This window comes from Thermobia domestica, chromosome 8, assembly GCF_964235325.1.
Source record: "Thermobia domestica chromosome 8, izTheDome1.hap1.1, whole genome shotgun sequence".
NCBI classification, from domain to species: domain Eukaryota; kingdom Metazoa; phylum Arthropoda; class Insecta; order Zygentoma; family Lepismatidae; genus Thermobia; species Thermobia domestica.
In genome coordinates, this window is record NC_137461.1 from 237,682,212 (window position 1) to 237,754,300 (window position 72,089).

At 35.0% G+C, this 72,089-nt stretch overlaps 1 protein-coding gene across 1 annotated transcript; it reads left to right on the forward strand.

Moving 5' to 3' along the window:
- The first annotated feature begins 7,709 nt into the window (after positions 1-7,709).
- Positions 7,710-43,357, forward strand: LOC145691962 (protein takeout-like). Its single transcript, XM_081767260.1, has 7 exons — positions 7,710-7,951; positions 19,901-19,993; positions 24,877-25,024; positions 31,158-31,291; positions 34,386-34,535; positions 40,628-40,781; positions 43,083-43,357. Coding segments are annotated over exons 1-7 (756 nt in total). The 5' UTR covers positions 7,710-7,875; the 3' UTR covers positions 43,084-43,357.
- The last annotated feature ends 28,732 nt before the right edge of the window (positions 43,358-72,089 follow it).

Below are 72,089 nucleotides of genomic sequence, written 5' to 3' on the forward strand. Positions count from 1 at the left end.
AGATATCACATGTTTCACTCACCCTAAGTTGCTATTGCTTATGAAGGTGGCCAGAGAAAGTTGAGTAAAAATATAGCAAGTGGGGAAAAAAATAGTGGTCTACGCACAGTACGTAATAATTGCTTCCAATCTATCAGGTTTTATTGTGTTATAGTCCATATTAGTAAGAATGTCTTTTAAGAAAAGGTAGCTATGCAAACTCCACTTTGCTTTCGACCAAAAGCGGAAGCGGTTCTTCCAGATAGGAATAGTTCTCTTCGGCACTATATGAAGCAAATTGGAAGTAATATCATAAATAATAATGTACTAATAAACAATTGGATATCAAATTTCACTGGTAGCTTTCTTAGCTTAGATATGTTTAACTTACATTTGTTTTCGTGATAATCCAAACTTTCAACATACAGTCTCCTAGATTTTTGTAAATAACTATAAAAATGATCCTAATCCTTCAAAATAAGTACAGATAACGATCACTAAAGTTTATAATTGACTTTTTAAGAACATGCTGACCTTAATTTACATATCACATGACAATCTTCCCATTTCAAAAAGGTCACAAATTTCAAAATGGCAGATTTCAAGATGGCGCCGGAGATTCGTGATCTACTCTGCTTATTCTTCTTTTGTCAATATGTGAAACTATCACCGTTTGCTTTGTCTATCTTTCATTATTTTTACGATTCAACAGTTTATTTGATGTACAGTTCCATAACATAGTATAGCCCATCTCCCACCAAATTTGACCCCCTCCGTTTCTTATGGCGCTCAGCCGCTGTAACTTTGCACATACACATATTTTCATATCTTCTATCAAGTGCATTATGTCTCATTCCGTAACTCGATTCATCCATTTGGACCCTTTACTTGTTAGTTGTTTATTCTCTGTCAAAACAATCTACACTTAGTTTCTTACAGATTGGTCCTCCTCATGCACGATAGTGTGATTTTTGGTTAGAGTTTGGCATAATCTCCCCCTACCGTTCATTTCTGTTCAGGAAATATTTTCTTGGTTTTATGTTTTTAATGTCCACGATATGGGAAGACAGAAATGAATATTCTTTACATGTACTGAAGGTGAGGCGAAGAATGGCCCTAATGAAGTATATTCACTCATTTACAGTTCCATTAATAACATCCCAGATGAAGTTACAGAACTGAATATATTTAGCGATGCGTATGGGGGCCAGAATCGGAACCACACCCTCAGCAGATTACTTTTGGGTCTAACCATGAATGATAGATTTTAAGTGGTTAGTCATTATTTTCCAATCCGGGGACACACCTTTCTGATCGAAACTTTTCAGTTATAAAAAGGGCAATAAAAAGGTGTAATCGCGTTTATACACCAAAACAATATGAAGACATTATTAAAACAGCCAAAAAGACGTTTCCACAGTTTGAGGTAAGTAGTGTCAAAAGTGATGATATCATTAACTTTAAGGATTGGTGGCCTTACTATTTCAAGAAGACTACAACAGACATTGAGAAAAAAGCTGGGAAGTTTTCTACTAGCCAATATAGACATCTTGTGTGCAATAGTGAAACTAAAGGTTGTACAAAAGCTTATCAGTACATTGATGGCATACAAAACGTAACTTTTAAACTGAACTAAATAGGAGCCAGCAATATGTTGTTTCCACAAGACCTTGTTTACAGGGCCAAAGTACCAGTGAATCCAAAGAAGCTCATAGACATTGAAAAAGTTAAGTATTACGTGCTGGAGGAGTAGCAAGATTTCTATAACAATTTCATACAGTTGCCAGTTTCTTAAGATGCTAGTAGTGACATTGATGATGAGTAGATACCAAGATGTTTTGTTTAAACAAACTTTATTCTAAATGTATTTACTATACATTTTCTACTTTTTGTATTGCATCTAAACTGATGTCATAAATACCTTTTCATTTTTTCTTTTTAAGAAAATGTCACTAATATTGACTTGAAACTTGCAATTTAAATAAGCTTTGCACTAAATGTACCATGTATTCATGAATTTTGACGATTTTCAATTATGTATTTAGAAATAACATTGGCTTTTCTGTATATTTTGTCCACTTTTTATTGGCACTTTTATCTCTTGCGTGCAAAAAGGAGAATATTTCGCAAACAAATTTCCTGTATAGCCGGAAATATAAAATATTTAAATGTTATTTTCTTTGTGGCAAATAATAATCCTTAGCATACACTAGAAGTTTATAATGCGAAACAATCACACCAGAGCAACAGATTTCTCAATAAATAGTTTCTTGTAGTTTCCCGAAAGCAAGATGTTGGGGAATGTTTTCCTTTTTCTACTCACCCTTTTCGATATCCATGGATGGAGCAGTCAACTTTTCATACATATGTGGTGGATACCACACCACACATAGTTCAGAATAAATGAAAAAGAGAGAGAGAACAGAATAGTATTAACTAAAGATTTAGCAATGCACGTTAGTTTTCTTTTTGAAAATAGCACTTATTTTATTTTATTTTTTGTTTTTGTATTACTAGACATACAGTTTTCTTTAATAAGGCATACTCCTGTTCAAATACATTAATAACACTAGGTCCTTGTACATAAAAATATTTCAATGCAAATTTAAATCATACGAATGGGATTACATGATATTGAAAAACCGTAGGTATACTTAAATACGTTATTTATAACATGCAAAAGTCATTGAATTCTGTTTAGCCAGTTGAAAGACACAAAACAATATATGCAGCGAACAAATTTTAATGGTTTCATTATGTCCTTTGTAATGTTAATAGTATTAAAAAATTGTGCATATTTAAACCACTAGGCTGTAGCTATTCGTTAAGGGAATTTTGAATAAATAACATATTAAATAAGTGTAATATTACATATTTAAAATTCCTGATAAATAAAAGTACAGTCTGTTTCTTTGTCTAAATTGCATTCATTATGATAATGACAAAAATACTAATTCTAAGAAGACAATTACTTGATTCATCTCGGTGAAAAGATCCGAATTTAACGTTTATCCTCAGAACAAATTCGTATAGATAGAAATTACTGCTTGGAATGTGACACTAACCCCTACTCGGTTTCTTTTATATGCTAACACTTTCACTGGAGGTTGAATGATGTATCACGCGCATTAACCACTTTGTTAGGGAAGTGTCTCCAATGGCAAAGTTACTGAATAAATTTGAAAATTTTTATCATGATGTTACTCCTACTATATTTTATGTCACTTTCTTAGTGATTATAGTAGTGAGGAAAAAATACTTTGAAATTCAAACTTAATGCGCTTCCTAGCCGTGTTAGACTTCCAAGACAAACTTTACACCATAAGCAATAGAAACATTGTTAATTTGTTTCTGGGTCCAACGAATACGAAATCTGAAAATGATTTTTTGTTTTATAGTAAATACGTTGTATTCTGAGATAAAATATCCAGAAATAAAAATAATATGTGGATTAAAATTTAAATTAATAACATTTAAAATATTGAAAACCTATGTTTACATTTTAAAAAAATAATAACATTTAAAAAAATAATAAATAGCAACATTTTGTTTTATTCATTCTAATTTTTGTATTTATATTTCCTTTCCTATGAAATTTACCACAAAAATACATTTCCCGATTATACACATAGTATCAGTATTAAAAGTACCCTGCAAAATCATTATCAAATTATATTCTTACACGAACACAGTTATAGATATGAAACAATCATTTTGGACATGAGTGTACATAAAAATATTTCATACTTAAATAGACGTAAGATGCATTACAAATGACTATTTAAAAAAAAAAACCGAAATTTAGAAAAAAACGAGAGGCAATATTTTTTTTCTAAAAGAAATGTACATTTCTGAAAAAATACGAACTTTTTTATTTTATTTACAACACTACTCCTTTCCGAACCGATCTGTCTGTCTAGTCGATGTTGATGTTTAACCTTTATCAACCCACCATTTTGTGCGTTTAGGACTTTAAAAATAAATTCACTATTCATCACTAGTCACTATTCGACGTAGAAAGGACTTTCTTTGATGCTGTTGGAGCAACAGTGTACAGACAAATTTTCGATTTTGCATTCCTAACTTTAAAATCTTTCCCATTGTTTTCAAATGATCAGAAATTGTTTGCTGAGCAACATTTTATCTTGCGGCAAGTTGTTTGGAGTTTGATAAGCACCTTCATCCAATAATACTTGCAATGTTGATATTCAAACATTTGCGGATCACCTGGCCATTTTATGTCATTCACATCAAAATCACTACTTTTAAAGCTTTCAAACAGAAATAAAAATAGCATGTAGCAATGTAGCCAATATAAATTCAGAAACATCCATACTGACTAACAAGAATAATGACCTGTATTAAGTACTGTTTGGAAACGTAATACCTCTCTAAATAACTCGAAAGGTGGATAATTGTGTAAATTCAAATGAATACAAGAAACAAATGAAATTGAATATAAATTCCTTTGATGCTGCAGGTAAATAGCTCCAGGCAAATGGTTATCGATCTGAACCCAATAGTCACATGGTCAATATCATGCAATGCTTGGTTTATGTTGAATTTTAAATCGGATCCCATTGAGTGCCCAAAATACAACTTTGTGGTGTTTTACTACACATATGAGACTACAATCTGGACAATTTTGAAAAAATTCAGAGGGACATTTCAATGCGAAATTCAAAATTCAAATCGTAATTTGAATTTTTGAAGTGTTATTTTTTATTTACAAGTTTTGTCAATATAATACAAGTTGTAGAGAAATTTTTAAACTTTATAATGGTGTTTGTTCCACGTCTCTAGTACACATAATAACTATTTTATGACAATTTTTAATAATCACTGTAACTGAAAAATTGCCATTTTTTGGCATTTTGAACACCCTGTATGGAAACACTTTGAGGAGGAGAGAGGTAATATTTGGGATTTTTTTCATCTCCCACTGTAATAAAGCTGTGCACCAATTTTTACAAAAATCTAAGATCGTCAGGTTAAAGTTTGCCATTTCATTGGTTGATTTCACATGAAATGTCCCAGTAATGAATCAACACCTCCCGCATATGCTCTTTTTTTTAATTTTATTTTGACAAGAACTTTATCATGTTTCAGCGTAAATAAATCTACGAAGTTATCATCTTCGCCTCTCTTAACTTCTGAGGATTTGATACTTCTTATCACTATAACGAAATAGCCCACACATCACCTCGCAACTAAAGCATTCTACTGCTACTCCATCTATTGAAAATTATCCGCATTATTAGTCGGTACAACTAGTATTTAAAACCCTTTCACCACTTGTATTTCGCTGCATGTATCATACAAGTTGACTGTTGTACAGGTCACGGTATCAGATATTTTGTTGACGTTAGTGAAAATTTGCGGTTCGATTTTTCTCTGTGTGCATTCTCCGATTAAAGCTGATCTTGTCACTTTTTGGAAACCGATCAGCAGACACTGTTATATGGCGAACATCGTGGTGTAGAGTGTCACGGTGTCGATGAAAATGGAAAAGTTGCTCATTATAACCTCAACTTTTGTGATAGACACAGTCATGCTGCTGAAAGATACGAGTAGATTGCTGTCTTTCTTCCAGACAGGCGTAAAGTCGCAGAACCTCAAGCAGTTCATGGATAACGAGTGATCATATGAGCTGAGCACACACTGGAAGATGCTGAAAGAGGTTCAAACTCTGAGGTGGGCAGGACAATCTCCAGGCGTGAATTCGAAAGAAAATGTTTGGCAACTCCTGTAGCTAAATCTACATAAACAGCCACACATAGAGTCAGACATAGAAACAAATAACATTATGTACCGACACTTCGAATTTAAGGAATTCTGTGGCGAATGATATCACCTGTTACAGAATGTCATCGATGAATTGCCGAATACTATGTCATATACAATCATGGATAGACCTATAGGGTTCATTGCCCTCCTCCCCCGCAACTTTTGGAGAAAAAATAAAAATGTCATCTAAAGATGCCCACCTACCAAGACCTGTCAAAATTTGCGCAACTTTTGACCAATAAAATTGTAAAAATGAGTTATTTATATTAACTCAACACTCGTCTAGGTAGTATTCCACAGGTTCGAGACCTACTAAAAGGTATGTCCCCTGCAGACTAATTCCTAACTCCGCCTATCTATATAATGAAAATGTACATGCTGCCTAAGGGAGATTCTACGAAGTACTATTTGGAGCAAGGTAGCTCAATGGTAAAGTACTTACCTTTATTTCGTGGGGTCCTGGTTCCATCACCGGCCAAGTACGTTTGTTGTAAATATCATTGTGTTCGTGGGTTTTCTCGGAGTACTCCAATTCCTCATTCTACCAGTTCTTCCATCACAATTCACTTCTCTTAATCATCCGTCTCCCTTAGACCAAAGGGCATAATTGTGGGATGTTAAACTGAAAGATTTCACTTTATTGTATATACAAAGTACCAACACCAGCATTAAGAATGATTCAGTCTGTGCACTATAACGTAGCAATGCCTGCAAACTTATTTTCGGATGTCTTTCTGCTTACTCAGATAGTATAAAGGAAGCACCACGAGTTCTCTCGTAGCTAAGCGTTTAACATACGCACTTTTGACGTGGGAAACCCAGTTCAATTTCTGGCTGGAACTCATACGGATCGGATCCCATGTTAAACTGTAGGTTCACGACTTATATAGCCTCACTGCTGAAAGGGACGTTAAACTAAAAATCAAATCAAATTAAGAAAATACTAGTCATTAATTATAAACAGCAATCATATGTTATGTATGTATATTCATAATGTATTAATTACAAGATCTAAGTGTTATCCAAATAACAATTATCAAAGAAATGCTTGACTTTTTAGTGAATTTCTATAATAAAAGCGCTCTTTAAAAAAATTGTCTCCCTTTCTCATAATAAGCTTCATATGAAACTTTTCCAGTTTTCACACAAATGAGTGGCGAAAAGTAAATATCAAAACAAATGTTTTATTTGAACTATTTTATTTACCTGAGCATCAGAGAATATTTTTCCTCAGTTTGTTTTTTAATAATTCGTGTACGAACGGGTTAAGAATGTTGACCCAAATTCAACATGACACCTTTCAAAATGGTTGCAGTTATCCTTATGTGCCCTGCGATATTTGCTTCCTCTGTAGTATTGCATCTACAATCTATTTAATATTTTCACCACTCCATTTTTACTTCAATGTGTCTACAGTTTCGAATCTCCGTGTTTACCTTTGTTTAAAGTGCCATTTGAAATTTTATTAGAATGAAGAAGGACTATGAAAGTCATATTTAACTCTTGACATGCCAGGTTATACCACTCTAAATCAGGTCCTGAGATAACCGTGTTAATTCACTAATTTTTAGTATTGTTTATTTTCAGGAAAGCAAATAAAAATCTATGCGGGACAGTTCACAAATTTCTATGCTGTATGACCTCATAAATACACTAGAATATTTGCAAGAGAATGATACATTTCTAACATTTTTTTAAACAATTCGCTCTCTTCTCATAGGCCTAAATTTAACACTGCCTGTAAAATCCTCCAGGTCAATTCTCTTCCAGCCTGAGGCTTAGCAACCTGAAGTTAATTATACTCAACTCCCAGAATTTATGTTCTTCTCTCAACCATTTCTTTTTTACTACTTCAGTATCTGTTTTCTTCTTTTCTTCTTCTCTCAGATATAGCTTATGGCAAAATGTCAGCAAGAAACTTCGTAACTTTTGGTGTTAACTGTATTCTTTAAGACATTAAGTCAACAACACAAAAGAAGGAAGTAAAACCGGCAGATCCGGTCATCTCTCAGGAATTTTACTCAAAGCATTGACATCTTCACCCAAAAGGAAGAGAAACCAATCAGTTTGTTAGGACTAGAGAGCCAAACATTGTTGCCTCCAAAAAGCATGATTCTCCGCCTGTTTGTATTTAATATTGTTCTGTGTTTCTCTACATCTTTAGGGAAGAAAGAATTCAGAATTCGTAAGTACACTCTATTTATTTATTTATTTATTCATATGGTTTATTTGTATTGATAATATATCTTTCATGTCAAAAATAATAATTATGATTTTTTATACGATTCCATCAGTTGTGCTTGTAGATTTTATTTTTCAATTACGTACCCTTGAGCAGTCGAATCAATAACATGCGTGCTTTGGCTGAACATGGTCTCGGGTTCGATTCCGAATGGGAATGCTTGTCACGCATCGTAGTGTTTAGGTCACAGTTTAAGCAGTAGGTTCTGTTTTGTATAGCCTCGGTGCTGGAAAAGAATGTTAAAATGCAATCAATCAATCAATTATTTTTTCAAATACGAAATTCCCTCCCCGCTGGCGTAATGTCTAAAACCCGCAGTTTTGATACACGTAGTTCAAGGGTCGATTCCCGGTGAGAGAGTGTAAAAATTAACTTCACAGTTAATAACTTTCATTAGTTATCACCGCAGAAGGATACACATGGTATTATATTGAATTTGATAAGCATGCCTAATTTCGCAGTAGGCTATAATTTGTCTTGATATATATACTATCCATTAGATTTTTTTTAAATAATAACAGATCTAAGTATTTTATCGACCCATAGTTACTTAAATTTATATGTTCTCATTTTTTTTAAAGAAATTTAGTGATTTTGATTTGATGTTAAAACTACAATTGGTCTTAATTTCACAGTTGTCTTTTTCTATTTCTCAATAGGCTTGCCTAATTTTGTAACATTATTGTTTTTGATTGCTTTTTGCGATGTACGTAATGTTTCATTTTTCGTTTATATAATTCAGTTATTAATATTATTTTTGAATAGTATGACATATTCTTCATCAGATACTTCTATTATTCACCAAATGAATATAACGTTTATCTTGTTATTCAAATTAGCTAATGTAAATATATTAAACTTTAAAACAACAATAAACCTAATAAAATACACATTGAAGAATAGAACTCAAAAGAAAGAATAGAACATATACAGTTAATGAAATAAATAATGCGGGATTGATAAGTGCAGTGCCTAGTGAGAAACGAACAAATTCTCTCAAATGTCTGTCTGTCCCATTGTCCCCCATCACCGTCACCTACAGAATTTTCACATGCCGTAGTTATAACTAGAAATGGATTACATTGAGACATACGTGTAAAATCTACATTTTGAATGCAATCCAAAAATTATTTGAATTGTGAGAAAGTGAATATCTGATGATCAACTGACTTCCCCAGACTGCTCGTCCGTCTTCGCGTGGCAGAACTGTAAAGTGTCCTAATAACACTTTAAAGTTATACTAGCTTTTATGTTTTGTGACGTTTGATAACATTAACTTTCGAAGGAGCTTTCTACCTGCTGTTATTTTTTATTTTATTTATTTATTATTATTATTATTATTATTATTATTATTATTATTATTATTATTATTATTATTATTATTATTATTATTATTATTATTATTATTAGACTATTATTATTACCAAGTGGAAACCAAGATTAATAGATTAAGTGCTGATCTTGGTATTACATTTGACTCGAAATTAACGTTCATTAATCACATCGAAAATGTTATTCATTATGTTTTCAAATTACTAGGATTTTAATAAGAAATGGAAAAGATTTGAACAATAGGGTAAGAACCCCTAATATGAGGATAGGCATCTAAATGGAGACTCCGACCTATCTTGTGAAGTAAGAATTGCAACCTAGTGGAAGCGAGCTAAAACAGAAGAAAATAGCCCACCACAGCACTGGAAGTCACGTGATCTCGTTATGTGGAGAGTTGTAAATATAGTGAAGGCTGGAAGAAATTGTGCCCCTACAAAGTTTTTTTTATTATTATTATTTTTATAACGTGCACACATCAGACGCTTTAAACGGATAAGGTAAATTGATATTCATTCTATTTTTACTTTCTTTTATACCAGTGAATATGCGTATTGCAACATGCAATGAGTTACCGGTTTTCTTCCACTTACGTTTGAGATGGCGTTAATCATTATGTCTTATTATGAGACCCTTAACGGGTTCAGTATATGAGACCGGTCTCATAATGTGACCAATATAGTAATATTGGGCCTTATATTAGGAGCTCATTTGTATCAACATTTCTGTATTTACAAAGTAGTATCTTAGAGTTAGTCCTTACATAGAGCCAGTGATTTCGTTGACATTGTGCTGTCATTTTGGATACATTTCTTCTCATTTGGTACATATTTGCACGTTAAAAGAAGTGATCAAAAATCGTTGCAGTTTGTGTGCACAAAAAGTGTAAAATTTTACAGTGCGTATATTGTAAAATTAAAGAAAATGAGTTAGACTGAAAGTGTAACGTTTTATATTTTTGTGTCGTCACATGATTTGCCTTAAAGACAGTGTTGAATGATGAATTAATAAAAGAACTCTTTTAAGAGTACAGAAAAAGCCGGGGTCTCTTATTAGGTACCTCTCATAAAAATGGCAGTGTAGCAACTTTCGTCACATTTTTCAATATAATTTTTTATTATTATATTTTTATGTACTCCAATAGTTTGTATCGTAAATTAGACATTCCACAGAAAATATTAAAGAAAGAACAGTGTTTGTTTATGGTATAATTAACCAGTATATTGCATCCTAAATTTTAGTCTCATATTCGGGGTTCTTACCCTATTACTATACTCATGAAAATGTATTATTCGTATGTACGCTCCAAGTTGGAATATGCTGTTATAATTTGGAATGCCTGGTTACAAAAATGGAGCCAACTATTTGAAAAGGTTTAAACAAAATTTGTTAGGTTCTTGGGGTGGAAAATAACTGGAATTTATCCGTCACTTGAAAACTATAGCACACCTTTTTGACAATCTCAATATTTTCTCGTTAAAACAAAGGCGTAGTATTACTGATCTCCTGCTGAGTTGAACCGAGTACAAAATAATTTCGATTGCTCAAAAATTATATCAATATTAAGTTTCCATTTTTTATCAGTTAGAACTCGAACTAAAAATACAAAACTTTTCTGTTGCAAAAATATTAGGATCAACATTATGTTGAAATTACCATTCTGAAGAATATGTTTTGCCTATAACAAAGTATTTGGAAAGCATGATAAAATTGATGTATGTACAATGTCCCGTAAGGCACTAAAACATATTATTATTATTATTATTATTATTATTATTATTATTATTATTATTATTATTATTATTATTATTATTATTATTATTATTTGTACTGTTTCATATTCAACAGTGTAATTGGGCTTCTGCTTATTGTGATGATAAATAAACAAACAAATAAATAAACATAATTCTTTATCCCAAAAAATAAATTTTCTGAAAAGAAGATTGTTTTCGATAGGAAGAAACTTCTCAGTTCGCATTATTCTTATTTCAAATCCAAAGCATGTGTGCAATGGCTGTTGAAACTTCTCAGTTCGCATTATCCTTATTTCAAATGCAAAGCATGTGTGCAATATTACATCTACTTCCTACATGCTTTTGGATATGTTTCATGTCGCAAAACATATGCATCCACAATACAAACAAAGTTAGTGTAGGTCATTGATCTAATTCAAACATGTCGTGTTATTTAGTTATATACATATGAAACTTATTTTATTACTCTTCTTAAAAAGATAAAAGAAAAACTTGCCAGTAACTGCAAAAACAATGACCTCCAAACAACTTTTAGTTTAAGAAAGATTCAGGTTTCTTTAAAATTGACAAGAATGCTAAAAGAAAAGAAAAACAAGCTTTATTGATTGTTGTTTCCCATTATGACCGAATATGTTCGTGACACTAATTTATATGAAGTATTTTTGAATCTTTTCAATGACGGATCTAGCCCGGAGCAGAGAAACCTAGGTCCTCCTAGTTATTTAGTAACAAAAATAATTTAAGCTATAATTTATATATAATTTTGGAACTTTATAGTAATCTCATGATATACCTACCACAGTGTGGATTCTAGCTGTCTGCCCCCAAGTTTTCACGTTGTAGATCTGCCTCTGAATCTTTTACTAAACTGTAGGGGGACGAAAGTTGAGTATCGTTTCTGCTTCTCAATCAGACGATTCTGAATTCAAGTCTATGTTCAGTTATCGTTATCAAGTTTTCCCAGGATGAAGTGAATACCAGAATAGTATTCCTTTACATATAGTAGTCCTTGGCCGATTAGCTTTGTATCATTTCCTTTCTCAGATTTGGCGAAGTTATTATTGTCAATTGTAGAAGATGTAAATATTCAACTGAGCATTAAGTCTGTTGTGTTGGCCTAATGAAATAAATAAATGTAAATTTAAGCGTTTCCGTAGTTAAAGGCTTATAGTTGGGTATTGAAACATAGTTTATGTTCGAACAAGTACTAATATAATGAATATTTTGTTTAAGTAATTATTAACAGTGTTGCACACACCTCCTGAAAAAAAAAATAGGCTAGCTGGTCTTCCGAAAAAAGCTTTTTTACACAAAAAAAATGGCTAGATTTTGAACTGCTAACCTATAATCCACATTGTAGATTTTAAACCATTTTTCTGTGTGTGTGTGTGTAGGATTATAAGTGAGTTATAGAATAGTAAAATTTGAAATGTTGAATTTTATTCGCTGTAGACTAACAAGCATCATATTGATTTAAATTACAATAAAATCCATCAATAACTGACCTGATTTGTGAAAGTCAACAGCCATATTATCAGTTGAATTGAAATAAGTCATCATCGATGACGTCGTAGATAGCCGAGGCGCTGGAACTAGATGCACATTGTTGGATTATGGATTGGTTGTGTTTGTCTAGACTGCCGTTGTCCCAATTTTCATTAGTACTTCTTTCGGCAGTCATAGTCCTCACAAACACTTCTTATTTCTCCGTACATGAACTATCATGGTTGCATTGAGTGTTTTCAAGCTAATTAGATATCCTATTGTTTCCCTTGATATACAAGAACAATCTCTGTGGCTTAAGGAACCGAACAATTTACAAAATTTATATTAGAAAGCTTTCATTCTTCTAACGAAATGCGAAAATTAAAACATTTTAAAAAGTAGCAACATTTACGGGAATGACATTAAAATTCTTTCTGAGTCGATAAGTTTTGTTAGGTAGTTGTAAATCTGTGAGTGGAGAGAGAGAAGAATGAAAAACAATTGTTTGTTGGGTAATAAAACACTCTCTGTCTAGATAAATCAATTAATACCATAATGTATAATGACAAATAGGCTAGTTTCTAAAAATTTACATTTATTTTCAAAGAAAAAGGCATTTTTCGAATTAATTTAACGGATAATAAAAAAGCCAGAAATGGCAAAAGAGTTTCATGAAATTAGCTATATTTAAGGCTAGAAGCATTTCATAGATTTGTATGGCTAAATGCCTCTCCAAATAGGCTAGATGTAGCCAAAAATAGGCTAAATTGGCATCACCGATTATTGAGTATTTAGATTAGGCGTATGTAAGTTGGAACAGGGAGTGAGCCAATCGCAGAGGTCTTACTGACGTCGAGGTCCGTACGAGACAATGTGCATTTTCACAAGAATTAAACAGACGTATTCAATTTATAAAACAATTCGTCGTACACCAATATCACAGGAACAAAAGAAAAACTTTGAGCTAAATTAAAGAGATTGTAAGAAATTCATTTTCAATAACGAGTCAGGCTAGCTGGATTAAAAGGCTTCGAAGGCCGGCTGTTACACATGGTTGATTCAGGAGCGGCTCAGGGAAGATAATTGTAAGCTCCACTATTGGCGAAATTGAATTATTAGTGGAATGGGCAGGGATTGGACCACAGAACAGAATGTAGGTAGTTAAAATTCGGAAATGTTCGGAAGATGGCAGCGGAAGTTTGTTTGGTATCATCGCATTACCTTCCATGGGAATGTTGAACTTTCTTTCCCAGTATACTCCAAGGTTTTAAATTATCTCTTACTACTATCTTCCTCCGAGCTGCTCATATTATTTCAACATATTGCAATATATTTTGTAATGGTGCTCAAGTGCCCATTTCCAAAGAACTCAAAATACCCGATGATATATAGAGAACAAATAAATGTAAAGAAATGCAATCTGTGAGTGTAGAGCACGTAACATATTGAATCCAGTTTCTGACTGTGGGAGACGTGACAAGAAGATATTAAAATCTTTCATTTTTCTTTGTTTATTATATGTGACCAGATTCAAGGATATATTTACTTTGAATTCCTGCTTGACCATATTTGTGTACATCGTGTACTTTATGTTCTTACTGCAAATATGTTTTTGTTGCATCTGCAAGTATGCCAGAATCCTCCTGTGTGTTACTGTTCGAGTGAAAATAGTTAAAATATTCTTCCTGATTCTACTGACTTCTAGTTTAATGTTCCTTTCAGCAACGAGGGTATATGAGACGTAGACTTACATATTAACGTAGGATCTGAACCACATGAGCTTCCGTCGGAAATGGAACCCTGATTTCCCGCGTCAAAGGCGCGAATACCAACTGCTTAGCCACTAGGGAGTTCTGGTCTTCCTGATAATCATAGTTCAATTTCTTGAAACATTTCCAATAACATTTCTTCATGCGCAGCGGTGCTATTCAGCCGGTTCACCAGAACCGGATGTTAAGATATTTCGAGTTCGCAGAACTGTTTGTTGTGCCCAGATTTAAATACAAACATGCATACATATAAATGGCCTAACCAAGAGTGAAAGAAGTAAAACGCAAATTTGTGAAAACACTTCTGTACTTTTCCCTCTCTCTTGCATTGTTATGGAAACAATCAACTTTGAATTGTTCAAATTCAAGGGGAGCGCGGTGGCTCAGTGGTAGAGCGCTCACCTCCGATGCTTGGGGTCCCTGGTTCGATCCCACCTCGCGCCGTGTGGACTTTCGTAGTGGACAAACACCGTGCTCGTGGGTTTTCTCGGGGCTCTCTCGTTTTCTCCCACTTTCTTCATTCCACCATTCCATTCATTTCTCATTATCACCGTCTTCTTTAGCCTAACCGGCTTAAGATTTCATTTCATTTCATTGTTTAAATTCAATAGGCACACACAAATTTGAATGGGTGGGCACCAAGAAATATATGTGATGCGACTGATAAAATTTCGGAGTCAATTTTATAAAAGGTTTCCTGGTCTTAATTGTTAATTTTTTTGAGAGCTTCACATTTGTATTGGTGACAATAAACATTTGAAATTTTAAAACAGCAAAAGACTAGTTTTGCAAAGCATTAAAGCTATATGCACTAAACCTCACTAACAATACATTATTGTATATTCTGTCATATGTTTTCCCCTCTTTCAAGTCGGTTTTCTCTGAATGTGGCACTACAAAATATAATAGAAACAGTATTTAATTCTAACCTAAGGTGGTAATGAGAATTATATCTATCTACCTGTCCATTTACTATCTTCTCTCTCCCACTATCTCTCTGTATATATTTACAGAACCGGTTGTTATAAAATTAGAATAGCACCACTGTTCATGCCTTGAAAATCTTTCCATCTATCGGCAGGCCTGTATCCACGGGGGGCTAGGGGGGGCCGGGACCCCCTAAACTCTGGCTGGCCCCTAAGAAAGTTTCACGGTAGGCTTGCAAATGAACTATAATATTGTGATGAAGTATAATATGATTGGATCGGGCCTCCCCTAACTTCTACCGCCCCCCCCTAAATTCTTGGGCTGGCTACGGGCCTGTTTATCGGTCTATCAGCTCGTAGCGTATATGCTTTAAATCTTGTCTTTTCATTTTCTGTATCACGCGTTTCATTCTTTTTGGATGGCAATTAATTTCTAACCATTCCTTCATAAGATACCACTTGCAGAATCACACACACACACACACACAAAGATAAACAGAGCTACAGTTGCAGAGTAAATGACGACACATTTACAATGAAAAACATTATTATACGGTAAAAAAAAAAAAAAAAAAAAAAAAAAAAAAAACCCTGTAGAACTTCACTCAAAAATGCCATATTAAATTTTCGTACGTTATAGAATCAGGTATGACGAGTTTTTTTTAAAAAAACTCATCTCCGAAGAAAAGAGTCCATGAGCCGATAGAGTCTTCGTCAAACGAATGTCTCAATTGCTCTTACAAGTTGTATATCGAAAGATGTTAAACCACCGATTAAAGAAGTAAAACAATTTATTAAAAGATAACGCAATTTTATACCTGAGTGTAGAGTCAATTTTGCAAGGAACAAACAGTCTTGTAAAGGATTCGAAATTGAATCAAATTAAATAATGTTCTTTCAATAAGAAAAACACACTAACTAATTCAGTGGGCTTACAAGCCAGAGTCATCGCTGCAAAAACAAAACTTTAACACTATATTCTACATGTCCAGGGACAATGCACTCAGGACTGATATAACCCATGACATTAACATCCCATGCTTGGGTATTTTCTAATCTTGTTTTTGATCTGCAAATATTTGTTTCACTAAAGAGTTTCGAACTAGAACTCTTCAACTCGCGCATATTTCTCAAAAAAAGGGGCTGGCTTGTACTATTTCAGCATTTCAATCTTGTTGTCTGAACAATATACAGTCAATTCACCGAGAAGCTAAACATCTCGTTACAATATACCGAATGTTAAGGCGGCAGACTACTATATATTTTTGAAAAACTAATAATTTTTCTTTTGCCCGTTTTTCGTAAGTGGAAAGAGGTAATAAAATGTAATTTACTACAATAATAGATAATGTTATTCTACAACCGAAAATATGAATCGGAAGAATTTTCAGTGTTGCCATCCATAGAAATTACAGTGTGACCAGAATTTGAATTACTCAAAAATCTAGGTAAAGGCAGCGATGACTTATCATGCTGTCCACCTTTCTTGTTTACTACTTTTTAAATAATATTTCTATTTATTTTGTAAAACTTACATAAATTATTACAAAATAAATAAGTTATTACAAAATAAGTAGAAACATTTTTTAAAAGTAGTAAACAAGAAAGGTAGACAGCATGATAAGTCATCAATTACCGTTGAGTTCATTTTTCTAGTCGCTGCCTTTAGCTAGATTTTTGAGTAATTCAAATTCTGGTCACACTGTAATTTCTATGGATGGCAACACCGGAAATTCTTCCGATTCGTATTTTCAGGTGTAGAATAACATTATCTATTATTGTAGTAAGTTACATTTTATTATCCCTTTCCACTTACGAAAAACGGGAAAAAGAAAAATTATTAGTTTTTCAAAAATATTTAGTAGTCTGCCCCCTTAATTCAAAACTGTAATATACTCGCATATATTGTATATACAAAAAAAAAAAAAAAAAAAAAAAAAAAAGAAAAAAGTACACTGACTATAAAATTTGTCCTAAGTGTCAAAATGAAAATATTCAGAAAAAGTCCAGATTTTACGTCAGAATTGCTGACTCAGACACATGCCTATTTTTCTGGCGATTATTTAAACTACTTACACAGCCCGATTTTAACTGAGCAGTGCTAAGCACATAGCCCACATTTTGACTTTAAACCGATTTTTTTCATTTTTGGCACTTAACACAGATTTCATTTTCAGTCTACAATTGTTTCTAATAAATGAAGAAGGTATAACTTATGACTAAGACGTGAAAGAGGAGTTTTGCTGAATTAGTACAGCTTATAGACTTAATTATAAGATTCTAAAAAAAGAATGAAAACTATTTAGAACTAAAGATCAATTTTATCTTAATCTGATTTACTTGGAGATCATTAGTGAGTTCCAGAATCTATAATAGTTCAGATTGGAATTTCACCGATCGAATTCTTAGTAAACCAGTCGTAGAGTAAAAGAATGCAGCAAATCTAAAGTAGATAGAATGGAATGGTGACAGGTAAAGGGGGATATTCGATGGTTTTGCAGATAATCTACAAATGAATTTACGACTAATCAAACACTGCTATTTATGTTTTATTCAATTCCTCCTATATAGTTTCATATTTTTTTTGCACAACGTATTTTCTTTCTCTTACCTATGATCTAAATTCCAGCTTCTATGTCTTTCTTACGTGCAGGAGTTGGAGCTAAGTACGCCAGCAGAAAGCTGCTAATGCTTTGAAAGCCTACTTCGTATACAACCATAAATATTCTACTGTAATACGGGTTGCGGTACACTTTAAGAAATAAAGAACTCAATGGCGACTTGTAGGTAGTATTTCATGAGAGCAGAAGGAGTGAATGTAAATGAGAAAAACCCAGTAAATTCGTCTCTAAAGTTAATTTCGTGATTCTTCTTGGAATAAACAAGGATTCTGAAATAGCTCCACACAATAGTTTCTAAAATTTTCCATTTCGGGATGCTGCTACGTGAAGACAGAAAATTTGGCTGAGGAAATGTTGATACGTGACATATGAATAAATCCGTCTGAGTAATTTTAGACAACATTATTTGAAAAGAACATACTCCCTCGAGTAACTTATCCTTTTAAATTTTTTTTCCAGATAAATAGCCTATGCCATATTCTTAGGTTGTTATAGGAATTATTTAAGAAATATATATATATATATATATATATATATATATATATATATATATATATATATATATATATATATATATATATATATATATATATATATATATACATAAAGCGTTAAACTAGTATTTTTCATGCTCTGTAAACTATTTTTATTCGTAGCAGAAAGAAGAAAATTTGAAGCTCTCTCGAGTCTTTTAATAAAATTTCTTACCAACAAGAAGACATCGAAAAATCAAATTTCGCCGTAAAGAGTCCGGAAAACAGTTAAAGGAATTAAAAACTTGAATTCGACTTTTTGACGATTATCATACTTTCTTGTCTCCTATCGACACTCGAAAGTAATTAAAGTGTAAATTTGGAAGTATGCAACTCATCCTGTAATGAAAGGATGTATCTCTATTCCCCTATTCAAATTGAATACATTATTCATCTTATGTCCCACTTTCTGAAAAAAAAAATAGTCGCTGTTTTAAAAATAACAGTAAAGAAACTATGACGGTTCTTTTAAAAATAACAGAACCGTACACACACACACACACGTACACACACGTACACACACACACACACACACACAAATAAACGTTATGTGCACCGGAGCCCAGAGTATGGATCCGATGCATTTTGTTACACAGAATCTAAATTTCGAAATCCCAGGACGATCGATGGTGTCAATTTTCTTGTGGGCGAAAAACTTGAGCCATTTTGCATAGAAAATATACATGTAACACAACCATACAAAAAAAAAAAAAAAAAAAAAATCTGTGCAGAGTACCCAGGGTATGAATTCAGTGTATTTTGTTACACTGAATCCAAATTTCGAAACCCCAGGACCAATGTCCGTGTCAATTTTGTTCTACGGGGGAAAAACTTGCCCTTCCTATTCAAAATCGCTCAGGTTTTTCGACCAGAAAACAAAATAAGACACGGTCAATCGTCCTCGGGTTTCGAAATTTGGATTTGGGGTATGAAAATACATCAAATTCACACCCAGGAGTCCATGTTTATAAACAATGCACAGAGCTTTTATTTTTTGTGCGTATATGTAGGTGTGTAATTTATGTTAATACAAAATCGACAATTAGAGTTTATGGCCGTTGGCCAATCGTCACGTCTTTTAAAAAGGGTTAATACTTGCTGACGGGTGGTAAGTAATTTGGGATTAATTTTGAAATTTTACCTTAGTCTGTGGCAAGTATCTGTGATTAATTGAAAAGGACATGAAATACTTTAACTGATGGAAATGGGAAAATATTAGAACAGAGAGAATGAAAGGGAAAATTTTAATAACATGTTGTTCTGAAACTGGACATTACATAAACAACAAAAAATTAATTTTCTACTGACGAGTTTAATCTTCACGGCTATTTGTGAGAACTTTGAGTCAGTTCGATTGTAAGAAGTGTTTATTATAAGATGAAAATTTATTTCTTTATATTTTTGTAATCTTATTATTTGATTCAATTGATAAATATTCGTTTATTTATATTATTTTTTTATTTTTCTATTTACAGCCGACTACATCCATTTATGCAGTCAAAGCGATCCCGAGTATAAATCATGCATAAAAGAAGCAATAAATACTATAATTCCATATGTAATGGCAGGTAAGAAGTCTTTACTTATAATCATAATAGTATACTTTTTCAGCGATAGATGGCAGAAGCTTACTTTTGTTATTCTTGGATGTGAATAACCCGTCTGACATTCACCTTATCTTTCGAAATCTTACTTTATTCTGTTGCAAGCGTCTCGTTAATTGAAGAGGATATGAAAAAGTAAGTGATGGAAATGACAGAATATTAGAACAGAGGAAAGAAGGAGAGGAAACGAGAAAAAAAAAATAACATACTGTTGCTACGAAACTGGTTATTAAACAAGTCCAATACGTTTTCGTTAATGAGATAAACTCACAAGGAACGGACATGAACCTGTCATCTGGACATCCAAATCAAACCTAGTTCATTCGATAAACATAACAAATATATGTTCACACATAAGAAATTAGGTGCTATGGAAAACGGAGTAAGTCCCTGGAGCCCATTAATCCTGTATAAAGAAAACTATAGACTCGCAGTGAAATAGCTATTGAATCAACACTATTCATTGGAAAGCCATCTTTTATAATTCATTCCCTTCAGTACGAACCATGTTTTCCAGAGGTGCTATATATTGCGGCCTATAACGTACTTGAACAGGGAAAATTGGGAGAATGTCGGGAAAATTCCCTCCAAAACTCCCTCCCTTGAATTTTGGTTCCCTCTGGAGTGGCCCCGGGTAAAAACACACAATCCTATTATATCTCGAAAAATTCTATAGGGGATACGAAACTTGTGTACCATGTTTTGTATTGATAGATAGAATAGGTATGGAGGGAAAGCATATATTGGTATACAAGTTTTTCCCTCATTCTATTCCATCTATCAATACAAAACTTGGTAAACACCTTTATCATCCCCTATAGTATTATTCTAGATACATTTGGTTTGAATACTTTACCCAGGGCTACTCCAGAGGGGTCCAAAATTGATGGGAGGGAATTCTGGAGGGAATTTTTCCGACATTCTCCCGATTTTACCTGTTTAAGTACGTTATGGGTCTCAATACATAGCATCTCTGGAAAGCCTGTTTTATGCTGAAGAGAATGAACTATAAACCATGACTTTCCAATAAACAGCGTTGATGCAATAGCTATTTCACTGCGAGTCTACGATTTTCTTTATACTTACAGGGTTAATGGGTCCCAGGGGCTTACTCGGCTGTTCATGGTACCTAATTTTTTGTGTATGAACATATATTTGTTATGTTTATCGAACTAGGTTCGATTCGGATGCCCGGATGACAGGTTCATGTCCGTTACTTGTCAGTTGGAGAGAAATACTAAGTTTAAAAATAAATTTTAAATTTTTTAACTGTTTCTTTATCTATACAAAATGAGAAATTTTATGAATACAAAATGAGAAATTAAATTGTCTGTTCCTTTCTTAGACGTAGAATTCTTGAAAACGCTGGGATAAAGGACCAATTACTATTAATTGAGCTGAGCGAAGCGAAGCTCTTATACTCGGGTTAGCCGTTTGGTTGTCCGCGAACTCCTCCTAGACCGTTTGGCCGATCTCAACCAAACTTAGCACACTGATAGAGTATGTCGTGCTGAGTAACAACATAGGTCGAAATCAAAAATCCGATGTACCATCGAGGAATAATCACCGAAAAACGCTTCCTCCTAGACCGTTTGGCCGATCTCAACCAAACTTAGCACGCTGATAGAGTATGTCGTGCTAAGTGACAACATAGGTCGAAATCAAAAATCCGATGTACCATCGAGGAATAATCACCGAAAAACGCTTCCTCCTAGACCGTTTGGCCGATCTCAACCAAACTTAGCACGCTGATAGAGTATGTCGTGCTGAGTGAAAACATAGGTCGAAATCAAAAATCCGATGTACCATCGAGGAATAATCACCGAAAAACGCTTCCATAGACGTAACATGGGGAAAAAGTTTTCATGCAGATAAAATGGTCCCTTATCGACGTAAAAGCAACTATGTTTTAAAAAGTCACAATAAACGGATTACGTTGCTTAAGCTCGCTCAGCTCATTTCATTGCAATCAGGTATATCCATTGCATTCCTAGTAAGTAGTTTATATACCAAGTTTTACCTCTGTAACTGGAAATACTATTTTTTTTTTTTTTTGTCAAATTTTAAACCTTCTCGTCCCCCTAGGAGATGCATTTTAATCTAAGTAAAGAAACCCGGTTCCGGGTAACTGTTACCTATGTTCCAGAACATATTTTAAACGGTTCAACCATATTCTTATTTTTGCGATTTGTTGAAACAAAATGGAACATTAAATTGCCCTTTTCGACCTTTAAAAGTGGAATTTTTGTAAACGCTGGGATACGTGTACAATTATTATTAAATGACAACTTTCTCTCTCTCATTTGAGGGGTTCTTGAGACGCTCTGTTTTTGACATAAATTTTAATTCTTAGAACACGTACTTTAAAAATTGGTGATATCCTACAGTAATCATTTTCAAAAGGTGTATTCCAGTACAATAGAGTGCTGCGACGGAAATATAATTCTCTCCAAAAATAAATTTTAAAAAATTAAATAAAAAGAAAATGAAAGGAGTTAAATATATAGACTGACATTAGTAGTTACCGTGTTCGATTCTAGATCATGTCTCCATATAACCTCAGGAAATTACAAAAGAACTAGACATTGAGATATCGGCCTGAATCATATAATTTTACGCACTAATGCCACGCAGAAAATAATAATGATTATTGTATCGGAATTTTATGATAAGTAAAAGACTTCGTTATAGCTCTTTGATGCTTCCCTACATTAATAAATGGTGTGCAAATTCCACAGAGGAAATAACATTTCACTATCAAATTCCCAATTAACATTACATAATCACTTTAAATTTTGTTTAAAAAAAGTAATTTTTGCATTTTGAGTTTCTTTATTTTTCTTTTCCTAGAATTCACAAACTAATATTGTTTCACATTATTATTCTTATAAAACAAAACAAATGACCCGTGAAGAAAATTGAAACTCGTACCGAACAAGATGCGGAGAAGTTTCTAAAGTACAACTCAGAGTGCGCAGAGAAGTTCACGAAATACGAGTTGGCACACCAATTAGACTTTATAATTTTATCTCGAATTTGCGACTTATTCTTCCATTTTTGTGCCACCAAACAACTTATTCTGGATACAACTGTTATTTTGTTAGGTTGTTCGTTTATCTTAATTAATTCCTTTCATTCTGTCAGTCGCCGAAAAGCTTTCTACTTCTGTTGCTTCGCACGCTATTTTGGAAAAGACCGTTGTTTCTTTACCCAGTTGTCCTGGCTAAAAGGCAGTTACCTCTCTGTTTGCCCCGGCTGGTGAACGAAACTGAAGTGTTACTTTTGCATTGCCAAGTATATAGTTCCAAAAAAAATATTATTTTTAAAAGTTGATATTTTGTCTCCATTTTTAATGAGATATTTCTGTTTGTTGCAATATCACAAATGCATCTTTGAAAAATACTAGGTTCTCATAAACAGAACGTTTTTGTAATTATATGTAAAATATGCAACAACATTCTACATAGTAACAAAGAGAGTATGTTTATATGGTTCGTAGAAGCTAAAGCAAGAATTTATATTCATATATAGGTTGGAATTTCAAGCAGAAAAAATTCTATGAACAAAGGGGCTCCTTTTGGAGTTGAAGTGCTCAAAAGTTTAGAAGCGAAGTATAAAGATCTTGTGTCCAATATTATGTTAAAATACCAAATGTTATTCCTTCATGCACAACATTCAAGATATTATATGCAATAATTGAAAGTTTTCTTCACTTATTCGAGTACTTCTGGGTGAAATTTTGAAAATGTTTGCAACCACGATGGCAATTTCAGAACTAAATACAGTCTCTGAAATGCTGGGTACGCAGGCAGGGCGGTAGCCAGCCCAAAAATGTAGGGGGGGGGGGGCTGAAGTTAGGGGGGCCCGATCCAACCATATTATAGTTCATCACCATATTATAGTTTATTTGCAAACCTACCGTGAACATTTTAGGGGGGCAGCAAAAATTTAGGGGGGCGACCCCCTAGACTCCCCGGATACGGGCCTGTACGCAGGGTAACCGTTCATGTACTTGTTAGGAAGAATAATGTTGTTTCCCTCATTCCCAAACAAACCTGCGCGCACCTGTAGGTATGCTCAATGCCTTTGTAATGGAGCTCCCACTTGGAGCTACTGACAGTGCTATAGCTGCGCTGTTATTCAGTTTCTCAAAGCCAAAGGAGTGAAATCGATTGAAATTCACTGCTAACTGGTAGAAGTATGTGTTAAGTCGTGCACGAATATCAAATACGTCTGCAAGGGATGTTGTGAGTTTGCATCTAGTAATACTGCAATTCACGACTAATTTTCTTCCTACCTTTACAGAAGGAAAGGACAACTTCATCCGAGTCGATTGTGAAGGATGACAAAACCTGGTCGTTCCACTTCACTTTTGAGACCAATCAAGACGCACGTGAGTGGCGGCATTCCTCTTTATCCAAGTTATGATGGTCAACCTTCCTCAAACACACAGCGGCAAGCTTATACGAATGGGTATAAAAAAACTGCCACAGTAACTACAAAAAATAATCGGCCGAAATGTCGATCATGCAGAAAAATAAATAGATATACAAGCTTTAAAATAATGTATTATTATTAACGACAAACATTTTTTATATTTCTAAAAGAAATAGCAGGTCTTACATCTGGGATTACACTCATAAATGAGACACCCTTAATCTGTAAATCGAAAATACTTTTTCCTACCAGATGTATTGCCTATATGATGTGCCCAGATTTTCAATAGCAGTGAAAGAAAATGTTTCAACTCCCTACCCACGCTTCTTCGAGGATAAACTTTTTCAATTTCTCACTTAGTATTTTAATGAAGTACCTAGTAATAATTCAATTTTTATTTTTATTTTCAGGCATGAAAGAATTTAGAACTTTTCCCCTAAGTCCGTTCAAGATTCCTCAAATTGATATTTGGCAAGACAGTGGACTGGTGGGTGCTGATGTGATGGTCAGAAACTATGTCGTGGACGGAATGGATGATGTACAAGCTACGTATATCAAGTACGTAATAACCAATATTAAGTCAGAATACCATATGTGTAAGAAACATAATGAGACTGGCAACACCGTGCACTAGTAGACAACTCTGCTCCTGCTTTCATCTTCATATGATATTTAATTTAAACTCTTATCGTTGACTCAATACAAGTTTGAACTTGTTCCAGTTGCTACAGGATTGTTGAGAGCGCCTGAAGTGAAGTTGTGTTTCTGAGTTGCGTTATGAAAATGAACGGGTAAAAGTTTAAGCAACTCTGAAACATCCAATTTTGTGTAGAGCTTGGGGATCCGCTACTGTAGCTTATAAAAAATTACAGATGGTTTGTGTAGAATATTCCCTATCCAGGGCATAAGTCTCCAGATGGCACACTTTTTTTTTCTTTCAAGATTGAGAACAAAGCAAGTGAGAATGAGCTAATCCGATGTCAAATTTATGCTTATTTGTTTCTGAAACTCGGAGGATCGTTCAGAAGGAATTCTTATCACACCGACAAACTGTTCTTCAAACCTTCTATCGGGAAGTCTGTGAAAGATTCAAAGAAAGGGTGGCAGGTGTTCGACCAGGCATTATACGCACTTGGATGCTGCACTAAGACAACTTACCGTGTCACACGGAATCTTCATGAATGAGATTGTTGTGGCAGAAAAATACATTCTTGTGATTCCTCAGCCCATATTTGCCAGATCCAATTCTCTGTAATTTCTTTTTGTTCCCCTTGCTCAAAATCACTTGAAAGAGCTTCATTTTTTTACTTTGAAAAATATACAGAAGAGAACAACCGACGAGCTAAAAGGTATCCCAGCAGAAGCCTTCCTGGATTGATACGAAGAATGAAAACAATGCTTCCATCGCTGTGTAGCTTTTCTATTTTGAAGAGAATAGTCTTGATTTATATAAATAATAATAAAAGTAATCTTTGTCAGAAAATCAGATCCATTACTTTTCTAACACACTTCGTAGAACTAAGGTCAAATTACTTTTAATATTTCACAAGTTTCTGAGTTTATTGGTCAATGGTCAAATTCCAGAACATATTAATAATAATAATAATAATAATAATAATAATAATAATAATAATAATAATAATAATAATAATAATAATAATAATAATAATAATAATAATAATAATAATAATAAAGTAGAAGTCAATCTTACAACTAAGCAGGTTTAGGATGCTCTTCTTAGGTCTACCTGATGAAAGCCAGTTTTAGTTGTAATCTACATATTTATCAGAACCAACGAGATTTTCTACTTTGCATTTCAAAATTTTGACGAGACTATGATCAATTGATTCTTTTTCGGAAGCATTCAAAACAAAACGGTCCTCATTCTTTCATTTCGGTATTACAGAGGAAGAAGATTACTTGAGTGCTTATCTGTTTGGGTTTTTCAATTTCTTCAATTCAAGTTTGATTGTTTAAACGCTTATGACCTTATTAATTACTCCACAGTTCAGTGTACTGTACCTTGATTTCTATGTAGCCGCACGGTTTCTTACATAAGGCACGGACTGTAGTAAATATAAAAACCACAAATAATTTAAACTCTGTTACATTTAATTGACCTCGAGAAGAAAACTAGATGCAAGGAACGAAGTATAATACGAAAAGTGCACATAGTGTGAGTCAAAAGTCTTTGGACATCGTTTTATTGTGAAACATGAGAGACAAATGCGAAATCTGTTAATGAGAGATAATAGTAAAGAAAGGTAAAATACGTAGGATAAATGGTGACCATGTTCACCATCTTGAATGCAAGTTCGAAATTTAAAATAGGATTAGGGACATGCAACACACCAAGTAGCACTGGCGTGAGCTCAAAATCAAATTTGTAATTATTTCTTCAATATCTTCTGTTTTTTCCACAAGGATACTGAAAGTTTTGAAAGTGTCATTGTTACTAACAGAATCTCTATTGCATTAGATCTAAGATGTCTCTGATAAAGGTATAAGAGATAGATACCATCCTAACATTCAGGAAACGCAGTTCCATGGCATCACAGAGGAGACAAACTCCAAGATATATCCAGTCTAGCACAGCATCGTCGCGTATGTGACTGTCGAATTCTGAGAAACTGGCACAAGATAAAGTACGTGGTGAAATACCAAACGTTGCCACCAATGAGGAGGTTTCAACGGCGGTTCTGTCATTTTTGTAAAAAGGTCTCTAGTAATATCAGCCAGTCTTCCATTAAACGGATATTGGATACCAATCGCTAGGGTCCTTACAATAAAAACTGAGATTCTCTGTACGCTGACTACTACGAACCAGCAAGAATTGAATCCATCGATTTCACGTGACATGTTGTTCAGCGACGAAACATCTTTCTGTTTAAAAGGGGAGGCCGGTGCTGGTGTCACAGTGATTCGAACTGTGTTGATCAAATTAAGGAACATATTTTTGCAAGCGTAGTTGTGTTGTGTGGCATATCGGTTACAGGCATCATTGGTTTATCTTTCATCGATACTACTTTAATACCACATCGGCATATGACATTCCTGCCGAAATATTTTTCCCTCCCTGAATACACACGAAAATTTCCTGTCTATTCCTTTATATTTTCTACGCCATGAGATCCCTCCTCATTATGGCGTAGGTGTGCATTCATGGCTCCACGCACAACTCCTAGAGAAGTGGATTCGTCATCCTGGTCCCATGTAATGGCCGCACAACTCCTAGAGAAGTGGATTCGTCATCGTGGTCCCATGTAATGGCCGCCTATATTATCTGATCTCTTAGCGCTTTATTTCTAACTGTGAGGTCACCTAAAGCAGATGGTGTGTGCTGAGGAACTTCGCGATATAAAGCAACTACAGGAACGTATTCAGTAAGAGTATAACTACCTTTCACCGAACATTCTTCTGCGTGTACAGTCGGAGTTGATACGGTAATTACGATTGTACATTTGACGGCATGACTATAAGAGAGACTAAGTGGTGTAGCGTATACCTACCGTTGGTAGGTAATTTACAAACTTTCAATCTTCATAACTAGACATCCGATTTTTACGCACTTAAAATTCATGAAATATGCAACCAACTATGCTGTTAAATGTGCTAAAATATGTACTTAATATGCACTAACAATACAATAAAAGAAAACACTTTCGAACATGCGGCGAAGTAGTGAGAGAAGTTTTGTTGGTAAAATATAATACGGAAAGAAAGTGTACTTTATATTTCAGGGACTTCTCGTCAGAATTTATTATTATGATATTTACAGTTTATAAGTATATCCTAATTTTTTTAAAACATACACAGATTTTGAGATTAAAATGAACAGAGTAATATGAGAACACAATTTCTAGTTTTCCTTCTTAATTACATTTTAATATGCATTTACTTCACACGAAACAATAGAAGCCTCACTTTTCTGTATGTTCCTATGTACAAAAAATAACTTCGTTTTTAAGGATTTATTCCTTCTCGTAATTACCCATACATTATATTAGAAATATTTCTCCACATTTTCTGGTGTCAGGTAGCCACAAAATGACCTATCAACAGCAACAGATGTTACCGGACAATATATACAGAAAGGAGCGATAGTAATATCTATATTTTCTGGCAAATTGGAAAATAACGTTTGAAAGCATTTTCCCATATCTTCAGTTGTATTGTAGTCTGGGTTTCTGGCAAGAACAACCGTCAATTTCTTTTCCACAGAGCGCCCGAATTCACCAGGAACTGACTGGAGCTCGTGCTGAATTTCATCAATTAGAACGAAGTATTTGCTGAGCACCATTCCTGGCGTCTCTAGTTTCTGAATTGATATCTACACGGTCTTAAAATGATTCATCGTTATCAGATGTCTGTTAACATCTTGGCAATAGAAAGTGACTTTGCTCTGCTGATCGGTTGCTAACAATATCAGTCCTTTATAAAATATACATTCTTTCATTATCCCATGCAAAATGCCATTCTGTTGGATAAACATTTAAATGCATTAAAAATACAATCTAAAATTGTATTTATGGCGTATTATAAGTGTATTCTGAAGTAAAACTTACAGAATATGCTGAATATGCTCTTAAGCATTAATATAAGCTTTAAACTTTTAAATATGTATTTATATATGCTTTAGAACTTCCAATTCGAGCTGTATTATTTTTGTTGAAACTATTCCTTTATATTTTCTACGCCATATATACGCTTTATTCATAAGATAGAAGTCAAAGAAGATATGGAAGATGCAATTATACATTCGGATTCATGACCACAAGTCAGGTTACTTGATACGCGACGTGTCCTCATAAAATTTCAAAATTGCGACTATTGCCGTTATGTATCCTACAACTTGCATTCTGCCCCAAAAACAAACTTCTCTCACTAGCAAATTCCATGTTCTCCTCTCAGGCTTCAAAATAGATAACTTTATATATAAAAAAATACTTTTCAGTCTCCCTGTGTTTGTAACTTTTGAAATTTAAAAGTAATTTTACTCGAAATTATTTTCTACAATCAAAGTCTGACCGGTAACCAGTCGCAAAAGTTTGTTATCGCGCACAGATCGTGAAAATTTTAAACCGCTCTGCATCAAAAATTATTCAGATTTTGTGTGTCTTGTAACTATAATTTTCATTATATCTCTTCACTCTAGCTACCTACTACTACTGTTACTACTACTACTTTAATAATAATAATAATAATAATAATAATAATAATAATAATAATAATAATAATAATAATAATAATAATAATAATAATAATAATAATAATAATAATAATGAGCACAAACTGTAATACCTATTTCTTAGTTACCCAAACAGGTAAATCAATATGGTAGTTTTTAAAATTGCAAAATTCAGCGATGGTCCATACAAATTTGGAACAATCCTTTTAGAACTTTTTCCTTGTACTAAACCAAATAATAATCAGCGAAATAAATATTCTTTGTTTTAATTTGTAGACTTGTTTCTAGTTTTCTACGTGCTACACATACAAATATTTTACGCGTAACGTAGAAAACTTTTTACATGTAATTACCCAGCGTTTACCCCAATAATGAAACTTTTCCAACACTGAAAATAACAAGATATCAATAAAGTGCACGGATTAACCTCTGACTATTAATTTCCTTTGTTTCTGGGCAAAGCTTCGAAATCAATCTCTTGATTTTGAGTGAGTTGTTGCGAATATTGTCGCTCCTTATCGAAATGGATTGGAAAAGTACTACAGGAAAAGTACTGATTTCTATTGATGATTAGAGCAACTTTAAACTGACTTTGGCTAGGTACCTTCATCACTTACGCAGAATCATTGCATAGAATTAATAAAACTTACAATTGGCCCTATCTTGTATTATGTCAATCCAATTATTGTTATTGCACATTTACTGAACTTCAAGCTTTAAAGAATATTACTTCTTCAACTTACTCGTAATCCAGCAAAGGAAAATTTCTTCTGCTAGAGTTGCGAATATTTGCCACGGAAGTAATTATTACCGCCCATCAGCTAATGTCTAAAAATTAATATCGAATAATATTCAGTGATTTGTAACTATTAACAATTTCTGCTTTATGTAGCTTTGGGTTTTTCAACCGTTTGGTCGTACATTTTTATACCATACCAGCTGAAATGCCCCTCTTTTGCACAAGAAGGATGAGTTTATCAAAAGCTTTTAAATACAGTAAGATTAGTTTGCTTGCGTTAAGCTGATGTAAACTCTTTGGTTGCATATTCTTCTGTTGCAACTCTCCCATACGGATAGGCATTTAAATAAAAGGGTAATGACAAGAATCCGTGATATCATCTCTTTTCCGCCTAACATCTTGTTAGCCTTTATGCTGATTCAGGCTAAACTTGCAGTTAAACGGCATAAGGAGTGCCTAGCGATCCCGAAACGTATGGATTGGAAACTGATATCAGTTGTTTTTTCATTATATTTAGAGTATGTATCCTACCTCTCAGACCTTATGTCAAAAATTGTCAATGTATTATCATAAGATGCTTAGGAAGCCTAAAGTTATAACTACATCAAGTGCTGTAATTATCAATTCAAAAGTTAAAAATCAAACATCATTCTAAAACTCATTAATTTAGTTCTTCTGTATGAATTAAAAACTATTTTCAATTGTATATATTTCTTCATACAGAGTTTCACAAGATTTAATTGTATTTCTCTACGTATTTTCAGAGTGGATCCTCAAAATCTAAAATTCTTTTTCAACTTCTACTTTCCATTTACCAACGTTAGTGCTGACTATAAAGCAAAAGGGAGGTTTTTATTTCTAGAGGTCGAAGGAGAAGGGCCAACCAGAATAAACGCATGTGAGTATGTTTGATTTATTTTAAAGATTTACTTCGTAAAACACTACATAGAGTTTGTTTTGTGCTGTTCTTTTTTACTTCACCATAGAATATTTAAGAAAATTCAAAGAAAAATTGAAACTTTGAAGGTAGGAAATTTCGAAGTAAATTGGAAAGTTTAGATAAATCAATATTTCATAAATTTTAAAGAAAAGTGAGAAATGTAAACAAAATATCATTTCCCAAATTAAAAAAAAAAAACAAATTTTAAAACCTGAATATCTCACAATATTCAAAGAAAAGTTTAAAACTTAATTATTAGACTTTTTAACAAAAGTTTAAAAATTATGGAATGTCAAACATTAGAACATTTCACAAACTTATTAAAACTGGGAGCTTTAAACACTAGGATATTTTACAAGGTTGAAACAGAAATTGGAATTTTAAACAACAAAATATTTCACAAATTTCAAAGAAAAATAGGGACATTGAATACTAGCATATTTCTGAAAATTTCAAGCAGAATTTTAAACACTCATAGACTATTAGATATATTTAAACTTCGATCAAAGCCAGTTCTCAAGTATCGCAGTATGACTAACTGAAACTTTTACACAAACCAAATAACTACAAGTAACTCTCAAGCTAAAAAGAATAAAGATTAATTCTTTGGTCAAGTGTAAGTAGGCCTATATATTATCTTATAAATGCTACCTGTAAAAAAATACGAAATTTCAAACATTTCATTTATTATTTTGTAAAGATAGACAGTACTATTTTCTTCCACTATGTAAGAGATGAATTTGAACAGTTTGTTAGCAACATAACGAATGAAAATTCGACATAATGCATACTGCCTTTAAGTTTAAGAAAACATGAAAATAACCAGAAGACTTTTTGTTATTATTGGTCATGATCAGTGGCGTATTTAGGGGGTGGCTATCGGGCTCAAGCCCCCCGAAATAAATTAGTTATATGCAAAACTTCAAAATTTGTCGGCCCCCAAAAGGAAAACTATAAGTGCTTATTCACGTGTTGTTCATAGCCCCCCCTGAAACAAAATTCTAAACACGCTAGTGGTCATGATTATTCCCTTAAACCGAAAAAAACACAGAAGAACATGAAAATCACAGTGGGGAAAACGTACAGTAAATATTGAACACAAGATAATATATATGAGAGAGGAAACATGGGAACTGTTTGTAGGTAAGATTAGTTTAGATTCAGGAAGGAAAGGTAATAAGATTTTGTAATTTTGAACCATATTGCTAAGATTGGAGTAAAAACAGAAGGACTTTCATAATACAGCTAGATGCTAGATCATTATCCACATAGGATGTCATTTATGTACTAGTACTAGGCTCTAGAACTATTAGGACTTACAAGCCATATATACAATCATTATAAGATCTTCACTAATTGGCAAAGTAGTGATCTACTAACTTTAATTGAAAACCTTAAAATGATTATAGAACTGAGTTCGTATTTGAACTACAGGATCTACAACTCTGAGTTCGTTAAATGATTTGAATTTTTATTTATTTATTTATTTATTTATCTATTTATTTTTATTTTTTAAGAACCTGAGGCCTCACTAGTTTAAGATATAATGTGAATGCATACAAAAGCAGAAGTAAGCGAAATCGGAAACCTGACAGACTATTTTCAGTAACTTAGTTCTTTACGGTAGCTGTCCTTTTCTGTAATAATGGTACTATTGGCGTATGGAAACCTCCTTCATATGAAAAGGGTTTATCTTTCCATTGAATTTATATATATATATATATATATATATATATATATATATATATATATATATATATATATATATATATATTAGCTTAATTTCCGTTGGCTTAATTGATTATTGGTTGGATTAGGGATTGGCTCCCTTTCAGCACCAAGACTGTATGAGACGCCGATCTACAACTTAACGTGGAATCTGAACTACCTGAGATCCTGTCGGAAAGTAATCAATTGTAATTGAAAACGGAATTGGGCACAAACTCTAGAGACTTACGGAGTTCTGTAAATATTAGATAATATAATAGTTTATTTGGTATAATGTTAATTTTCAAATTCAATCAAGTAATCAAATCTATCGGCAAAAGTACACAAATTTGCAACATTTGTGCAACCAAACGCATATGGCAAAATAACGAATAGGGAAATAATTGAGGCAATGGAATTAAATCTCGTTCAGAATAAAACTAGCAGCAGCGTCACGTGTGAAGAAGTTTGGTGTGATATTTTTTTAATTAGTATACTAACCGTGAATGCTAAAGATTTCTAACGTTTTCAGTTTTAATAAAGATATTAGAGTAGAGATTAAATATATTTTTTGTAATTTTTGGACGCTTAATTTATTGCAGAAGTTCCTATTCGCTAACTATTACCGTTTTTACTCGATAGTAATCAACGTTAAAACTGGAAGTGGTTTATTCCGGCCACTAGATGTTTAAATAGAGGGTTAAGAGAGAATATTATACTTATTGTTAGAACTCTAAATCTATTAAAAATATTCTTGCTATCTCTTATAATTTTTGCTCTATGTACATCAAAGTTGAAATCGGATGTTGAGTTGATTTCTATTAGATCCAGTTTGAGTAGAGAGTTAAGGCTAGAGGTTAAATGAATTCTTGGGACCTTTCGTTGATTGTGGGAAAATATTTGCAATCCAACAGGCTGGGCTAGTCTGCCAATGGTAAGTGAGATTTGTAGCTTATCTCACTTTATCTAAGTTCGTTGTAGTTCATTCATTGTTGGCTAGTAGGAAAGATTATTTTAAATTATTAAAAAGAGAAAAGTGTCACAAATTTGTCTCTCAATTAATTCCTCCAGTTTTTTAGAGGTTCATGATTGACAGCAGTTAGATATCAAAGGTTACACTATATTCTTTATCATGTTACCTCGCTACGGGATTTCATACTCTACTACATCCATTTGAACGTAATAAAGAAAATGGAACGATAGTTCTTAAAATGTTTTGGGGTCCTTAATACACATATGCTAATAGTATTGAAGCTTTACACCCACCACCATAGTATTTGCTAAGAATAAAGTCAACAAATAATCTATTTGTGTACTATGTAAAGATGTATGTTATATATTATAGCGGATGTTCGTTTGCTGACCAGCTTACATGGAGTCCTAGAAGAGAGAAATGGTGTAGAATATGTGAAAATTGAAAATGTAACTTCGGAAATTTCCCAACAACACGCTGAAATATACATGAGTGGTATCCTGGGAGGATTCGGAACATGGGGTAAGTATATGTCTTGCTTAGATAAATTTATCTATTCAATTTCTTGTTTTTATATATTTTTTTAGAAATTGATGCCAAAACAAGTTTTGTCTTGTACAAAAGGTAAAGAAATATATTTAACAACCAGTTTCTGAGATGTAGAATGTTGCCACGAACCATGGTTTCAACAAGTGTTAATATGACAGACGGACAGAAAGCTGTTGCATCGCATTTCAGGCCAAATGTATGGTTCACTTTCCAGAAAGAGAGTGGGGCATTGAAAATGTAATCCACGAAGAACTGATTCAGTATATACTCACTGGTCTACTGTGACTCATGGTCAACTGGAAACAATGATTCATCATGACTCACGGTGAAAGTACAAATGCTATATATATATATATATATATATATATATATATATATATATATAGCTTCTATGTATAGGCTGTTTTTGCTCAAAATTTATTAACTTTTATAATGTGAAAGGAAGAAGGTATGGCAGATCTTAGGTCTTTTTGATAGTTTGAAAATATGATGAGATGTTCATAAAGAGCTGGGGCATTCAAGCAGACAAGCATGTATTTTCTCCTTTCCGAAGAGTACTCAAGCGTACAATGGATTCCACTTTAATTATCTAAAGGTATAGAATATGGTTATTTTGTTTGTGACAAGAAAGAGGATGAAAATAAGTTTTTCCACATACTAATTCAAATCTTAAATGTGGTATTCGCGTAGATATGGACGTAATGATATTGTCAACAATCGGAGATATTGAGCAACATCCCGACAAATAAGTATACAAAAGAATGACATATTAGAAATAAAAAAAGAACTGATCGTTTTTCTGCGTGGTTCCTATGAATCGTTAATGTCTGAAGTGCGAAAGTTTAAACGAACTTAGTCTCAATTCGGGAACAGTGCGTATGTAGTGGAAAGCAAACTTGATCAAGTGAAAAGTGACTTAAGTGACCTCTAACAATACAAGTCTGTCGTAATGAATAAAATTGATGGTTTGAAAATCGTAGTGTAGACAAAGTCTAACTTTTTAAAGGCGTTGAAGAGAACACTAGTGAAAATTGGAGTGATATCGAAACCAAAGTGTGTGAGTTGTTACGGGGTCATTTCAATTAGACTTGAGAGACCATGAAATTTAGAGATCCCACAGAAAGGGTCCTGAAACAATTGCAAACAAATGTTCCCGAATTCTCTGCAAGTTCTTACACGAAAAGAAAAGGAAGTAATTCTCTAAAATAGGAAAAAGAAACTACGACGTACTAACATCTATATGGAATTGGGTTATTCCTCTGTGGTATAAACGAAAGGGGAAATCTTCACCATTATATGATACCAGCTGGTATGCAGGGTAATCTAACCATACAATTACATAACTTATTCTCTGATGGAAGGAGAAGCATACTTTCAGGATTACTTGAAAATGAACAGAGGAAAGAAGTCAACTCTGAAACTTTAAATGGGAATGGAACCCTTGCTGCTGAAGAGAACATCACGAGCCGTCCTTCACTTAAATCCCAGCAGGTACCTGTCATTCACTGGCTAGAAGAATATTATCTCAGAAGTCAGCGTAACACACCTGACTCAATTCTAATCAATGGAGTGAACCGGAAAGCAAAATCAACCACTTTTGACTCTGCGAAAACTGCTCACTTACAACTGCTAATACAATAAGTACCTATGACACTATTTCCAAGTATAATATTTTGGACATAAACAAGTTTATTTTAGTACATATTTTATTTTAATACCAAGTAAATACATATACATTTATTTTAGTATCAAAACGCGGGAGGACTGCAAACTAAACTTAATTATTTCCTTAGAGATATTCTGAAAAAGATAATCAAATAATAAGATAACTGATTCGTGGTTAACAGATAGTCATACGGACATGAATTACCCAACAACAGATTTATAGCTGTACGATCTGACAGAAATATAATTATTACTGAAGAAAAAATCACGAGGTGGCGTGCTTTTGGCAATAAAGAATGACTTTAAGGTAAAAACGTTCTCTCCATCAGATATTTTTTTTATTTCATTCTCGTAAAAGTTACTATATAGAGAATTTCACGTCTACCTTTTCATGTAGTGTATTTTTTCACCTGCTTCTAGTATAGATCCATCTTAATATATAGATAGTTTACTATCTATACAATATAGTAGAGCCAGAAAGTAGGATTGTTCTTACAGGTGGAACCTTTTAAGCATACAGAGATTGAGTTTGACTTTGTTGCCCCTGCAAATGTATGTCATGAGTTACGTTACTTCCTAACTTTGTGTAATTTAAAGTCGTTCGATAAGTTTGACACAAAAGTGGTAAAACTTTATAACATGGAGTAAACAGTATGACATGGATAAATGGAGAAGAAATATAAAGGATGTTAATTTCGTTTTAAATAAATTCTAGGAAATTCGGGCTACTACATTAAAGAGTGAACTTTCTATTGCACACAAATATCATGTTCGGAGCTGTGGATCTAACATTCTAACAAATCCTATATTCTTCTAGATTTACTTAAAGAACAAAACAACGACACACAAAATGCAACACAATGATTTATAATAGAAAAATGCTAGATGATGAACTGGGTATGCCGAATTCATTTAAGAATCACTTTTAAACAAATCGAGTAGAACCAAAACTTTCTACCTGACTACATCAATTCCAATATTCTTGATCAGTTTTAAATCGATCCTCATGATGCCAAAGTTTATGAAATTGAAAATGCTAAAAAAAAAAAAAAAAAAAAAAGCTTAAGCCTAGAACTTTGCTGGACCAGACTTCCACCATAGTTGATCAATACTTGTTCTGAAATAGTTAAATATCCATTGCAAGCTATATTCAATAAAGCTCTCATTTTCTAGCAATATGGAAACTTGCAGAGTCTGTCGAATACCCAAAGAGAATGGATCAATTGACGTAAGACATCATTGACCGATTGCGATTATTTCTGCAGTAGCTAAATTGTTCTAAATAATTATGTAGAAGCACACACACACATATATATATATATATATATTCCCATGTACGTTCACGTATTTCCCTAAAACAACATAACATTATGCCTTAAAAAAATAAGCAATAACGAATCTTCCAGAATTTACTCATTATGTAGCTACAGAAATTGACAACAAATATCAACCAGATGTGGTATGCAGGTTTTATCAATGCTTTTGATATAATCAATCATGATATACTGCTACCGTATTAGAAGCTAATTATGTTCTACTTTACGTAAAAGTTACGAAGATTCAAAGCACCCTATGTTCTCGAACCAAGTTTCTGTGTACAAGGGCACTTTGTTGAACCGCACACAGCATATTCTAGTGTTCCACAGGATTCGAACCTGATACATTTGTTCTCTTAATCATACCGAAGTGGTTTATCTAGTATAATTGAATCACATAAATTGTTACATGCAGCTGGCTTGAAATTTTATCGTACTATAACTACTGAAAGAGATGCTTTCTCATTACAAAGTGACATCAATGCACTTCATGAATGGTCTAAAATCAACAATCTATTGATAAATGCTAAAAAATGCAGCGTACTTTCGTACACTAGGAAACACTTATTACTTCTTTTAATTTCAATAGGAAATGGATAATGGTCTATTAACGAGAGATAACTATGTACGCGATTTTGGAGTGATGATAAGATTAAATCTTTCATTTGGCCACGATATTAAGCAAATAATAAGTAAAGTGTATAGAAATCTCAGATTTCTAATGAGGCTTGAAATGAATTCAGAAATCCTGATGTTCTTAGCAGGTTATACTGCCTATGTATACTCAAAATTAGCATATGCACCAATAGTTTGGAATCCCAATACTAAAATTGGTTCACGTAAACTTAAAGTAATATAATCTGAATATGTACGTTTTATGACCTATAAAGAAACAAACATTTACCAATATCTATATACCTCTACAACACTATTCACTCAAGTCACTTAAAATTCAGCGAAGTAACTCGTATCTGTGCTTTCTTCATGAATTGATCCATAGTTACATAGATTCGCAAAACCTATGATCAGAAATCTACTTTCATATTCGCAATAACAAAACCCGTTTTAATTTAGTAACTTTCATCTAATGAAAGATCGCACAAAGGCATTAAATAAATCCCCTGTGAGAAGAATGTATAGCTTTTATAACAACACATTTTTAGCAAAATCAAATGTCGACGTATTCGACTTGCATAGAAGGGGTATTTCTCAAATGAAAATAATGTATAGGTGTACAGTTTTCAGTTGTAATTGTAAAGAAGAAACAGAAAGAAAAAAAGATATGGGAGGGAGAGAAAAAAATTGTAATGACGTTTTGTTAGTGATTATTTTTATCTTTTTGTTGCTGAAATAAGTGAGTCAAATAGTTAGTCTTTATTTGATAAATTTTATATCATTAATTGTATAACAGTAATGTTAGAGAACATAATTCGACATTATCGTTAGATATACTTCTGATGGATTGAAATAAAACAAAATAATGCAATATTTGTTGATAAGAAGATAATGTTGCATAAATGTTTTGAAATAAACATTCTATTTTTGCTTTATTACCTTCATTTAACGACATTTACCAAAATACTCAATACTGGTCTTAGTTTTCTGAGCTGATAGTTTACCATAGTTTTATGACGTGAAAAGGAAACAGTTTCTTCCTTTTCTTTCTTTATCTATTTTCTTCTCCGGGTTTTGGAAATGATGCACTTGGAATGAGCATTTCTCTCACATTATACACAACCTTCAATTTGATTGCAGTTTAGAACCCCTTCCAGCACCGAGAAAATAACAGACGTGCACCTACAACTTAACGTGGGATCCGAGCCACATAAACTTCTGCCGGGAATCGAATCCGAATCTCGTCATGTAAGCTAACTATGTATATATATACACAAACGGTTGCACAAAAGGGTTTGTTCCGGAATTAGTAGGACTGATATTTTCTCATCAAAACGTGGTCAACAATGGGATGTTACTGCGCTGGTTGGAAGGTAGGGGTCTTAGGTACCAAAGCACGGTAGCCAGTTGTCTCCAAACTTTCACGGAGTGTAGACTGAGAAAGGTAAACCCCTTTCAAAGTCCCTAGTTATCTGTAGAATGAATTGTTTGTTAGAGGAGCGTTATGCGGTGACGTTTTGCTTCAAACTGGGTAAAACTGTGAGTAAGAAAAATGACATGATCAAGACTGTTTATAGGAGTAATACCATGGGTCGATCGGGAGTTAAGAGAGCATCATCTTTTCTAACTACAAAGGAGTGGTTCACAGAGAGTTTGTGCCCATGGTCAGACTGTGAATGCTGCAATCTACGTGGAAATACTTCGAAGACTCAGAAGACGAGTCACCCGTGTCCGTTCAGCAATCGTTGGATCACAAAAGCTTCATTATTACAATGCGCCGAGCCACTCGTCTTTTGCTGACATGGACTTCCTGACCAAACATGGTATCACACAGCTTTCCCAACCACCTTACAGCTCAAATGTCGCACCTTTAGGCTTCTTCCTGTTCCCTTGACTGAAAAGGGTCATGAAAGCACGGCACTACGGCTCGGTTCTGGTCACTCAAGATGTCATAATGAGGGGGCTGAAGAGCATTCCAGTTTTTACGTTCGATGGATCCTTCATTGATTGGCAGAGTCGCTGGAAACGCTGTGGTAATGATCAAGTAACATATTTTGGAAACTATAAATTCGATGTGTCAAAATTGTGAATATATATCCAGAGGCAGCTTTAGGATTTTAATTTTGGGTAGGCCCGTTCCCTCGCTTATGGATACATATACTCATTTGATTGATTAATGACAGTAGAAAATTACTTTTACACTAGTGGTTGATGCTATTTGTTAAATAATTATCTACCATTAATATAAATGGTGGAAAATATATTTACTTCTTATTTTTTTGTGTTTATATATTTTTCAAAAGCTTTGGGTAGGCCTGTGTCTACCTGGCCTACCCGCTATAGAAGTCACTGAATATATCTATCTATTTTTTTAAAAAATATAGTCCTACTACTTTGCGGACAAACTCTGTATAAATATTATGTCATGTACAATATATTTATATACATTTTTTTCTCTCTCTTCTACAGGAGAAGAATTAGTGAATGACCTTCTTAACAGTAATATGGATTTGTTGTTCCCGCAATACAAATGGGCGTTTGAGGAAGCTTACAGTGCGGTGTTCAAAGATGTCGCCAACAGAGTCTTCTCAAAAATTCCTTACTCTATGATCTTCCCAAAATAGTAAGAAAAAAATGTTACCTTACCTTATCTATTAATGTACTTATATATATACGAGGTACGTTCGGAAAGTAACCAATTGTTCACTATGCGTAAAGTAGTGGTGGTGCGTTGTCATCTTCAGAGAGACGATGCGGTAGATTAGTCTTCATCCAGCCGTGGTAGAGTAAAGGTGGTCTGATTACTAGTTCCACTTTTGTAGCGTCTCAAAACGTGTGCTGCAATAAAAAACTTTTGAAGTGCGAGCTGTTATACTTTTTCTTACGGCAAAACAATATTCGGCAGCAACTATTCATCTGGAACTTTGTGCCAAATATGGACGAAGTGTGATAAGTGAAGGAGTTGTCCGTGAATGGGTTCGTCTGTTTAAAGTGCACGAATAAACATTCATGATAAAGAAAGGAGTGACAGGCCATCAGCGATGCCTGATGAACTCGCTCAGAAAATTCATGAGAAAGTTCGAGAAAATAGACGTTCCACAATCTCGGAGCTTGCCGATTAGTTTCCACAAATTTCCAGGTTTTGGTGATGAGGAGCTGAAAGAAGCGGTCACAGACTGGCTTAAGGCACAGGCAGTAAAGTTTTATGCTGATGGAATTTCTAAGATAGTACAGAGGTATGATAAGTACTTGAATGTTTATGGAAACTACTGTATGTTGAAAAATAGAAGAAATTAATGGTTTTCCTATATTTATAATAATTTCTTGTTTACTTCGGTGTTTCGTTTTTAACCAATCAGAGGTTACTTTCCGAACGGCCCCCATATATATATATATATATATATATATATATATATATATATATATATATATATATATATATATATATATATATGTGTGTGTGTGTGTGTGTGTGTATCCTGCGAGACATCGATTGGGAAACGTTGTGTGATTTTCATTAATAGTTTAATAGGTGACACAGAGCACCATTTTAAAACTTCAGGGTTTAAAAGTAAATATGTTGAAAGTACTTGCAATTTGTCCCAAATATGTCGCAGATGCAGATTCTAAACTTCCGAGTAAATTAAAATGCAGAGTCAGTCAGTCGTTAGCTATGATAAAAGACATTCATTACTGTAGTTGTTGATTGCGGACTATTTGCGCTATTGATCATTGTCATTACGGCTTAAAAATTATGCAAATTCGTAATAAGTGTTGTGCCGTGGAAAATCAGCGCCCGGGGCGAGAGTATACGACGGCGCCACAGTACATAAGAGTTAGGTTGACAAACTAGCTGCGAATCGACACTATGGTTGGCCCGAAGCGTAAGAAAATTTTCAGAAATAAATCCTGCTTTTCCTTGAATTTGAGCAATTTTTATTACCTTTTTCCTTCCATTTTATATGTGCACAAGTATAGATTTGACTCTGGTCAAATTAAATATTCAATTGAAAAGATATTGCTGTTTATTTAAAATATTGCAAGTGAGTTTCAATCTCTCCTCTCCTTTCCTTTTTCCTCCCGAATTCCGTGCACCTTATTTCGGCGCTTGGGCCGTCACCCCTCTCGCCTCTTCCCCCAAGGCACGGCACTCTTCATAATAGTATATTTTCACTTGTTGGAACGGTTGTAGTTTGAAGCAAAATGATTCCTAGTCACAATAATTTTAAACCTGTTTTATGATTAAAATATATGCATAGTACAAAAGTTTCTTTTGCTTATCTAAAGTTTGCTGACTGCATGTTAATTACCACCTCTATTTTATACACAATAAATAAGTTTGTATTGCAGAAAGTAACAATATTTACTAACTTGCAGCATTGCAGTTGGAATGGAGTTGTGATGCTCCAACCTTTGCTATGTTGTGATAACGCAATATTTACAGATTACCAAAATTAGCTGATTTTTATATCTAAAGGTTTATATAGGGCGTAAAGTTTTCTTTTTATTTTATACTGAATCTTACAAATGAAATTTTGCAAGCAACTTTACAATTATTTTTGTATCCTCCAAAATAACGAAAAATAACTGCACAAGCATCATGTTTATCTGCATTCTGTTTACAAATGCTCTTAGAATGTTACAAACTAATAAATTCAGTTGTAAAATTCATTTATGAGTAATACTGGGAAAACAGATTTGCTCATATTATCGAACTGTGCATATTACCCAAAATTATATTACACGAAATAAAAAACTTAATGTATATATTCTTTGCCCTAGATTGTTAAAATTAATACAGTTCATTAGACAGAGACTTTCGTAAGATCATAGTCTAAACTTATGCTATAGTGTATTTTTGTTTTACACTTGTTTCTTCTTATTTTGTCCACATATTTATTTCTTATTTCTCATATAATTTCAGATTGGAATGATTTTCCAAATGCCGAAACTTCCTTGTTGTCACTCTGTTTTTGCAATGGATAGGTGAAGAACTAGTGAACGAATCCTGAATATCAATATAGATGAGTTAATTAAATGCATCTATTTAAAGAGTATGTCTGGGCCATTGAAGAAGCATTTAGTACTGTCATCAAAGAAAATACTTACAGAGTGTTTGATAGGGAAAACAACTGATAAAAGTTTCCCTTTTGTTAAAATTATTAATTAAATTATTCAAATATACATATTTAAAAAATAGTCACTATAATGGTTGACTTATTTATTTCTAAATTATGTTTCTTCATTATTGTTTTCCTTAGATTTGATAGCTCAAACCCACTCTCCGTGCTTTCTCTGTATCCTCTTTGTTAGTGGTGGCTCTTGGAACATTTCACATCCGTAAAAATTTGCTATTCAAGATATAAAGGGTAACCAAGAGAGTTCTGTCGCTATTTCACCCACCACCTTCGAAGATCAATATGTTACCTTAGACGTACCTGGAAGATCAAACATTGTCCCAAGCACCATCGAAGATCTTGTGCCAAAGCTTTAGAAGGCCATGGATTCCATCACGGTAGAGCTTGGTGGGACGTGTGCACTTCTACTAGGTATTTAAACTGGCGCAAGCTAAAGTGATTGCCCAAGGAATGGAACAGATGATAATCGGACGGTATAATGTCTGGGGAGTATGGTGGCTTAATAGTGTTTCCAATCCAAGGTGTAGAAAGGTGACCCGCGTCATTCTAGCCACGTGAGGCTAAACATTGTCCTGTAACAGGAGGAACCATTTTAGATTCACAAGTTCTGCCTCCAGAGTTTTGGGTTTTCAATTCGCTGACAGTACACAGTTGCATTGATGCTCTGAGGTGCTAGTAGCAGTTTCTTATGCACGATGCCGCGAGCAGTCTACCAAACACACAGGAAGACCTTCTTCTGGTGCAGTGCTGGTATCGGCCGTTTTGGAACCGGTTCATAGGATGCTAGTCAATGGTGGCGGTGACGTGAAGTTTTGTACAGAACCCACTTGTCATTACATGTCAACAACCTGTCCAGAAATATCTCCTTCCTCAGACTATACAGCAAAGAAACACAGGTGTCTGCTCGCGTTGCCTCCTGGCCCGGAGTCAAATCATGTGGGATCCATCGACCAAACTTGTAGTGCTTCCTAAGTTGATGGAGATGCTACCGAATGGTTTCTCTACTCACACTGAATTGTAGTTCCAGTTTGTCAAATCTCTGGCCAGTGTTGGCCTCAATTTTGCCTGGCTAGATTTGGCTAAGTCAGGTAGAGTAATAAAATATTAGAACTGCTCAAAGGAGTTTATACTGTAAAATGTACGTTGGCAATTGTCAAAACATTTAAAAGAATATAGGCCTATTCAACAATTTAAAATTTCTTCAAAACAAAATACACTTTAAAAAGAAGATAAATGCATATTGCGTAGTGAGACTCCGCGCGCATGGCTTGATGTTACAATTAAGCACGCCTGCGATGGAGGGTTAAGAATTCGAAAGAGTAGAAAAATAAACATTTTACCTCTTTAAGATGTTATAAAATTTGTACATCAAAGGAGATCGAGTGTGGTAACCATTGTACAAGAACAAGCAATTGCTGGAAGAATATAGATCAGCTAGGGAGCAGAAATACAGAAGAATATCACTTCATGCACGAACTGTTCGTTGTTCGTGAAGCTGAGTTTTAAGATACAGAAGTTTCTGTACTAGAGTTTTTGACGATCTTTATCATATACAGCAATAACAAACAAATTCTCACAAGAACAGTATATGATAAATGCCCCTGGATTGATGATGACGCCAAAAGAAATGAAATGAAATCTTTGAGTTTTACGTCCCACAGTTATGCCGGCTAGAGTAAAGGAGACGGTGATGATGAGGAATGAATGAAATTGTGTAATGAAGAAAGTGAGAGGAAACTAGAGAACACCGAGGAAAACACGCACACGGTGTTCGTTTACCTCAAAATTAACTTGGTGGGAGCTGGGATTGAACCGAGGACCCCATGCACCAAATGTGAAAGCTCTACCTCTGAGTCACAGCGGCTGCCAAAAGAGAGAAATACCAACGTAACGAGTTTGTTTACGCTTATGTTTAATCTTATTTCAGTTCAAACGGTTGCTATCCAAGACTGTGTTAGAAGTAAGATCGATAGGGATAAATATATGTACAAACTTCCTTTTATCTTTGGTTTAATGTCTTCAGTGTTAAAGGAGATAGCATTTGGCATGTTTTTAGGGATCACAAGTGTAATCCCAAACAACCAGTACGAAGAACATTGTGACAGTTGCTTTCTGCAACCATATATCTCAATTATAGTGTGCAAGCAGTCGAACGGATTACCGACCAAGACAACATACTTGTAATTACGTAACACACTGCACTAACAGAGAGAAGGCAGACATTGGTAAATGAACTTCGGGGTCAGTTATTGAGAGGTGGTAATGCACATTTAAAGAGTTAATATTACAAACTGGGAAAGCGCAATGTCCAAAATTAACAGAGATAAACCGTCTTAAAGTTTTCTATTCACCACATATACAGTACGACGCGTAACTATATAAAGTGACGGCGTGGTAGAGTTAGAAGGATCTGCGACTCAAGTGCAAAGGGTCCCAGGTTTTATTCCCGTTGGAGTCAAACTTCTTTTTTTGTTTTTTGCTTCAACCAATAAAGTAGCCATTTGTAACTATAAGTAAAATATTAATTCCCCATATGTTTATAATGAATTAAGACAATAGAAAGTGCTACTTACCGTTTCCCTTGGGTGCTGGCTCCCGAAGAACTCCCTAAGAAAACAGCTGATAACAATTCTGGTCCAGGCTTATACTATGTTTGGGCGCTGATTGGTAATATTGAAATGTAACAAGTGATTTGACATGAGCCACGTTGGTGCTTTTGAGACTCAGGTTGTATTATACTTACTTTTGCGTATGCACACACATACGTATACGCAACTGGCAAGCCGTCTGCTCGCAGGAATTCACACACACATGAATGAAGACGATGATATTTACTTAGGTAAATTCCTATTTATTAAGTATGAATATATGTGGGTACGGAACGGAATAAAATGTACAACACACAAAATTCTCACTTTACAGAGCTAAGTGCTCAAACGGAAGAAATTGCACTGAGGCAATCGAATAAACGAAATGAAGAATAAATTCTTAACACTGCATGGTAAATGTAGATATGCGCACACTATTTACGAACACTAGAAACATAGCCCTTGCTTAAATATCACTTGCACTATAAATTGACTCTTCGCACTGAGTCGAGACTTTCACTATGTAATAATGACAAAGGGAAAGAGGAAATGCTGGAAAAACGCTGGTCAACGAAGTATCTTGTCTCCAAAAGGACGCTACATATCCAGAAGATATTTATTTGTCCTTTTGCTTTACATCCTATATGTTAATGTGGCAACACAACGTTCTTCATACTATCACTTCCTAAGATGTCTTGCACTGGCTCTCTTTACGACGAACTTTTGCTAACTCCTCTTACTGCGAACTCTTTTTGCTAACTCCTCGCTTCTACTCTCTCTTGGGAACAACCCATTTTCGATACTTAGGGTTGACAACGCACTCTATCAAATAATAAAGAAAATGTTAATGTTTTCTGCATTCATAGACAATACCAATGGGTCGATGTTATAATAAAGAACACTGGCAACATTTCTTTTGTTCCCGTGAGAGTGAAGCTTGGAAATAAAAGTTGAAAAAAGTGTGGTAGTCTAAACTAATAAATTCTTCCCATGATTATTGGATTTTTATGCACTACTGTTATACATAAAACAGTTCAGTGAAAAGAAGCGAACGATGGTAATTGTGTGTATGAGTCATTTCACCTACGACTCCTGCAGGACATGAACACTTGTTCCCACGGCAGGAAGGATGACGTAATATGAGTGTGTGAGAACACGACAAACACAATATCATTCACACACAATATCAACTTCGTATCCAAAAATATTCCCAATCTTAATAAATGTTATTATAAAAAAGTATATGCGGAACAGTCATGGTGACGAAGACTATAAGTTGGAAACTATTTTAGGGAAAGAAAAAATAAGTTTGCTGCGACGAAGCACTCTGGCTAGACGATAAGTGTTGCATTGAAAAACAACAAGTTCTTTGTTCAATCGTGAGAAACGATAAGAACGGCCGAAGAACACCTGCATACAACAGAAAGAATTGAAGTTCTCACCAGAAGGAAAAATAGCTGTTCGTTTCTATGAATAAAATAATAATTTCGTTGCATGAATAAAAGTTAAAAAGAAATACACTGGTCGTCCAAAAGCATAGTTTTGTGGCCGGGCAGACGGTCACAAAAGTTTCAATCACTTGTAAAATCTTTCAACGTTTCATATTAACTGGGAACAAAATTTAATCTATTTCGTAAATATTACTGTTATTGCAGTCGTTGTGTAAAAAATGTTCTTGATGCTTCTTGTCTACATCTGTTCGTAGTGTGCGAATTACAAGGGGAATGAGGGGGAAATCTCCTTTGGTTATAGCAACATCCAATATTAGCAAAAGAGATTTCCCCCTTAACTCCATTGTAATTCGCACACCGTCAACAGATGTAGACACGAAGCGTCATGAACATTTATTACAGAACGACTGTCGTAACCATAATATAACTCGTGATATCATATATTTACGGAATAGGTAAAGTTTTCTTGCTAGTTAACATAGATCATTGAAAGATTTTACAAGTGATTTGATAATTTCTATTCTTTTATTCATTATTAACATATGGTGAATTAATATCCTATTTATAGTTACAAATGGCTACTTTATTTGTTAAAGTAAAAAAGAAAACGAAGTTTGAATCGAACGGGAATTGAACCCGGGACCGTTTGTATATTCGTCGCAGATTTTCCTCTTTGCCACGCCGCCACTTGATAAATTTGCGCGTCATACGATATATGTGGCGAATAGAAAACCTTTTGAAGACGGTTTCTCTCCGTTTTTTTTGTTTTTTTTTTGCCTATTGCGCTCTTCCAGTTTGTAATATTAACTCTTTAAATGTGCACTACCACCTCGCAAAAAATGGCCCCGAAGTTCACTTACCAAAGACTGCCTTCTCCTTGTAAGTGCGGAAAGTGTGTGTATTTTCTGCATTATCTGTGGTGTGCATGATAATATTCCGCAGTAGAATAGCATAAATATTTCCTAGTGCTCAAACAAGAGATAACACAAATAAAGAATAGTATTGATTCTTTACAACCAGCGCAGTGTAGATCAAGATAGAATGTAACATAGTTATTTTTAGTGAATATTCTTTTGCTCGTCGTGTAGCGAACGAACTTTCAAACTAGCTTGTTCCATGTGAGTTTCAAATGTTACATTAAGTGACTTAACATACTTTCTTCTTCTTTTTAAGGATATTGAATCTCAATATCCTAAAACCTTGACTAAAATAAGTAAATGTTGTATATATACTTCATAATATTCTTGTAACTTAAGAAACAAATAACATATTGGAATCTGTGAGAATAAAGCTGCATTTTACGAAAATAACGATGTAATTGGTGAGATACGAAATATATTGCTATGCAAAATAGAGTTTATTTAACTTCAAAGAAGTATAAGATTACAAAATATGGTTTTCCAACAGCGGAAACGTAAAAGACATTCAGGATGAATACGCATATATATTGCAAGTAATCTGTATTCCACGATTTAATATGAGCTCAGCAAAAAGACCGACAAATGTTGGCTAGGTGAATTCAAGTGGAGAGATCTAATCAAGATAATTGACTTAAAAATAACTCATCAACGGACCAAAGAAAATTTTTGCGAAGGTATCTTATTCACTTTACTTAATGGATCAGCAAAAACTGAAATCAGGCGAACGTAAGTTACCAGTCTCTGAAGTATAATGGTCGAAACTAAATAATAAATCTGATTAAGACTTGAAGACTACTTGAAAATTATTTTTGACAGATATTTATATTCTATCCTCGAACTTTTAATTTTGTCGAAGAATTGATGCATAAACTTTGTCTTTGATATTTCGTTCTTTGAAACAGGATTACAACTATGTTGTTTGAAAGCCAAGGAAAGAATAAAGGCAAGAAATCGAGAATTTTACATACTTCGTTTCCCTTCGTTTTCAAAGATGGCAGCAGATGTGAAGAGAATTATGAGGAATAGACAAGACAAAGACATGAAGTAGCTGATTCCTTGTTCTTTTGTTACTCTTAAGAGGGAAATACAATAATGCATTTAAAGAAAATTTTGCTTCAAAGTAAGTTGAAGTCATCAGGCTGTAAAGACCAAACGAAGTAAGCTGAAAAAACAACAACAAAGTTTATAGAACTTATTTCTAACAAAGACAACCTTTTAAGTCAACATATTCTAATCTGAAAACATAAGCGATCTAAATGAAATATGCAGCTACTCATCATCATCAGACTAAATATTTGAAACATTTAAGAAACACCAACTTATTGATAACAAAGAATGATTATACAACATAGCGTAGGTTATATTCATATATGAATTTAGACGATCAAAAAGATTCAATGATATTTCAATTCGCCCATGGTCCGTATGATCATTATTAAGCGGTATAGATGTAGAACACGTTTCAGTTTCGATACAGTTCTCTGGAGGTAGACCTGCGTGACTTCTGCTGTAAGTTCCGACCTTTTTGGTGGAACTGGTGTTGGTAATGAAGGAAAAGCCTTAGAATCTTTCAGGTAGGGTTTACAACAATTCTGCGCCTCCGGTGATTGAAAGAACGGATATAATAGACTTGATTCATCTTTAGAAGTACGATGGATACTTGCCAATACAGAGAGATTTCCTAACTTCTCGCATGCGTTTGAAACTGGGTTGTAGAGGTTCCAGATGACTGTGTTGAACGGGAACGTTTTACAGGATAGAATGACACCGGAGCAGAAAAATAATGTAATAGCTTGATTTTCGTAGGACGCTTCATTTTGCAACCGCCAATAATCAATTTAGACGGTATATGTTTCTGCAGTTTTATTTGAATGAGTTGGACACCACTATCAATGTCAGTTGAGAAGGACAGACTCCAATATTACTCTTCAATTTTATAACCTTGACCGTAATGAGTTATCGGTTCAACGATGAAATGCACAGGAAATCCCAAAGGAAAATCTTAAATACACATTGTTTGTATATTATTAGAAGTGAAAAAAATGCACTACATTTATGATATTATCGTTGCGTTTAAATTGCACAGCGACCGGGGCAGTATTAAGATATTACTAAAATTTCTGAGTATATCGAAACTATTCCAGGAAACGCCGTAGCCATCCATTGATATATTTCACTTAGGATTGGTTGCCAATTTCTGGTATTTTTTTTTTTTTTTCAAATATCAACTTGATTCGGCAAACTTTTGTAGCAGCCAACGTAAATTTTACTGAATCATAACTAAATTAAGACGAACACTGAAGGGAGATTCTAAAAATCTTTCAAAACAGTCAGGAAGCACCATGGGAATTAGATCAATTAAATCTCTATAGAACATGTACAGTTTCACAACCATGGTAGAGTCGAAGAAGCAAAGCTAAGACACGTCTTAAAAGTTCGCTAGCTGCGGGAAAAGTGTACATTCCGCAGCAAAACACCTGCAACATAAGCATGTAGGTTTATTGTGGAACTACGTCTAACAACGCAGGGAATCAACATAACATCTAAGTGGAACGAATCACACCAGGAGAAACCTCTGCCTCCTCTTTTGCGCACTTACTTTGGAGCAAAAGACTTCGTCGTTTCACAATAAACTTACATGCTCATGTTGCAATTTATTTTGCTGCGGACTGTACCACTAAGCTAACATGAACAAATTTGCCGAATGTATTCTGAAGAAGCATATCTGATTTATAAGATAATGACATTCAAATCCGTTCCAAGCGTTGCTTTTTCTCTTTTGTCTTTTTCATTCTACTGTAGATGCGACAATTGTGTTCATTTTGTTTCCTTTCCTTGGAAATGTTCTTTTGCGTGATGTCCTTGTAAATGTTCTTTTTAGACATGTAGGTGACAAAACCAGCATATACTCACATATATGCTCGAAATACTGTATCATTATGTATTTCCATGAACGTTACTTTTACTCTACACTTAATAACACTTCAACGTGTCTTTCAAAAGAAGAAAACACATTTGCACAATTGAATCACTGATTGGAAAAAGGGAATAAGTGCATCAGACCTAAGTTTTCAATAACGCTAAAAAACCTTCTCGAGGAGTTGTTTGTATTTGTTTCAAAAAGTGTATAATTGATTACTTGTAGCAAAACAACTAACAAACACTAAGACAACAAGAAGAATATTGTATTGCAGCACTGCAATTGGTTAGAAAAGCTTAAAAATGGAAAAAAATATTCCCTTTTTCCAATCAATTAATGTTGGACGCAATTGTAATTGTATGTAGGGTATGTAATCTGCAGTTTATGATAGAGAGCTATGAAAATGTACATGTTGAATGCAATGTTGTATGTTAATCTTGGATATATGTATTCGAACTATCACGCATATTAGGTTTCTAACACTTTTATTGTCACCGTTCGTTTTTCTGTACAGCACATGTTATTCGTACAGCAAGAAAACTAATGCAATAGACAACTGAAAAAAATACGTAGCAAAATACGATGTCACAGTAGAATGGGTTTACATAGGGTCCTATCCGTCTGCATCTTCGTCTTCTACAGTTTCTTGGTCAGTGGTTTTCCATGAACAAATCATCTTATAAAACTGTTTGTATTGGTCAGGTATGTATTTGATGATTTGTGAAGAATCGTTGATCTTTTTCTGATTGATCGAGACTTGCCAATCGTATTGTATGCCTTTGACGTTGGCAGTGGAACGTTTGTAACATTACTTTTGAGTAATCGAAAAATATCAGCTCTTAGTCCATTGATAAACTTATGAGCTTGCACATAACCTGGAGATTCTGCTTTGTAAACAGTGTCTCTGTTTACTTACTTGGAATTTCACTGTTTTGTCCACATTGCTACCTGAAGATTTCTTGTAAAACGGTTACCACCAATGTTTAAAATCTAAGATTTCTTCATTGACAACTTCGTAAACCTGAAATGGAGTATCAGTATTTCTTGCATTCGCAAGCATGTGGTTATACTGTGCTGGTAAATAAATGCGATTGTGTCGTTTGAGTTCTGGTTTGATTACAGCAAAATTTCGGTCACATGGTAAAAACTGTGACCTCTGACAGGCAAATATTGCTGTATAGTCCTGAACCGTTATGACACCGTCAGGGTGAAAAGCATTTATGTCATTGAATGATTGCAATTTTGACCGCTACTTTATCACTGAAAACATGTAAATCTGTAACTGATTGGGGCAAAAAGTTCTCTATAGATTGTGCAATGCGAAAAGAAGGCGAAGTATCGTAACGACAGCAGAGGGCTCTGGTGGTTATCTACTTACACACAGTCTCACAGTTGTGGTGGTGTCCTGTAGTGACTGGAAGAAGGAAATAAGAAACGTAGTTATTCCCTTTTTCTAATCAGTGAGAGATTTTGTCTTCCGCATTGGTCATATACAGTTGCCCAAACATTCCTATTTTCTAATCAACGATGTAACTATCTTAAAGGAACACATCTGCTATCTCAGGTTAAAATCGCAAAAAAATGTACTTATTCCCTTTTTCCAATCAGTGGTTCAATTATTCCTAATTGTGACGGTTAATTGCGGGCTCAAACCTGGCGTCTTTGGTTTACTGTTTCCGAAGATTCCGAAGATACAGTCATAATCAATACTCTAATTCTTTTTGGAATACGGGGTACCTTTAAATATAGACCACGAACAATTTAATCTTACATTCTCTCCCACTGTTGTATTGTATATTGTATATAATTCCAAGTTAAATTGGCCTTAGTGGTTGTACGTGGAAACTTGTTAAAGAACAATAATAATTTACAACATCTATCTTAAGATAAATTTCGTAAAAATGTAAATAAACTATTGTTTATACAAATGACACATTGTTCATTTGAAGTCTCTTAATAGATAATATTGTTTGGGGTTGAAGTCTGTCAAGTATAAGGTGTCAAGTCGTGGAACTTTTTGCAAACAAAAATTTGGATACTTTCTTTTTATCTTCTTTAGAAATATTCAGTTTAATAGTTACCCCTTGTAACAAATATATCTAACAAATATATCTGACACAACAAACTCACTGGTTCGTAAATAGTATAATTAACCGACTTTTAAATCACTTTGTTAAATCATTTGGAGCTTCGTAAAACGTTAACTCACATACAACATAACAGCGAGTCCATCACATTACATTACATAATAACTTGTTTGTTGTTTCTATGACGACCTTCAGTTAGTCGTTCTTAGTTACATATAAATATCCAATTTTATATATTAAAAATCAAGGATATTATAAATAGAGGATGTGCCCATATGTATCTTCATCCTATTAAATCGGTGAAACCAAAAAGCAACCGAGGATCGGCACGTCTGATTGGTTACTCTCGTTTCTACCTTTGTCTGATTGGCTACTTTCGTTTCCGCCGTGATTTTTGGCTCTAAACATTGCAATCCTATTGGGCGGAGTGGGCAGAGTAGGGGTGGCGAAATTGTGACGTATGGCTTCAAAATTTTGTTGTAAGGGCAGATCCTCTATTTTATAAGATCCTTGTTAAAAATATATATAATAATCTTATATTATTTTATCTTTTTTTCTTCTATAAAATAAACTGGCTTGTATACACGACTCCAAAAGTGCATTACCACTTGCTATTCTCCTTTTCCTGCAATAGCAGGCAACCCAGAAAGCTCGGCGGTCAGGTTGGTTGCGAATTCGAAAGGCGTTGGACCAAATCTCAATTTCGTACCAAATATATCAGTATGACAAACTCCAAATGAGAAAATAAAACAAATTGTTAACAACGACAATTTTATTATCGTGACGGAGTTGGATGACATTAAAAGTTACAAAATGATCTTACTTAAACAGTTCAAGCAAAATGAATGGCAACAAACAGATACCAGAGGAAAGCATTTCCCATTCCCCCAAAAAAATTATCTAATAAAAAAGAAAAAAGTTACATAATGTAAAGTTTTATTATAAAACCCACAAAAATTAAGAAAGTTGACACCCGAAAGGCAAGACCAACTGAACCGGAGTGAATAAATTGTGCACAGATATTTAAAACATAAAATGAGGGAATACGGGTTTCGTATTTTCTTGAAAAAAAAAAACAGTTCAGTGCGGCACGGACCTCTCCAAACATTTGATCACGAAATATCAAAAGTGCTAATAACAGTATGTCAGATGTGTGTAAAGGACATGACGAATTGCAACGAAACTATGCGCATGGACCATGTGCAAAAAATGAAAGTATACATTTTATTTATTTTTTGCGGAAAACGGTTAAAGGGGACAAAAGCCCCCACCTAAAGTTTTGAAAGTTGACGCCCGAAACGAAAAAGAAGTGAGCCGAAGTGAATGAAATTGCACACAGATATTGTAGACATAAAATGAAAGAATACTGGTTTTGTATTTTCCTTGGAAAAAGGGTTGGGATAGGCAGGGTACCCTCCAAACATTTGATTACGAAATATCTAAAGTGCTAGTAACAGTATGTCAGATGTGTGTGAAGGACATGATGAATTCAACGAAACTATGCGCATGGACGATCTGCAAAATATGAAGGTATCCGTTTTATTTATTTTCTGCGGAAAAGCAGTTTAAGGGGGCATAAGAACCCTCTCGATACTTTTGAAAGTTGACGCCCGAAAGGTAAGAGGAAGTGAACCGAAATGAATAAAATTTGGCATAGATATTGTAAACATAATATGAGGGTATACGGGTTTCGTATTGTCTGGAAAAAACGGTTAGGTGGAGCACGGACCCCTCCAAACCTTTGATCACGGAATATCAAAAGTGCCAGTAACAGTATGTCAGATGTGTTTAAAGAACAGAAAAAATTCCCATGAAACTTTGTGTATGGACAATACGCAAAAAATAAACGAATACGGGTTTTTAATTTTCTGCGGAAAAACGCTTTTAGGGGCCAAAAGCCCCTATCCAAAATTTCGGAAATTGTCGCCCGAAAAGCAAATAGGAGTGTACCGAAGTGAATAAAATTCTGCACGGATTTTGTAGACATGAAATGAGAGAATACGGGTTTCATACTTTCCGGGAAAAATGGTTAAATGAGGTACGGACACCTACAAACCTTTGATCAGGGAATATCAAAAGAGTCAGTAACAGTATGTTAGATGTGTTTAAAGGACAGGAAGAATTGGAACGAAACTTTGTGTATGGACAATACGCAAAAAATAAACAAATACGGTATTTTTTATTTTCTGCGGGAAAACAGTTTTAGGGGGCAAAAAAACCCATCCAAAATTTCGGATATTGAAGCCCGAAAAGCAAAAAGGAGTATGCCGAAGTGAATGAAATTTTGCACAGATATTGTACACATGAAATGATTGAATACGGGTATCATATTTTCATGGAAAAATGGTTGGGTGGGGCAGGAACCGTCCAAACATTTGATCACGAAATATCAAAAGTGGTAGTAACAGTATTTCAGATGTGTGTATAAGATATGAAGAATTTCAAGGCAACTTTGTGTATGAACAATACACAAAAAATAAACGAATACTTTTTTATTTTCGAGGGAAAAACGGGTTTTGGGGGGCAAGAGCCTCCGTCAAACGTTTTGGAATTTGACCCAAAAAGGCAAGAAAAAGTGTACCGAAGTGAATGAAATGTGCACAAACATTGTAGAGGTAAGATGAGGGAATACGTGTTTCGTATTTTCCTGAAAGAAAAAATGTTGTGTGGAACGATTCGTAAAATAAGGCCTTTCGAGTTTTATAGTGTCGTGTCTTCATCCGATTTTTTCAAATTTGGTATATCAACTACTAGCACAAACAATATAGCGTATTTTATAGTATTTCAGGAGGAACGTTTAACTCTTACAATGTGTTTGAGCATAAAAACGTGTCAATTTATTTCCAGTTTGCTGGTTTTTTTTTTCAGGAAAATACGAAACCCAATTATCTCATTTTACGTCTACAATATCTGTGCACAATGTCATTCAATTCGGTGCACTTCTTCTTGCCTTTTGGGCCTCAAATTTCAAAATTTGGGTGGGTATTTTGCCCCCTAAAACCGTTTCTCCGAAGAAAATAAAAAACCGTATTCGTTTATTTTTTGCGTATTGTCCCTACACAATGTGTCGTTTCAATTCTTCATGTCCTTCAGGCACTTCTGGCATACTATTATTAACACTTTTGATATTTCACGATCAAAGTTTTGGAGGGGTCTGGGTCCCACCTAAACGGTATTCTTTTTCTCAGGAAAAAAGGAAACACGTTTTCCCTCATTTTATGTCAACGATATCTGTGCACAATTTCATTCACTTCGGTTCACTTAGTCTGGCCTTTTGGGCCTCAACGTTAAAAATTTTGGGTGGGGCTTTTGCCCCCTAACAAAGTTTCTCCGCAGAAAAGAAAGAAAATATATTCGTTTATTTGAGCGTATTGTCCCTACACAATGTGTCGTTTCAATTTTTCATGTCCTTCAAGCACTTCTGACGTACTGTTATTACCACTTTTGATATTTCACCATCAGTTTTGGAGGGGTCTGTGTCCCACCTAATCAGTTTTCTTTTTTTCAGAATGATAAGAAACCCGTATTCCCACCGGTGGCGACGAAGAAAAATTCGCCTGTAGATTGATAAATGACTGTTTGTTTTATTTTATAGTTCTCCCATATTAACTTTCTATTGATCGGCGACAGTTTCCATTTAAGAGGACTGAATACCGCCGGAATTTTAAAAATGATCCCCATTGATTCATACGGAAAACTATTCCACTTTTTAAGCCGAAACGAGACGGAATTTCAAGGTTATGATTGTACTGATTTCTTCTGTGCAATTATTAGGTTGTCTGTATCTTAGTGAAAATTAATTTATTTAGTATCCAAATTTAATATTATTTAAAATAGAAAGTAAAATGTGCTAATGAAGATCAAAAGCATCTGGTGTATTTCTGCTTGGAAATTGAGAGAAACCAAAGAGCTAAGGACAAATTACATTATCTTAGGAAAACGTATGATGCAGCACTAATGCAATAGGTTAACATTTGTAAGTGAAATTAGTGGAATTCAAAGCGTTAATTGCTCGTTTTTCGTAACTGCATCTTATATTGCCATCTAGTGGCAAGCAACAGAACTCAGTGGTGAGTGGATGTTGGTCTCGCGGAGGAATATCAAGCTCGTATGTTTCTGCTACTCTCAACCTCTAAATTAAAAGTTCAGAACCTGTGTGGGGAAAAAAATCATGCCTTGAATAAGTAAAAAAGGTCGTTAGTTTTCATCAACGAAGAGAAAGAAGGGGATTGAACTTAAAATCTTGGAGAGAAGAACAAAATATTGTAAGCGAAGTTCAACGGAAAATATACAATATAATTTTTGCATGGGCGTGCCAGCCGGGGGGATGAGGGGGACGCCCCCCCCAGAAAGTTTATAGGACGGGATTGTCCCCCCCCCAGAAAATTATATAGCAGGAATTCTTCACCAAATATCTCGGCAAAAATGATGAAATACTGGAATAGGAACGTCGATTGTCAATGAATAATTCCTTGAATTGAAAAGAATTACATTTTCATTGAAGAAAACTCTGTAACAATTACCAGGGATCTATAAATGAAGTATAGAAGGTAGCGACACTGTATTAGCTCGAATATTAGCGACACTGTATTACTGTATCGAAAACTACCACAACACGTGCACATATTCATTTGCGGCAAAAATAAAATTTTGAAATATCTATATATTAAAATGCTACGTTTATATGTTTGTAGTCAAGAAACGTTTATATGTTTGTAGCAAATTCTTTTAACAATCGTATCTCGGAAACTACAAGCTCTGGAAAGATGCCGTTTTCACTGATTGATTGCAAATTTTGTGAAGATTGCTGAGTTATAATTGAATATTTTTTTAAATGGACGTTATTTCTTTATTTCATTTTTTAGGAGTACGCGGAAGTATTGAAAATTTAAAAAGTAAAGCATCATATCTCAACGAATTATACATCCCAACACCGCACATTTGTATACGAGGTATCTCTCCGGCATTTGTTTTATGGTCAAATGATAATGAAAAACGAATCATAACTATTTCTCCAGTGCAAGATGAATCTTTATTGTTTGGAGTGTTTGGCCCAATGAACACCATATAGCCTATCACTGACATTATAATTAATTGTGTGTGTGAGCTAGTATCTTTATGAAAATAGTAGGTTCTAATTGAAAGTACGCAATTCTTAGTGTGTCTTTTCATTCTGAGCAGCTACAGCTTTGTGAAAGATTTACAACTTGGTTCCAAGGCAAAAATATTTCGAATTTGACTTAGTACTTATTAAAAGTTTCATGCTCAGTTTCAAATATTTCTGCCTTGAGATTTTATCTTTAGTCTTCCAAGAAAGCGGTAGCGGCAAGAAAAAAAATGTTGCTTTCTAAGTATCTAAAAAGATTCATTTCCCTCTACACTTATAGCATTACAAAGAGGAAAGAGAAAATGTGGAATGATCTTTTTTTATTTAATATACCGACTCTTGCTGTATCGGCTTCGTGTATAAATACCACCATTATTGTGCCAACCTCGATAATCGATGGAAGACTTACAACACTGTTTAGCTTCGGAAATATAACTCAAAACCTGCCTAAAAGATCTTTTTCTTCGTGTGCGGGTAACGTAGGTCTCTTTGTGTGTTCTTTCTAATGTATTGTTGAACTTGGTCAACTGGACTGTGCGCAAGTGCACCACTGTTTTTGAAAGGACATGTTTTGCAGCGTGTTTTCTCCAACAGTAACGTTATTTAGACAGCTGTTTTTATGTGTTACTGTGAATATAATGTTGATATGAAGTTTTTCATCTCTTGTTTCTGTTTAATGTTGTTTTATTGTTTGAAATGGATCAATTTGTCATAAGAAAAAAGCAAAGAAGACAGCACGTGGGCCAAAGCATTGTTGAAGAAAAAAGAAAAATTAATTCAAAGGATAGTTCAGCTGATGGATAACAACCTGAAACTGACAATGGAAATTCAAATCTTGTATTGGTCGCCATCACCATTAGTGTCTATAGAAAAAAACTCTCAATCTCCACGTCTGGCAAGTGGTTCAGGTTTTCCCCACCCTTCGAACCTTTCAAAGCCCAATTAGACTTTAGTGTTACCTACAAATTTTCCACAACAGTCCCTGAAAGGTCTAACATTGAAATGTGTGCCAACTTGGTTACTTCCGTGGCTGCACGCCTATCCAAACAAAATTAACGTCATTTTCTGTTTTTACTGTATGGAGATCTTGAAAAACATTTTTTTTAAAGTTCTTACTAAAACCATGGAAGACGATTTCTCTACTCTAGGATTTTGCAACTGGAAGAAGGCTAAAGAGAAATTAAGTATACACGAGACTTCAGAATGCCATAAACTGGCTGTACTACGCTACACGCAGAGAAAAAAATCCAATAGAAAACCAATTAAACAAACAAATTTTAGATGAACAACTGAAAGCCAGGAAATTCCTGAAAAAAAAAATAATCTTAAGTATACGTTATCTTGCAAGACAAGGACAAGCATTTAGAGAACATGACTCCCGGTTCAGGAATTTATTTCAGTTGATGAGCCTTTGCTCTGAAGATTTTCCACAATTGAAGAGCCGGATAAAGGGAAACATGAAGAGATGTAATTTCATGGATGTTAAAATCCAGAACGAAATCTCGAAACCATAAGCCAGAAATTGCTTTTCATATATGTAACAAAATCAAATCTCAAAACCCTCCTCTGTTCTCTATCGTGTCTGATGGTTCCCGTGATGTGGATGGCGAAGAACAATTAAGTATTTGTGCCAGGTAAGTTCATGAAGATCTCTGTTCTCATGAAAGTTTTCTTGTGTTCTACTGTATATCAAAAAACTACTGGTGAGTTTATATCTTCAGTTATTCTGGATGAGATGGTGAGACTCCAGCTTTCAATTGCTCAACTCAGTGGACAAGCTTATGATGGCTCTGGAAATACGAGTGATGGCTCTGGAATTAGTGTCCCACCTATTATATGTAAACAGCTATGTAAACAGCAACTTCTTGCTTTGTACGTACATTGTGGCGCTCACAATACTAATCTTGTGATTAAGGGTGTCTGTAGTGCATCAGAAGTAGTGAGAAACTCTTTGCAGTGGGTGCACGAACTATGAGTACTGTTTTCGCAGTCACTTTCAGTGAGGTCATGATTTTCTCATCTAACCGAGGCTAATGCTGGTGGTCTCGCCTTAAACATTGTAAACATTAAATCCTTGTGTCCCATTAAGTGAATTTGTAGACTTAGTCTAATAACGGGAGTTGTTTGACATTATGAAGAAATTCTCTCTACGTTGGAAAAGATGAAGACTGACGGAATTGTCAACACATCTTCAGGATCAGCAGCTGGGCTTTTGCGGCTTTTTGAAGAAGGATCTACGTTCCTTTGGCTCATACGGCTAGAGATATTATCAGAGGTTGGAGATTTTTAACAGGGCACTTAAAGACGCAGTTTCAGTGTCAAAGTGGGAAACAATGCAAAATCATAAATGAAAACATTAATTTGTATAATATGCTTAGTCACTGATCATAAGTTCATTGTACTGTCATGAAACCTACAAATTAATATCATCGCCCTGGAAATCCCATTAATTATAATAAATATTGTCAACAATACCATAAATAGGATTGTTTGTGTCGCTGGAATAGAACCTGTTATCACCATTGATAGGATTTATCTATCCTAAATTGCAGCACTTTAATTCATGTTATGTAACATTTTGAAAATTAAGGGGGGGATACAATGACATAAGCCTTTCTTTAAGTTTGGCCCACAATGTTGAGTGAAGGGTATTGTCCCCCCCAGAAAATTTTAGGTGGGCACGCCTATGATTTTTGTCATCATAAAGAAACCTTGAATGTATGTTGAAAGAATCACTCAGAAGTTTCAGCTCGTATTTGTTTCAGGCGGGCTCGCGTGTGGCGTTGTCAATTCTCCTTTTCGTGTTCTGAGTGCGGCACAATCACTATTAGATCAGGTGAGGGAAAAAAGAGAATAACAGCTCGCACAATCAGCGAGATTTTATTATTCGTACTATATTTACGTTTTAGTTTCTTACTATATTATTGTTTATAACTAAGCCATGACCTTCTGTGCAGATCACAGTCATCTCCAATAATCAGTGCCAGATCTAGGGGAAAGGGGCGAACGCTCCGAGCAGCAGTTTAGGGGACGACAAGCTGCAAAAGTAAAAAGCAAAAGCTCGTAAAAAGGAAATACAGTCACCTACTGAATTCAATTTGGCTTAAACGTCTTTCAAATTTCAATACCAGTATGCTCGTACATTTGTATTGTTAAAGCATACAACCTACCTTTCTCTGCAATTCAAAATACGTTGGCAGGTCTCCATTGAAAATTAAAAAAAAAAAAAAGGACTACATGATGCGAGATCATGGTGGCCGTCACGTCGGCTAGTCGTGTTGTGTAGCTAAAAAAAGAGATGACTCTTCTCTTCACTGCCCTGATCCGGCCCTTCAAACTTTTTTCCTTCTATCGAAGCCAGGAATGCGTATTTGGGAAAGTCTCAATGTTGACGATTGCTTGTGGTAAAAGTGATGCATCCGCCGTTATATTGCAAAAGGGTGGCGGGGATGGTGGAAAGTGCAGCAAAATTTTACGTTGCCCCAATGGGAAAATATCTAGATTCGACACTACCAATCTATATATATAAAATTGAAAATAACTATGTTTGTGAGTAAATCTCCTGAACTGTCCAACCGATCTCGAAAACATTCTTAACATGGATGAGTTTCAAGGCTGGGCTGGTTTTAGGCTATTCACTTTGATGGTAGAACTGAGAAGAGGAGGAGGGGGTGTAAAAATAAATAAAACTTAATATCTCCTGAACAACTCGACCGATCTTAATAAAATTTTCAACATGGATGAGGTTCAAGCCTGGGATCTTTTTATGATTTAAATTTGACGGAGCAACGTGAGGGAGGAGATGGAGTGGGAGACACATAAAAATCAATTTATATAACACTGAAAGGGACCTTTTTTAAAATTTAATAACTCTTGAACAATCTCACCGATCTCAATCAAATTTTCAAGATATATGAGGTTTGGATCTGGAAACATTTTTCTAATTTCACTTTAACGGAGGGGGAGGAGAGGGGGACGTATAAATAAAAACTAATAAAACCTAATAACTTTTGAACCACCCAACCAATCTCGATCAAATTTTGAACATATATGAGGGTTGGGCCTTGGATGTTTTATCGTTTCACTTTGACGAGCCAACGTAGGAGAGGTGGAGGGGGAAATATATGTAAAAAATTAAAATAAAAAGGACTACCTTTGTGACTTCATCACTCTTGAACCACCTGACCGATCTCAATCAAATTTCCAACATACATGAGTTTAGGGACAGGGATTGCTTTAGGCTATTCACTTTGACGATGCAAAGTAGGGGAGGGGGAGAAAAAATTTAAAATGATCAAAAATGACCGATATTAGTGTTGAATCCATAGTTTCCGGGGTCGATGAGAGAAACAGTGACACTTCTGATGTTGTTTCAATCCAAGTTCAGCCCTGATGGTTGAGGAGCCGGAGGGTACAACGTAGGGGAGGGGGATAAACATTTAAAAATTATCGAAAATGAGTAATATTTGTGTCGAATCCATAGTGTTATGAGTAGCTGAGATTAACAGTGACAACTCTGATGCCGTGTGCCGCAGCACGGAGGAGGGGTAGGGGAGCTATATATAACAATAATAATCGAAAATGACCAATATTAGTGTCTAATCCATAATTTTCGGGATCATTCTGATGAACTGTGACATTTTCGATCCGGTTTAAATGCAAAATCAGCTCCGCCACTTGAGGAAAGGGGAGAAAGAGATATATAAAAATGGTCGATAATGGGCATTATCAGTGTCGAATTTATAGTTTTCTGGGTCGCTTAGATCAACAGTGGTACTTTCGATCCCGTTTAAATTCAAATTCAATCACACAACTTGGGGGAGGTGGAGAAAGAGACATTGAAAAATGATCGAAAATGACTGATATTAGTGCGGAATCCACATTTTTAGGGGGTCGCTGAGATGAACAGTGACACTTTCGATACCATGGCCCGCAACATGGTGGAGGAGGAAATATACATATAAATGACCGAAAATGACTAATATTAATGTCGAATCCATGATTTTTGGGATCGCCGAAATGATCAATGATCTTTCCGATGCTGTTTAAATCAATGCCATTGAAAACGAAAACAGCGTATTTCACGGGTACTAAACACAGGAAATACGGAGTTGTGCATTTTATTTTTAATTTCAACCTAGCGAAGCGGGTAATATATGCTAGTAATACTAATAAAGCTCAGGTACTGTCCTTTCTCTATTTCTAAACCAGCTACAAACCTCTTTCCTATATCTGTTACTGCAGCTATCAGTATATTTTTGTTTTTCGTTTTTATACAACACCAAGGTTATAAAGGATGGTCTATTTAATGTGGGTTCGGAGCTTGAATCTGATAGGCCGTTTCCAACCATACTATCACGCCTCCAGGAAAACTGGATTACAGGGAAGAGTATAAAGCAAGAAATTTACTATATTTCTTTTGCTAAACAAATCTTTAGTTTTCATACTAGTCATAGCACATGTTAAGAGTTTTTTTTCAACGAATCTGTATGAAACGAGACCTGCAAATGACATAGGACTGAAAGTTGAACTTACACCAGGAGTCGAATCTGGTATCATTCTAACAAAAAATCCTAACGGCTGACTACTTTAATGCTCATATTTCATTCTCGTGTAAAAATTTAGGGTGAGCCCGGCCCCCTACACTCCCCGTGGATACTGGCTTGTGTGATCCCCCACCCTCGAACACAATTTTCTGGAAGAAATCCTCTATTCTTCATTTTGTCTGTCTAGGTGAGTTTTGTCTGTCTAGGTGGGTACCGTTGATGATTTTGCGAGATTTTCCAGGGACAAAATTCCCTTCGAAGTTATATCTCCTATGGTGCTCAATATGAGTTGAGTTGATTTTATCGTCCCTTTCAGCATCGAGGCTATATGAGACGGGACCTACTGATTAATCGTGAAATCCGAACCACATGAGCTCTCGCCGGGAATTGAACCCGGGTCTCTCACGTCAAAGGCGCGCACGCTAACTACTTAGACACGATGAAGCTCGGTGCTCATACTGTATTAGTAAAGAAGAAAGCACATTGTGGGAATTTCAGTGCAGACAACTAAGTACGACAACTGTTAAATGAATATTTTTTATCTTGAATATATTGTGATAATTTTCAATCTTATTTGATAAGGTCATTTTTTTAAAAAATAGCATTCTCTCTTCTGTAATTCACTACAGTATACAAGTTAAATGTCAGACAGTGTGCAAAAGAGGGGAAGTGACTACAACGTACGATGGACTTTCTTCTAAACCATTCTTGTAAACCGATGAACAAAACCTTTCTTGTAAATTTCAGCGTTGCAAAGAACCTGTGTGTTTGACTGATAGCTACACATAAATTGACAGAATGAAAGTCTTAATTTTAGTACAGAAGCTGCCTCAGGCAAAAAGCAAGCTGCCCTCAGGCGTTGTTTTGTGCCTTGTAACATTGTGTTTAAAAAAAAAAACAGATAGAAGGTCAGTTGTCAGAGTTGCTTAGTTCTTCGTGAAACTGATAAGGCTAGTTTTCTGTTATACAAAATTATACTTCTCAATTTGTTGTTTGAAGCCTCTTTATTCCTTATATATAAAAAAAACAATATATCCAGGTTTATATTTATCATGAAAATATATTTATCATTCAGATCCTTTATTATCATTAATAATAATAATAATAATAATAATAATAATAATAATAATAATATTGCCGCATAAAATTTTTCGTTAGTCCTCACAGCAATTAATACTTACCAGCAGAGGTAAAAGTGCGTGGGAACGCGGGGGAAACCGGCCCCCCACCTCCAAAAATGTGTTCGGCGTCCCCCCCAATTCCTAAGAAATTACCATGGGCAAAGATAGGCGTGGGGGACGGCGTGACGTCATGCCACTACCTACCGTCCTCCTACCTTTTCAGATGATTAAATCCCGTCTCGCCTAATCCTATCTCGCCTAACGATTTATCAGCCACTTATATCTCTAAGATAAAAATGTCCGCCATTTTAGGTGAGATGGGAATTCCCATCTTGCCTAATCCCATCTCGCCTAATATGGCGGTAGGATCCAAGGAGGGAATTTCTGTACTAAAGAGGGAATTCCTCTACTAGCATTTTAACCAGATATTTCAATCAATATTGGCAATCTCTGTCAACTACAATATAAATATATAATAATTAATATACAATAAGAAAGCATAGGGGAAGGTGATTTAGTTAATTTAGTTACTTTTGGTTTGTATTGGGAATACTGGAAATTGATTGCCAATTCAGAAAATAATCAGAAGCTAATCAGAAACAGGATAGAAATATACAAGGTGTTTCAAAACAACACCGACAACATTTGGGAGCTGATTCCTGACACCAAGATAAGACAACCTGGGTGCACAAATACTTCCTCTTGGCGCTATGACCAGCTAGAAACCTGTCGGAAAAATGTCCAAAATGGAACTCGAGAACAAAACGTCGGGTCGAAGTCTTGGGAAAAGAAATGTATATTATTTTTAGCCATAGCTTACATTAATGCACAACTCGATATGGTACAGGGGCAGCACAAAGATCACCTAAAGAAATTGAAGAATTATTGGGATATTTTATGAAATGTTGACTGAGGTAAGTTAACTACAATTAAATACGATATTTCAACTAACAGGAATCTTAGAACACGGTCGAAGTTACAAGAACATCGTTAAAATTATAAAAAGGGAAGATGCACATATTTGATTGATCTACTTTGTATCAGTATAGAACTGACTATCGAGAAAGAACTGAAATTATTTGAAGTCCATAAAGTTTAAATGTTATGCCTTCTAGGCTAATGAAGACAGCGAGATCACGCATGGCTATGGGGTAGCGTGTGCGACTTTCGCATACGAAACCCGGCTCCGATTAGTGGCGGGAGCACAAGCAGTTCGGATCTCACGTTAATCCGTAGCTCCATGTCTCATGTAATTTTGCAAGCGAAGTGATGCTAAACTGAAATCCGATCCAATAATAGAGAGAGATAATAGATGGAAGCTATTTTTTGGGAAATAATTCGTGAAACGAGAATGTAGGAGAAATCAGGATAATCCCGAGAAATCCCACGGTATCCACTACAAACTTTTATAGTCTGGGATCGAACGAGGTCCATCTCGCACCAGAAGTAAGCGCTATATAACTAAGTCACCCTGCCCCTACTTTGGATGAAACACTATTATTCTGACAGATGTATCGATATACTAAATATTGTGTGTGATAAACCAATATACAAGAAGGACAAACGGTCACAATGTGGGATTCGTGAAGTTTCCTTCGTGTGAAAATGGTAAGTACGTTTTTCTATGTCAGTTATTGTTAACTGGATGCCCGCGTCTCTTAGGGATTGGAGGAGGACACGATGACTCAGTGGTAAACACTTACCTCTGGTACGTGGGACCTCTGGTTCGATCCACAGCCAAGAAACTTTGTGGTGGACACCATCGTATCGTGTGCGGGTTTTCTCGGGATGGGTGATTCTCATTCCATTATATCTTCCATCAACGTTCACTTGCCTTAATCATTGTCTCCCTTAGCCTAAAGAGCATAATCGTGGTTCTTTAAAATGAAATACTTCATTTCATTTCACAGGGGTTGCTTACAGTTTATCGGTGGGTTACCGTTAATATGTATTATTGATAGGTTGTATTATTGATACTATTATTTGTATGGTAGAAGGAGTCTTTGGGGCTCATAATTTTCGAAAGGCTGAGAACTACAATTGCACGTTGATTGTAAGAAATACTAAAGGTACGAACTAAATTCGATCTTTGAGTCTTTTAGCATTACACTGGTCGGCATGAAAATCCTCCCACGAGGGTGAAAGGATGTACCGGATAAATTTCGAGACGCCGATTACGAATATCTCATCGAGAAAGTTCCAGCACGTAAGTTTTTTTTTTTTGCCGGGGTGCTGTTTCCATAATTGACAGAGAAATCGTATTTTTCGTATTTAATATGTGTTTTCCGTGTTTGGAGTGCATAATTCTGAATTTTTACGAGGGTGAAAGGGTGTACCGGATAGATTTCGAGAAGCTGATTACGAATATCTTATCGAGAAAGTTCCAGCACGTAAGGTCTTTTTCGGGGGGCGGATTGCTGTTTCCATAATTGACAGAAAAATCGTATTTTTCGTATTTAATATGTGTTTTCCTTGTTTGGAGTGCATAATTCTGAATTTTTACCTTAATCGAAGAACTGTTACTAGGCTATATCCCAGGAAAATTCTTTTCTCTAGCTTACAACCCCCCGGAAACGCACCCCCTCCCCTTGGATTGCAAAGATTTATTGTCGTTCCACACTGCATACACTAAAACCTAGGCGTTATTGACGGAGAAAGATTTAGTAATCAACTTGCGATCATTTATCGGCTCCCTTTTGTCTAGACGACAGACAGATTGTTGAAAAAGGCGCCAAGACATACACCACGTTGTCGTGAGAAACAAAAATTTCAATTTCGAGTTGATCTTCGTGTTAGAAGGTGGTGTTACGCTGTGTCTGTGTATGCCGTAGGTGAAAAATATTTCTGCGTGAAATATTGACGATTGTGTTAAACGAACATGCCGAGAACTTGCAACAATTCGACAGATCCATTCTGCTACGTAAGTGGGGAAGTGATTTTCAAGGGACAAAGTAGGCCATTGTCACCGTTACTGAAGACAGCCTAAAATCTGTACTTCGGGTGTAAAATCGGCGACCAGGATCGCGTTTGGGCTCTGAAACAAAGTTGTAACTCGTGTGCGCGTACTCTCACAGGATAGTTGAAAGGTACACATGAATCGATGCCGTTTGCCATACCTATCGTTTGGCGCGAGCCCTGTGATCATGTTTCAGACTGTTATTTCTGCCTGACTAATATAGAAGGTTTCTCAAAAAACATGAAGCATAAAATACAGTATCCTAACTTGGATTCCGCGAGGAGACCTGTGAAACATGATGTTTGTCTGCCTTTACCCGTACCACCAGACTCATACACCCTGTGCAGTGTTTCATCCGATGAAGAACCTGCTGCTTGTGAGGATGTTGCACAATCTTCGAGTACACAGTCAGATCCCAATTACGCTCCAGTGCCTGACAGTAATGAACCACATGTGATAATTCAGGAAGAGCTGAATAATCTGATCAGAGACGTAAACCTCCCCAAGTCTAAGGACCTGTTGCTTGCATCACGACTTCAACAATGGAATCTACTAAACCAAGATGAATATATCGATGTATAGGAAAAGAGAGGTGAGCCTAGTTCCTAATTTTACAAAGGATGGTGATTTGGTGTATTGCAGTGACATTCCATCGATTATGAGACAACTGAAGTTGAACTGCAACACTGAAGATTGGAGGCTATTCGTAGATTCGTCTAGGATAAATCTCAAGGCAGTGTTACTACACAATGGCAATGAAAAACCAGCCATTCGTATTGCTCATGCTGTACATATGAAAGACACGTACGACAACATACGAAACCTATTGCAGAAAATAAAGTACGAACAGTCCCAGTGGTCTATATGCGCTGACCTTAAGGTTATTGCCATTCTCACCGGTTTACAAGGAGGTTATACAAAGCACTGCTGCTTCTTGTGTCATTGGGATAGTCGAGCCAAAGACCAAAACACCATCACAAAATATATGCCAAGGAAGCAACTGGTCCCAGGGGAGATGAACGTGGCTAATGAAGAACGTCTTGTGGATCCGGAGAAAATATTCTTACCACTCCTTCATATCAAATTAGGGCTCATGAAGGTCTTCGTCAAGGCCCTGAATCGGGATGGTGAAGCAATTAATCATCACAGAAAACTATTCCCAAGAGTCAGCGAGCCCAAGGTGAAAGAAGATGTTTTTACGGGACCTCAAATCAGAGACGTTTCTAAGGATACTACATTTTCTTCTAAGCTTAATGAAGTGGAAAGTGAGGCTTGGGAGGCTTCGAGAAGTGTGCAGTTACTTTCTAGGGAATCATAAGTAACCTGATTACAAAGACATTGTGGGCAGGTTAATTACTTCATTTCGTAACATGGGATATAATATGTCCCTAAAGTTAGACTTCCTGGATTGCCACCTGAACTTCTTCCCTGAAATGTACAGCTTGGGGGAGGTCTCTGACGAACACGGGGAAGGGTTTCACCAGTAAATAGCTACCATGGAGAGACGCTACCTTGGTAAAGGAAGTGTGAATATGTTAGCAGACTTCTGTTGGAGTGTGACACGCGAGACACCCTGTAGTAATTACAAGAAGAGTAGGAAAACCAAGTGACACCTAAGTGTTAAACTTAACTTTTTATTCAATTTTATCTGCATAATTTATATTGATATTTAAATTATAACGTGCAAATTATTATGGGTGGAGAATAGCATCTTTGGGTGGATATTGAAACACCCCCTCCTTTCTGAAAACTGGTACGTCCTGGAGAAAACGGGTTACGGATTCGAACTCAGGAGCTCGAAACCTATAGGAATCACCTATTTTCGTTCGTGGGAGCGAAAAAAAGTTTCATTTTGCCGACCAGTGTTATTAGTCGTATTATGGACAAGAAATGGCTCACATATCTACAACAAAGAAAACTACAAAGGGTGTTCAAAAAAGTTTTGTACAGTGGTCTCTATTTCTTTTATTTGTTGCAGAAGGAGAACGAAATTTTTTGTGATCATATTTGCAACATTTAGCTATACACTGAGCCTACTCAAGGTAGCTTCCTTCAACTGTGACGCATCTGGTCCAAAGTTCTTTCCATGATGTAAATGCACTTTGGTAAAATTCTGGGGATTGACTTTTACATCATCGCTTGACACAAGATATAAGGTCTTTCTCACTATCAAATGTTTTACGTGCAGGTGGGCCTTCAGACGTGTTTTGCCTTCAGATTCGGACGAAAACAACCATGTTTCATTCTGGGTAATGTCGCCGTCGAAACACTGTTTCCTCTCTTCAGTAAAGGCCGTCATGAGACCCTCGAACACATCCTTCCTCATCTTTTTCATTTCTCTTGTCAATAATCTAGGAACCCAACGTGCACAGATTTTTCTGTACCCTAGTGACTGTACCACTGATACCACACTACCCATTGACAAACCAGTCATTTCAGGAAGCTGTCGTGTAGTCACACGTCTGTCATTTTGGATAATTTGATTAATGGTCTCCTTATTCACATCACTCACTACCGTCGATAGTCTACCGCATCGTGGATTTTCCAGAAGAGAAACCACCTTCTTTAAACCTCTGCAACCACCGCTGCATACTGCTGCGATCAAATGTGTCCTCCCCATAAACAGAGAGCAACTTCCTCTGAATTGATGTGGCGGAATCATCGCCAGTCTTGAAGAGGAACTCCATCACCGACCGTTGTCGCAATCTGACATCTACTTCACGGTCCGTTATGGCTAACCTGTAAATAAAAAAAAATACTTTAATATACCAACTTATAGCTAAATGTTCCAAGTATGTTCAGAAAATAAATCATTCTCCTCCTGCAACAAATAAAAAAAATAGAGACCACGGTGCTAAACTTTTTGAACACTTGGTAACTGTGAAATTTGATATTCGATAGTGAAATGTAATAATATACAACTTGGATATCAAATTTCGCGGTTAGTTTTCTTGGCTTTGGATATGTTCAACTTACATGTGTTTTCGTGATAATCCAAACTTTCAACATACGAATATCAGTCTCCTAGCTTTCGTAAATAACTATGAAGATTATCCTAAATCTTCCAAATAAGTACAGATAAGGACCACTAAAGTTCATAATTGAATTTTGAGAACCTGCTGGCCCTAACTGATATATCAAATCACAACTTTTCCATTTCAAAAATTATCACAGATTTCAAAATGGCGAATATCAAGATGACGCCGGAGGTTCGTGATCTACTCTGCTCATTCTTCTCTTGTCAATATGTGATACTACCATCGTTTGCATTGTCTATCTTTCACTATTTTCACGATTCAATAGTTTATTTGATGTATTTCAATAACACAGCATACCCTTCTCCCATCAGTTTTGACCCCCTCCGTTTCTTATGGCGTTCAGCACTTATAACTTTGCACATATACATATTTCCACACCCCTATCAGTAGCTCTACGTCTCATTCCGCAACTCGATTAATCCATTTGGACCCCTTACTTGTCAGGCAATTTCTTATTGATGGAGGAACAGTGAAAATAATTCTACAATGACTGACAAGTAACACTTCCTAAGTGTAACACTCCAATTTTGATAAAATTTGCCACATTGATACTACACATAAAAATAAACGAATACGTGTTTTTTATTTTCTGCGGAAAAACTGTATAAGGGGCAAAAGCTCCCACCCCAAATTTCGAACGTTGACTCCCGAAAGGCAAAAACAAGTGGACCGAAGTGAACGAAATTGCACAGATATTATAGACATAAAATGAGGGATACAGGTTTCTTATTTTCCTGAAGAAAAAAAAGAAAACCGTTTATGTAGGACACAGACCCCTCTAATACTTTGATCGTGAAATATCAAAAGTGTTAGTAACAGTATGTCAGAAGTGCTTGAAGGACATGAAGAGTTATAACGACACATTGTGCAGGGATAGTATGCAAAAAATAAAATAATACATTTTTTTATTTTCTGTGGAGAAATAATTTTAGGGGGCAAAAGCACCCATCCAAAATTTTGAATTTTAGGCCCAAAACGCAAGAAGAAGTGCACCGAATTGAATGACATTATGCAAAGATACTGTAGACGTAAAATGAGGTAATTGGGTTTCGTATTTTT

Coding starts and splice junctions, on each gene's coding strand:
- LOC145691962 (XM_081767260.1), top strand. CDS start 7,876: ATGATTCTCCGCCTGTTTGTATTTAATATTGTTCTGTGTTTCTCTACA. Junction 25,025..31,157: donor GTACAAGCTACGTATATCAA/GTACGTAATAAC, acceptor ACGTATTTTCAG/AGTGGATCCTCAAAATCTAA. Junction 34,536..40,627: donor GGGAGGATTCGGAACATGGG/GTAAGTATATGT, acceptor TCTCTTCTACAG/GAGAAGAATTAGTGAATGAC.